The sequence below is a fragment of the Bufo bufo genome, chromosome 5 (assembly GCF_905171765.1).
Source record: "Bufo bufo chromosome 5, aBufBuf1.1, whole genome shotgun sequence".
Lineage (NCBI taxonomy): Eukaryota > Metazoa > Chordata > Amphibia > Anura > Bufonidae > Bufo > Bufo bufo.
In genome coordinates, this window is record NC_053393.1 from 11,791,359 (window position 1) to 11,863,447 (window position 72,089).

General features: G+C 45.9%; 1 protein-coding gene and 2 long non-coding RNA genes across 3 annotated transcripts; 1 reads left to right on the forward strand and 2 right to left on the reverse strand.

The window, feature by feature from the left end:
- Positions 1-445: 445 nt before the first annotated feature.
- On the forward strand, positions 446-42,681 carry LOC121002852 (cytochrome P450 2C29-like). Its single transcript, XM_040434462.1, has 10 exons — positions 446-603; positions 3,036-3,217; positions 8,382-8,544; positions 11,687-11,827; positions 28,242-28,402; positions 30,506-30,682; positions 33,066-33,207; positions 33,461-33,648; positions 40,750-40,891; positions 42,404-42,681. Exons 2-10 carry the CDS (start codon positions 3,041-3,043, stop codon positions 42,595-42,597), a joined length of 1,485 nt encoding a protein of 494 aa, XP_040290396.1. The 5' UTR covers positions 446-603; positions 3,036-3,040; the 3' UTR covers positions 42,598-42,681.
- Positions 29,406-30,524, reverse strand: LOC121002855. Its single transcript, XR_005779340.1, has 3 exons — positions 30,414-30,524; positions 29,968-30,306; positions 29,406-29,809 (listed from the first exon to the last, which is right to left on the reverse strand). It is a non-coding gene; the product is annotated as an uncharacterized LOC121002855 (long non-coding RNA).
- On the reverse strand, positions 39,511-48,426 carry LOC121002854. Its single transcript, XR_005779339.1, has 3 exons — positions 48,416-48,426; positions 43,650-43,654; positions 39,511-40,401 (listed from the first exon to the last, which is right to left on the reverse strand). It is a non-coding gene; the product is annotated as an uncharacterized LOC121002854 (long non-coding RNA).
- Between the last annotated feature and the right edge of the window lie 23,663 nt (positions 48,427-72,089).

Below are 72,089 nucleotides of genomic sequence, written 5' to 3' on the forward strand. Positions count from 1 at the left end.
CAGCACTAAAGCCCACCCATCAGTGCCAGTGACATCCCCAGGAACACTGCTAGGCGGAAGCAGTGTAAAAATATAAAAAAACAGCCCTTGAAATGCCCCGATGCTTATATGAGAGGGCCTGCCTGGGTGAAAACGGGGATATGTCCGTGTTCAGCTCTGAGTCTAAGCGATGTTGAGGTTAGGAACCCCTCTAGAGAACAAAGGGACGATAAATCAGGCTTCCAATTCTTTGTTATTTAAAGAGTTAATAAGTCTTCCATGAAGCTGATCTCATATACTTCTGCTGTTTGCCGTGCCCTCAGTCTGTATACTTATAGTGCAGGTGATGTTGGTGTGATGTTTGCTTTGTGTCTTACTGTTCCTCTACCTATGATGATAGTCAGGAGCAGTCACACTGGATGAGAGGAGGTGTCCCTTTATGTTGGCCATATCCTATAAGAACTGAGACCTGGAACACTTTTAGGGTGCAGTAATAAGCTCCTTGTCTCTTCAATGGATTTACAATAAACTGAAGATTCGTATCACTGTGGAGTGCCAGGCACCATATCTCTTTTTGCACATTTGGATCTGGATTCTGCCCCAGAGACCCAGACACAGAACACGGTGAGCTGATGAACCTTTTTGGTTTTACATGTTTTTTTGTGTTGCAGCAGTCAGGTGTTATGCCAGATCTCTAGAAGACGTCACCACAGCTGGACATCAAGGACCATCGATCTAGAAGAGGAGTGCACAGCCATTTTTGGGTCTGGTGCCCATATTATATCACAGCGTTCTATTTTGAAGGGCTTTTTTGCATCGGTCAATTACACAGGCCGATGAAAAGTGGATGGGGGAAGAATGATCGTATCACATGCAGCCGTTCCTCCCTCGCTCTATCGGCAGCAGATCCTTGATTACAGACAGATATGTGCTGCTGCTAACTGTACAGCTTTCACCCTGGTCAAACATGCAAATCAGCCAGTAAACGAGCATTTACGTGTTTACTAGCTGATTGTTGGAATGATTATAAGGGCGGATTATTAGGAACAAGCATCTGTTCCGCATAATTGGCCGAATATCATGACGACATCTCCTTCCTTCACTCCAGAGGACGGTGCTCACTGATTATTACTACCTCTTGTCCTCCGGGTATAAGTTATATCTGTGTGACTGGCGCCAGTAAGCACTATGGGGGTTATTTATTAAGAGCGGCGATTTAGACGCCATTCTTAATCCCCCTGCTCTGGTAGCAGATGCGCCAACGTTTTGTCGAGGTGCAGGCCTGCACATAACTTTGGTGCCGCCAGCCATGCGACATGCTGTAAACTACGTCAGCGCCCTTGATGGCATAGTTAAAGACCATTTACCACACTATAAACTGACGTGGAAAATGATGAATAAGACGGGACGGCTGGTCCGCCCTGTTCCCCGCCCACGGGGAAAAGTCGGAGATTTTGCTGCAAAACCCTTTTGCGCCAAAATCTGCAACAAAAATACGGCAAAAGTGGAGTAAAAACAATAATAAAAGACCCCTTTTCTCTGTAATTTAGTTTTTAATTTTAATAGGTTTGTTAGCATTTATTTTTCTTTTTGTAGTTTTACTTGGGGAAAACTGCAAAACTTTTAAGAAAGTTAAGTGTTTTTCAAACGATAGCTCTCTATTCTTTATGCATTATCAAAAATACAAGCATTCCTTGGGCCTGGTGAAGAAGGATTGTTTCATTAATACTTCCCAAGGATGCAAGCGCTTCCACTCGGCTCCCGACCTGATGTGTGCATTTACTACTATGCAAGAAAAGAAGAGCTCGCATCCGGTCAAGACCTGAGCAGAAGAGCTCGCATCCGGTCAAGACCTGAGCAGAAGAGCTCACATCCGGTCAAGACCTGAGCAGAAGAGCTCGAATCCGGTCAAGACCTGAGCAGAAGAGCTCACATCCGGTCAAGACCTGAGCAGAAGAGCTCGAATCCGGTCAAGACCTGAGCAGAAGAGCTCACATCCGGTCAAGACCTGAGCAGAAGAGCTCGCATCCGGTCAAGACCTGAGCAGAAGAGCTCACATCCGGTCAAGACCTGAGCAGAAGAGCTCACATCCGGTCAAGACCTGAGCAGAAGAGCTCACATCCGGTCAAGACCTGAGCAGAAGAGCTCACATCCGGTCAAGACCTGAGCAGAAGTGCTCACATCCGGTCAAGACCTGAGCAGAAGAGCTCGCATCCGGTCAAGACCTGAGCAGAAGAGCTCACATCCGGTCAAGACCTGAGCAGAAGAGCTCACATCCGGTCAAGACCTGAGCAGAAGAGCTCGAATCCTGTGCGAGTGCAGCGGGGACGGTGGCACTGTCAGAGCAAAGGACGGGTAAGTATTAACGAAACGATCTACAATAGCCCGAGGAATGCTTGGATTTTTGATAATGCCCATAGAACCCAGTTAAAAAATAAAGAGCTATAGTTTGAAAAACAAAATTGACTTTCTTAAGGGTCCCGCGTGTCCTGGCGACAGGACTATTTTTTCCGTCATGTATAACGGAACCAAACTAAACCGTTATTTGGCCCCATAGACATGTATTAGGACGGAGCAAAACGGAATGCCTCTTAAAGGCTTCCGTTTTGCGTTCCGTCCTAAATTTCCAATATATTCTATTATTACTCTGTTATAATGGAACCTAGAACGGAATTCCCTAGCGCCAATGCTGACCCGCACTTACCTGTTCGCCCTGCAGCATTGAGCAGGGTAATAATTACAACTGCTCCGTCTCCGTTCACTTCAATGGAACGTCTCCGTCCTATTCATTTGAACAGGAAAGAGCCGTCCCATTCACGGGATGGCTGAGATCCAAGTGCGACAGCTAGAAGGTGAACAATGAAGAGATGCCACATTGCCCTATATCTCACCAGCACGGAGAGAAATAATTCCACTCCTATAATCCAGCACAATAGTCCTCCCGTCTTTGGTCAGGATAGGGTTAAACCCGGTTGGTCTACTTTAATAGAGATAATGGACTTCAGAGATCATTGAGCACAAAGATGGAATTACTGATGTATTCTTCTTAATTGCAGGAGCCATGGCGCTGTCCATCATCCTCGCAGTTCTTTTCATCCTCCTCATCGCTCACATCATTTACCAGTCATGGTCCCTACAGAATAAATACAAGTCACTGCCTCCTGGACCTACCCCGATTCCTGTGGTGGGGACCCCCCAGTACCTACGGTTGAGAGATGCCATCGCCAACTATGGCATGGTAAGTGTCCACGAGGAGACGTTGTGCGGATCATGCACGGTAATGCAGATGCAATGTTCATTCGTGTCAAGATGACGATCGTATGCTGAAAATGTTGTTGAAACCTTAACTCTGTGGTAAACTTGTTCCAAAGAATCAAAAATGTCACAGGATAAAAAAAAAGGAGGATAATCCGCATAGCGCTGTCAATCAGCTGGAGAGTGCTGTAACATAGAGCCAATCAGCAGGCTCATTGTTGGTGTGGAGCCTTCTGATTGGCCTTATGTGTCCCCAGAGGAATGCATGTGATTGATATCAGCCAATGGCATGCATGATGAAAGGCACATGCTGATTAGCAGGATCTTCCAGCCAGTCGTGTGGTGTGCTGGTGGCATGGTCCATTAGGACTATGTCGGGCAGCCACTGTATCATGTATACTGCTGTTGATACACTGTGAGCGAAGAATATTTAACATGCCTTTTATTCGAGCTCAGTGACACTGGCAGCTTGGAGTGAATTGCAGAGTCCTACATACAGAGGTATAAAAAAACGAAGAGGGTCCATATCCATGATCAGATTGGGCCCCTAAAATGCAAACTGTGTGCAGAGACTGAACAAGCAGAGAACACTGGAGCGACAGCTACAGGGGACATAGATCATTCTAAATGAATATCTGAACAGTTAATATAAGAATAAAGCAGGACCACTTTTTGTGGGACTAGGATTGAAATTTTCAAGCTAATCATCAATGTACCGTACATAGGGGGTAATCAAAATTCAGGTAAAGTGTAGCCCGAATGCAGCTCAGTGCATGGTACGGACTACTATCCCTATCAGCTGGTCTATAGCGCAGCATCTGGTCTGCAAAGAACAACCCATTTAGCGCTGGATTCCTTCCCCTGACCAGCCGGTAGTCCCTGCTGAGCGGCTCCTACGCGTTTCACCAGTCTTCCTGGCTCATCAGGAGGCTCCGTGTTGTGGAGCAGGGTGACAGGCAAGAAGCGTCAATGGCCGGCTCCTCAATCTGATTGTGATCCTTTTAAGTAGCAGTCCTCGTCCAGTCCTGAGGTTTGGTCTCCCCAATCAGAGAACAGATGTGTGGCCATTAGACTATAACTGGGGGAATACCAAAAGCTGCTATTAGGGCAGGTGCCTCGCATCTTTCACAGTATTCGGGATCAATTCACTAACTAGAATGATATCAGACCTTGTAACTTGTGGACAGACACCTACGATCTTAGCTGAGCTTCTATAGCTGATAACAGAGGACTATACAGAGCCTACACAAATAATCAGAGCACGTTCTGTGCAGACACTGAAAAAGCAGGGGATGCAGGGAGATTTCAGCTCTGAAGCCTATATGAAGACTATTGAAAAATCATGGTGGACACTAAGAGGAGTATGTCTGGAGTCTTCCTCTTCCATGCTTCAACTTCTTTGGGTGTGAGTGCTTACCTCCCAACTTTTAAAAAGCCCACAGAGGGATACAATTCAGCTGGGCACGTAATGAACTGTGGCAACTTTTTGTTTACATTAACTCCCCCTAAAATCTATCTATACATGCCCCAATCCTGCCCAGTCAACTTTGTGCCCCCACACAGTAGAATTCCCCTAAAGTGTCGTTATACCCTGATAGTGCCCCCACACAGTAGTTACACCGCAATAGTGCCCCCACACTGTAGTTATACCCCAGTAGTGACCCCACACTGTAGTTATACCCCAGTAGTGACCCCACACTATAGTTACACCCCAGTAGTGCCCCCACACTGTAGTTACACCCCAGTAGTGCTCCCCCTTAGTGCCCTCATATAGCAGAATGCCTCCTTTAATACTCCCACACAGTAGTTGTTCCCCTTTAGTGTCTCCATACAGTAGAATGCCCCCTTTTGTTCCCCCACACAGTAGTTATGCCCTCTTAGTGCCCCCATACTATAGTTATGCAGCTTCCTTGCAGGAAGCAGGACATTACTGATTTTGAGTTTGGGTTGGATTATAAAAACACTGTGTGCCTGTGTCCGTGTGTCACTGTGTGCCTGTGTCTGTGTGTCACTGTGTGCCTGTGTCTGTGTGTCGCTGTGTGCCTGTCTGTGTGTCGCTGTGTGCCTGTATCTGTGTGTCACTGTGTGCCTGTGTCTGTGTGTCACTGTGTGCCTGTGTCTGTGTGTCACTGTGTGTATGTGTCTGTGTGTCACTGTGTGCCTGTGTCTGTGTGTCACTGTGTGCCTGTGTGTCACTGTGTGCCTGTGTGTCACTGTGTGCCTGTGTGTCACTGTGTGCCTGTGTCTGTGTGTCACTGTGTGCCTGTGTCTGTGTGTCGCTGTGTGCCTGTCTGTGTGTCGCTGTGTGCCTGTGTCTGTGTGTCACTGTGTGCCTGTGTCTGTGTGTCGCTGTGTGCCTGTGCCTGTGTGTCACTGTGTGCCTGTGTCTGTGTGTCGCTGTGTGCCTGTGTCTGTGTGTCACTGTGTGCCTGTGTCTGTGTGTCACTGTGTGCCTGTGTCTGTGTGTCGCTGTGTGCCTGTCTGTGTGTCGCTGTGTGCCTGTGTCTGTGTGTCGCTGTGTGCCTGTATCTGTGTGTCACTGTGTGCCTGTGTCTGTGTGTCACTGTGTGCCTGTGTGTCACTGTGTGCCTGTGTGTCACTGTGTGCCTGTGTCTGTGTGTCACTGTGTGCCTGTGTCTGTGTGTCACTGTGTGCCTGTGTCTGTGTGTCGCTGTGTGCCTGTGTCCGTGTGTCACTGTGTGCCTGTGTCCGTGTGTCACTGTGTGCCTGTGTCTGTGTGTCACTGTGTGCCTGTGTCTGTGTGTCACTGTCTGCCTGTGTCTGTGTGTCACTGTCTGCCTGTGTCTGTGTGTCACTGTGTGCCTGTCTCTGTGTGTCGCTGTGTGCCTGTCTCTGTGTGTCACTGTGTGCCTGTGTCTGTGTGTCACTGTGTGCCTGTGTCTGTCACTGTGTGCCTGTGTCTGTCGCTGTGTGCCTGTCTCTGTGTGTCGCTGTGTGTCTGTGTGTCGCTCTGTGCCTGTGTGTCGCTGTGTGCCTGTGTGTCACTGTGTGCCTGTGTCTGTGTGTCGCTGTGTGTCTGTCTGTGTGTCGCTGTGTGTCTGTGTCTGTGTGTCGCTCTGTGCATGTGTCGCTGTGTGCCTGTGTCTGTGTGTCACTGTATGCCTGTGTGTCGCTGTGTGCCTGTGCCTGTGTGTCACTGTATGCCTGTGTGTCGCTGTGTGCCTGTGTCTGTGTGTCACTGTCTGCCTGTGTCTGTGTGTCACTGTGTGCCTGTGTCTGTGTGTCGCTGTGTGTCTGTGTCTGTGTGTCACTGTGTGCCTGTGTCTGTGTGTCACTGTCTGCCTGTGTCTGTGTGTCACTGTGTGCCTGTGTCTGTGTGTCACTGTGTGCCTGTCTCTGTGTGTCGCTGTGTGCCTGTGTCTGTGTGTCACTGTCTGCCTGTGTCTGTGTGTCACTGTGTGCCTGTGTCTGTGTGTCACTGTATGCCTGTGTGTCGCTGTGTGCCTGTGTCTGTGTGTCGCTGTGTGCCTGTGTGTCGCTGTGTGCCTGTGTCTGTGTGTCGCTGTGTGTCACTTGTGCCTGTGTCTGTGTGTTGCTGTGTGCCTGTGTCTGTGTGTCACTGTGTGCCTGTGTGTCGCTGTGTGCCTGTGTGTCGCTGTGTGCCTGTGTGTCACTGTGTGCCTGTGTCTGTGTGTCGCTGTGTGTCTGTCTGTGTGTCGCTGTGTGCCTGTGTGTCACTGTGTGCCTGTGTCTGTGTGTCGCTGTGTGTCTGTCTGTGTGTCGCTGTGTGTCTGTGTCTGTGTGTCGCTGTGTGCCTGTGTCTGTGTGTCACTGTATGCCTGTGTGTCGCTGTGTGCCTGTGCCTGTGTGTCACTGTATGCCTGTGTGTCGCTGTGTGCCTGTGTCTGTGTGTCACTGTCTGCCTGTGTCTGTGTGTCACTGTGTGCCTGTGTCTGTGTGTCGCTGTGTGTCTGTGTCTGTGTGTCACTGTATGCCTGTGTGTCGCTGTGTGCCTGTGTCTGTGTGTCACTGTCTGCCTGTGTCTGTGTGTCACTGTGTGCCTGTGTCTGTGTGTCACTGTGTGCCTGTCTCTGTGTGTCGCTGTGTGCCTGTGTCTGTGTGTCACTGTCTGCCTGTGTCTGTGTGTCACTGTGTGCCTGTGTCTGTGTGTCGCTGTATGCCTGTGTGTCGCTGTGTGCCTGTGTCTGTGTGTCGCTGTGTGTCACTTGTGCCTGTGTCTGTGTGTTGCTGTGTGCCTGTGTCTGTGTGTCACTGTGTGCCTGTGTGTCGCTGTGTGCCTGTGTGTCGCTGTGTGCCTGTGTGTCGCTGTGTGCCTGTGTCTGTGTGTCGCTGTGTGTCACTTGTGCCTGTGCCTGTGTGTCGCTGTGTGCCTGTGTCTGTGTGTCGCTGTGTGTCACTTGTGCCTGTGTCTGTGTGTCACTGTGTGCCTGTGTGTCGCTGTGTGCCTGTGCCTGTGTGTCGCTGTGTGTGTCTGTGTGTCTGTTTGTCAATGTGTGCCTGTGTCTGTGTGTTGCTGTGTGCCTGTGTCTGTGTGTCACTGTGTGCCTGTGTCTGTGTGTCACTGTGTGCCTGTGTCTGTGTGTCACTGTGTGCCTGCGTCTGTGTGTCACTGTGTGCCTGTATCTGTGTGTCACTGTGTGCCTGTCTGTGTGTCGCTGTGTGCCTATGTCTGTGTGTCACTGTGTGCCTGTATCTGTGTGTCACTGTGTGCCTGTGTCTGTGTGTCACTGTGTGCCTGTGTGTCACTGTGTGCCTGCGTCTGTGTGTCACTGTGTGCCTGTGTCTGTGTGTCGCTGTGTGCCTGTGTGTCACTGTGTGCCTGCGTCTGTGTGTCGCTGTGTGCATGTGTCACTGTGTGCCTGTGTGTTGCTGTGTGCCTGTGTCTGTGTTTTACTGTGTGCCTGTGTGTCGCTGTGTGCCTGTATCTGTGTGTCGCTGTGTGCCTGTCTGTGTGTCACTGTGTGCCTATGTCTGTGTGTCACTGTGTGCCTGTGTGTATTCTGTGTGTCGCTGTGCGCCTGTCTGTGTGTCGCTGTATTCCTGTTTCAGTAAGTGTGATTGTTTAGCCAGTTATTCAGTGACATTTTATTCTTTTTTTACTAAAAGTTTAGAAGATTCAATTTTTAGGGGAAAACCATTAACCACATTTGTGTTTCCTCCATCAGCTCAGCAAGCAATATGGCAGAATATTCACCATCTGGAAATTGTCAGAACCGGTGATTGTTCTGTGCGGTTATGAAATGCTGAAAGCGGGTCTGATGGATTACCCCGAGGAGGTGTGCGAACGACCATTCCTTCCAGTATTTGAAATCGCCACCAAGGGATACGGTGAGAGGAACACGTTATACGATTTAGACCAATTCTGTTTCTAAAATTTACATAATGGAGAATCTCTGTAAATGTTAACGACCTACATTAATACAGTATGCACTAGAGAGGGAGGAGGGGGATGGAGCTGCAGGTTATCTCTAGCTGAGAGAAGAGGAGGGGAAGCAGCAGAGGAGACCTCTGAATGGTCAGAGTGTACAGCACGGCTCTGACTCCACCAGGAAGATCCCGGCTTTTAAGGTTAGACACAATATTTTGCCTGCTCTATATCTACAGCAGTGGAACGGCGGCATTATCTTCTGTAACATTAGGTGCTTCCTTACATCAGTGGTAAACTAATGTCTGCCCCAAGGTTGGGTGATCAGTGAGGGGTCCTGAGACCTCCGACAATAAGCTGAATGAAGGTGCTCCTTCAGCATTTATCCAGGCTCCTAGTGATGTAGTTGATGTGATGCAGCTATGGCCAATAATTTCTCCACCACACGGTCTTCTTCCTTCACCCCACAGTACTTGACCACGTGTGGCACCTCCCAGATTAAATAGGAGAGTTCTACTGTCCCAGGACATAATGATTCTGTCTGCACAGGCTCTCTGATAAAGACTGTTGGAGTTGGCAGGAGGTGCAAATACAATACCGGACCACAGGAACAACACGTGAGGCCACGGTGTACTGATGGGGGTAGTAGTACATTTACTCACAGTTAGCAGAGCCGCCAGCCCAGGGTGCAGTGATGGGGAAGACAGCACTAAATCCTCAGAGGCACTCTCTATTGCAGGGAACACCAGCACAATGGAAGTTGAGGTGCCCTTGATGGTATAGGTGTTTAGGATGCTTTGGTGGCTGGGCACCCGTGTTCGTGACGCCAGCACCGTAAGGTGCAAATGTTGAGAGTAGTAGAAAGGATGAGGAGTCAGTTGTAGTAAAACAGTTGAATATTTACTGAATCAATCGTCTCAGGGCAGTTGTTACAGTTCATTAATACAGCAAACGCAATAATCCAGATGTTGGTTTAACTGGAATTCCTTATAACAGGTCTGGCAATTGTCAGTTGAGGAGTTCTCTTAATGCTGTTACTTTACAGGCAAAGTCCACTTTCTAGCACTCAGGTACTGAATATAATGATTTCCTATTTATCTTGAGCAATCCAATAAGGGCGTTCTCCCTCGTGGCAGGCAAACTCTCTGCTACATTATTTGCTGCAGGATGCTCTCCTGAAATATTCAGGTCCACTATGTCCCAGAAGGCGTTTAGTGGAAAAGGATAATTCTGCGCACTAATTATCTAGTTGTGTCCAGGTACCTTTAAGTTCCTCCTGGTCACTGGTGCTGGTGAAGTCCCTTGGCTAGACTAAGCTCAAATCTTCACTAGACTTGCTTTATATTCATACTTAGACTTACTGTCTTGTGCTGGGCTGCAGTAAACACTTGGTTTGTCCTCTCCAGGCTTGATCAGGCCCCAGAGGAAAGAAAGGCAGCTACATTCTGGACTGAGCCTGCTTTGCTCCTCCATACACTTCCTTCTCCTCTCTGCTTCTTTCTACACACTAAACTAACTTTTTTAACAAACCCCTGGCTATATATAGTGTGTGGTGCCAGCACCACCTAGGGGCGAAGAGATGTAATGACAATGCCAGCCGGATATTAGGAAATACAATACATTAAATACCAATAATTATACAGAAATTTAAGGGGACCACTTGTACACACATAAGTGGGACGCTGCACAAATACTAAGGGCATTGTAGCTGATATTGGGGGTACTGTCTAACTCTGGGGCACTGCGTTGACTGGGAAACAACAGTTTTTTGTGGGACATCATGATTTGTATTGTTATGAGGACCCTGGAGGACTTAATTTGCTGCAGAACACTATTTGCATCTATGTGTCCCTCTTTGGGCATGAATGTTGACTGGTGTCACTACATTAGAGGGTGAGTTTTAGTATGTGGCCCATGACCCCATTCAAAGATAGAGCAGCACTGGAGGAGGACACAGGATAGCTTAAAGCAAAAGAACGTTAATCTAGGGTATTGTGTTTGTTACAGAAAATGGCACTTGGCTTGACGGTTACAGTCTCAAGTGGGTAGAGTGCTTAGTGGTTACAAGTAAATGGCACATAGCTTAGTGGTTACAGTCTCAGGTGGACACACAGCTTGGAGGTTTTAGTTTCTAAAGGCACACAGGACAACTCACATTGTTTAGTAAATGCAGGGCCGCCGTGAGCTCGATGATCTAGGCCTCTGGTCACAGACAAAGGCAGCTTAATTTCCACCCAAACACTAACACAGGAACATGCTAATAGTGGGTCGAACCCACCTTCAGGATACAGTGGGCCTTTTCCAGTCATGAATCACCCTCCATGGCAGACCGATGTGAGCCAGTAGTCCTTTCCAGGATCAAGGCGCAACCGCAATGCAGGATTCTCAGGGTCAACGCTATTTCAGCAATAAACCTCATCTTGGTACAAGTCCTACCCACAGATCTGTGCTGCAATGTCAGTCCAGAGGAATACCTGACTGGGACCTGACAGGTTCTCTTTACACTCTTTATACACACAATCTCCTAGAGGGGCTCAGTATGCAGCCTGCACACATGACCAGAAACCTCATTAGCCCACCATGGCCGCCAATGTACCGTGCAAAACAGTAAAGGTACAGCACAAGCAAAATAAAAGATGTTAACATACATTGGCACAATGTATAAGCAAATCACGAATGGCCAGCTCTGGTGTCACAATTGAGGTGCACAGTGGAGTCAGTTCAATCTAGCATCATGTATTTTTTAAGGGGTGCAGGTCAACACTCTTATGAGTTTGCGTGTGAACACCCCCTTATAACCACGGTTTGGCTGGTGAGGCTTGAGATACTACAGTCCGACATGCCCTGCTCTAGTCTGTAGCTAAATTGTACTGTAACCAAATACTGCCCCTGTCCTATCCCTGATGCAACACAGAGGGGTCTGAACAAGGTCCATCAAAGGCCAGTTTACTGGAAGACCCCAAAAGAAGAAAGTAAAACACGTTACATCTGACCCTCAGCTGTCGGAGGAATAATCCTCTATTCATCCAGGGGAAAGGTGAAGCATAAGAATACAAGTATGGTAATGTATCCGGGCGTTAATAACTTTGTCTTCTTTGTCCTTAGCTATTAATGGAGTACGATGGCGCCCTCTTCGCCGCTTCGCCCTACTAACCCTCAGGAACTTGGGGATGGGGAAGAGAGCTGTGGAGGTGAAAATGCTGGCAGAAGTCAAACAACTGGTCAAGGCTATGGCAGAGACAGCAGGTGGGTGAGCATATTGGTTCTTCGGTGTGATCTTTTCTTGATCTCTGGTTTCTTCTTGGAAATGCCTTCTCCTGGTGACCATCATTGGATGTAACTAGCTCCTTTATTTAAAGACCAGTGTCACAGCACACATAAGTAAAAGTAAATCAGCCCACAGGCAAAATTCTATTCAAAATGGGGGATGAGATTCATAGTTTCCAACTTCAGAGGAGAATTGTGCTACTTGTGAATTTTCTCGCAATCAATCTGATTCCAAAAACATTGGATGTAGAAATAATTGATCCAGAAAATCACAGAGCATACCAAAAGAAGATCCAAAGACCTGCAGCCTCGGGTGAGGACAGTGCCCGCACTTCACCATAGGAAACATGGGTCACATGTGGAGCTCTGTGGACAACACAGGTCCCATTACACAAGTTCCATATCAAGCATTCCCCAGTAAGACTATAATATAACATCATGACTGATGACCACGTAGACAAATGGATGTTATACCAAGAATTGCTCACAGGACAAGGAAAACGTCTAGTCATCGGTCCTTAAACCGTAGCTGACGTGTTATTGAGTTACAAGTCAAGAAAATCATCCAAAACTGGAAGATGTCACCATGTAAATGGGAGAACAACATATAGGTTCTGTATTATATGCAAGTTATGGTCCGAAACTGAAGCCAACAGAGATGCAGTGGTTGGACCTGAAATGTGGAGTTCATGCAGGAGAACCTCCCAGAGCAGGACTTATAGACTTTAATGAAGAGGGGAAGAGGGCTGTGCATGGGAATGGCCAGCTATGTCCTGTTTGTCCTTAGTATGGCAGTCAAAGTGAACATTTTACATAGTATGGAGGACGATCATCTGACCAACCTCCCCCCCCCCTACCCCCCTACTACTTTCACATCTGCGCTTTCCCTTTCCAGTATTGAGATCCCTCATAGGATGTCAAAAGCGGGGGAAAACGCTTCCATTTTGTCCCCATTCATTGTCAATGGGGACAAAACTGAAGTAAACGAAACGGAATGCACCAGAATGCATTCCGTTCCGTTTGGTTGCGTCCCCATCACGGACAGAGTAACGCTGCAAGCAGGGTTTTTCTGTCAGCGATGCTGGCGGAGCAAGATGGATTCGTCCTGTGACACAATGCAAGTCAATGGGGATGGAATTGTTTTCTCTGACACAATAGAAAACGGATCCGTCCCCCATCGACTTTCAATGGTGTTCATGACGGATCCTTCTTGGCTATTTAAAGATAATACAATCGGATCAGTTCATAACGGCTGCAGATGGTTGTATTATCAGAACAGAAGTGTTTTTGCTGATCCATGACGGATCCAGCCAAAACGCTGGTGTGAAAGTAGCCTAAGGGCGCATTCACATCACCGTTTAGCTTTCCGTTCTTCTGATCCATCAGAAGAAGAGAGAGAGAAAAAACAGGATCCTGAAAAAAACGGATCCTGTTGCATCGGTTGTCATTTGTTTGAGCCATTTCCGTCTGAGATCCGTTTTACAGATGAGAAAAAAAGTCCTGCGTGCAGTACTTTTGTTTCCGTCTGTAAAAAACAGATCTCAGGCGGAAATGGCTCAAATGGATGACAACTGATGCAACAGGATCCGTTTTTTTCAGGATCCTGTTTTTTTTTTTCTCTCTCTCTTCTTCTGATGGATCAGAAGAACGGAAAGCTAATTAGTGATGTGAATGCACCCAAAGGGTGGGTTCTCACTAGCGTTAGGGATTCCGTTATGGCTTTCCGTTATAACATGGTTATAATGGAAAATAACAGAATCCATAAGACGGAAGGACGGATCCGTTCTTCTGCCCATAGACTTGTATTATGACGGAATGCAAAACGGAAGCCTTTAAAAGGCTTTCCGTCCTAATAGAAGTCTATAGGAATCATAACGGATCCGTCTGGTCTCCTGTCGACAGGACTTTGTTTTCCGTCTTGCATAACGGGACCCAGACGGATCCGTTATGATTCCTATAGACTTCTATTAGGACGGAAAGCCTTTTAAAGGCTTCCGTTTTGCATTCCGTCATAATACAAGTCTATGGGCAGAAGAACGGATCCGTCCTTCCGTCTTATGGATTCTGTTATTTTCCATTATAACCATGTTATAACGGAAAGCCATAACGGAATCCCTAACGCTAGTGTGAACCCACCCTAACATTCGATTCCATCAATATCAACTGTCAGAATACCCCTTTAAGTGCAGGGGGCAGTTACTTTTTATGTGTTGGATCGACGTGATCCAGAAATAAATATCTAACTATCCGACATCATTCAGTGTGAGGAATACGCCATGATATGGGAAGGGAATATCTTCTTCCTATGGCTGCTCAGAGCAGAAGTCAACCATAATTTGTAGCATGTACTTTCCCCGTGAACAGAGACTACAGAAACAAAACCTTATCAGAGGAGGCAGAGCCGGCTCCAGGATCATGTGGGCCCTTACACAGTGATAACTCTCTGAGTACAGATAATAGAGTAGATGTCCCCTGCAGTCCTATGTAACACCACATATAACACTAGTACTAATAATGTGTTAGTGTTACCTGCAGTCCTATGTAAAACCACAGATAACACTAATGCTGACAATGTGGCAGTGTTTCCTGCAGTCCTATGTAAAACCACAGATAACACTAGTGTAGATCATGTGGTAGTGTTTCCTGCAGTCCTATGTAAAACCACAGATAACACTAGTGTAGATCATGTGGTAGTGTTTCCTGCAGTCCTATGTAAAACCACAGATAACACTAGTGTAGATCATGTGGTAGTGTTACCTGCAGTCCTATGTAAAACCACAGATAACACTAGTGTAGATCATGTGGTAGTGTTACCTGCAGTCCTATGTAAAACCACATATAACACTAGTGTAGATCATGTGGTAGTGTTACCTGCAGTCCTATGTAAAACCACATATAACACTGGTGCTGATAATGTGGTAGTGTTACCTGCGTCCTTAGTGTGCCTCCCTGTGTCTCTCCCACGGACTCCATGCTGGCGGCGCTGCCTCCTCTTCCTTCTTCCTCCGCACAGAACGTCCTGATGCAGCTGCGTCTAGACATAGGAACACTGTGGGCGTGGTGATGGTGACAGAGACAGAGAAGGAGAGACAGAGAGAGAGACAGAGAGGGAGAGACACACAGACAGCTAGGCCTCACCACACTCCAGCCAGGCTCCTCTCCGTACAGGAACACACAGGGTCACTAGTGGGGTGACAGGAGGAGGGGGAGCAGGGTCACTAGTGGGGTGACAGGAGGAGGGGGAGCAGGGTCACTAGTGGGGTGACAGGAGGAGGGGGAGCAGGGTCACTAGTGGGGTGACAGGAGGAGGGGGAGCAGGGTCACTAGTGAGGTGACAGGAGGAGGGGGAGCAGGGTCACTAGTGGACTGACAGGAGGAGGGGGAGCAGGGTCACTAGTGGGGTGACAGGAGGAGGGGGAGCAGGGTCACTAGTGAAGTGACAGGAGGAGGGGGGAGCAGGGTCACTAGTGGGGTGACAGGAGGAGGGGGAGCAGGGTCACTAGTGAAGTGACAGGAGGAGGGGGGAGCAGGGTCACTAGTGGGGTGACAGGAGGAGGGGGAGCAGGGTCACTAGTGGGGTGACAGGAGGAGGGGGAGCAGGGTCACTAGTGGGGTGACAGGAGGAGGGGGAGCAGGGTCACTAGTGGGGTGACAGGAGGAGGGGGGAGCAGGGTCACTAGTGGGGTGACAGGAGGAGGGGGAGCAGGGTCACTAGTGGGGTGACAGGAGGAGGGGGGGAGCAGGGTCACTAGTGGGGTGACAGAAAGCGGGGGGAGCAGGGTCACTAGTGGGGTGACAGGAGGAGGGGGAAGCAGGGTCACTAGTGGGGTGACAGGAGGAGGGGGAGCAGGGTCACTAGTGGGGTGATAGGAGGAGGGGGGTGCAGGGTCACTAGTGGGGTGACAGGAGGAGGGGGAGCAGGGTCACTAGTGGGGTGACAGGAGGAGGGGGAGCAGGGTCACTAGTGGTCTGACAGGAGGAGGGGGAGCAGGGTCACTAGTGAGGTGACAGGAGGAGGGGGAAGCAGGGTCACTAGTGGGGTGACAGGAGGAGGGGGAGCAGGGTCACTAGTGGGGTGACAGGAGGAGGGGGAGCAGGGTCAGTAGTGAGGTGACAGGAGGAGGGGGAGCAGGGTCACTAGTGGGGTGACAGGAGGAGGGGGAGCAGGGTCACTAGTGAAGTGACAGGAGGAGGGGGGAGCAGGGTCACTAGTGGGGTGACAGGAGGAGGGGGAGCAGGGTCACTAGTGAGGTGACAGGAGGAGGGGAAAGCAGGGTCACTAGTGGGGTGACAGGAGGAGGGGGAGCAGGGTCACTAGTGGGGTGACAGGAGGAGGGGGAGCAGGGTCACTAGTGGGGTGACAGGAGGAGGGGGGAGCAGGGTCACTAGTGGGGTGACAGGAGGAGGGGGAGCAGGGTCACTAGTGGGGTGACAGGAGGAGGGGGGGAGCAGGGTCACTAGTGGGGTGACAGGAAGAGGGGGGAGCAGGGTCACTAGTGGGGTGACAGGAGGAGGGGGAGCAGGGTCACTAGTGGGGTGACAGGAGGAGGGGGAGCAGGGTCACTAGTGGGGTGACAGGAGGAGGGGGGAGCAGGGTCACTAGTGGTGTGACAGGAGGAGGGGGAGCAGGGTCACTAGTGGGGTGACAGGAGGAGGGGGAGCAGGGTCACTAGTGGGGTGACAGGAGGAGGGGGAAGCAGGGTCACTAGTGGGGTGACAGGAGGAGGGGGAGCAGGGTCACTAGTGGGGTGACAGGAGGAGGGGGAGCAGGGTCACTAGTGGTCTGACAGGAGGAGGGGGGAGCAGGGTCACTAGTGAGGTGACAGGAGGAGGGGGGAGCAGGGTCACTAGTGGGGCGACAGGAGGAGGGGGGAGCAGGGTCACTAGTGGGGTGACAGGAGGAGGGGGAGCAGGGTCACTAGTGGGGTGACAGGAGGAGGGGGAGCAGGGTCACTAGTGAAGTGACAGGAGGAGGGGGGAGCAGGGTCACTAGTGGGGTGACAGGAGGAGGGGGAGCAGGGTCACTAGTGGGGTGACAGGAGGAGGGGGAGCAGGGTCACTAGTGAAGTGACAGGAGGAGGGGGAAGCAGGGTCACTAGTGGGGTGACAGGAGGAGGGGGAGCAGGGTCACTAGTGGGGTGACAGGAGGAGGGGGAGCAGGGTCACTAGTGAAGTGACAGGAGGAGGGGGGAGCAGGGTCACTAGTGGGGTGACAGGAGGAGGGGGAGCAGGGTCACTAGTGAAGTGACAGGAGGAGGGGGGAGCAGGGTCACTAGTGGGGTGACAGGAGGAGGGGGAGCAGGGTCACTAGTGGGGTGACAGGAGGAGGGGGAGCAGGGTCACTAGTGGGGTGACAGGAGGAGGGGGAGCAGGGTCACTAGTGGGGTGACAGGAGGAGGGGGGAGCAGGGTCACTAGTGGGGTGACAGGAGGAGGGGGAGCAGGGTCACTAGTGGGGTGACAGGAGGAGGGGGGGAGCAGGGTCACTAGTGGGGTGACAGAAAGCGGGGGGAGCAGGGTCACTAGTGGGGTGACAGGAGGAGGGGGAAGCAGGGTCACTAGTGGGGTGACAGGAGGAGGGGGAGCAGGGTCACTAGTGGGGTGACAGGAGGAGGGGGAGCAGGGTCACTAGTGGTCTGACAGGAGGAGGGGGAGCAGGGTCACTAGTGAGGTGACAGGAGGAGGGGGAAGCAGGGTCACTAGTGGGGTGACAGGAGGAGGGGGAGCAGGGTCACTAGTGGGGTGACAGGAGGAGGGGGAGCAGGGTCAGTAGTGAGGTGACAGGAGGAGGGGGAGCAGGGTCACTAGTGGGGTGACAGGAGGAGGGGGAGCAGGGTCACTAGTGAAGTGACAGGAGGAGGGGGGAGCAGGGTCACTAGTGGGGTGACAGGAGGAGGGGGAGCAGGGTCACTAGTGAGGTGACAGGAGGAGGGGAAAGCAGGGTCACTAGTGGGGTGACAGGAGGAGGGGGAGCAGGGTCACTAGTGGGGTGACAGGAGGAGGGGGAGCAGGGTCACTAGTGGGGTGACAGGAGGAGGGGGGAGCAGGGTCACTAGTGGGGTGACAGGAGGAGGGGGAGCAGGGTCACTAGTGGGGTGACAGGAGGAGGGGGGGAGCAGGGTCACTAGTGGGGTGACAGGAAGAGGGGGGAGCAGGGTCACTAGTGGGGTGACAGGAGGAGGGGGAGCAGGGTCACTAGTGGGGTGACAGGAGGAGGGGGAGCAGGGTCACTAGTGGGGTGACAGGAGGAGGGGGGAGCAGGGTCACTAGTGGTGTGACAGGAGGAGGGGGAGCAGGGTCACTAGTGGGGTGACAGGAGGAGGGGGAGCAGGGTCACTAGTGGGGTGACAGGAGGAGGGGGGAGCAGGGTCACTAGTGAGGTGACAGGAGGAGGGGGAAGCAGGGTCACTAGTGGGGTGACAGGAGGAGGGGGGAGCAGGGTCACTAGTGGTGTGACAGGAGGAGGGGGAAGCAGGGTCACTAGTGGGGTGACAGGAGGAGGGGAAAGCAGGGTCACTAGTGGGGTGACAGGAGGAGGGGGAGCAGGGTCACTAGTGGTCTGACAGGAGGAGGGGGAAGCAGGGTCACTAGTGGGGTGACAGGAGGAGGGGGGAGCAGGGTCACTAGTGGGGTAACAGGAGGAGGGGGAGCAGGGTCACTAGTGGGGTGACAGGAGGAGCGGGGAGCAGGGTCACTAGTGGGGTGACAGGAGGAGGGGGGAGCAGGGTCACTAGTGGGGTGACAGAAAGCGGGGGGAGCAGGGTCACTAGTGGGGTGACAGGAGGAGGGGGAAGCAGGGTCACTAGTGGGGTGACAGGAGGAGGGGGAGCAGGGTCACTAGTGGGGTGACAGGAGGAGGGGGAGCAGGGTCACTAGTGGTCTGACAGGAGGAGGGGGGAGCAGGGTCACTAGTGAGGTGACAGGAGGAGGGGGAAGCAGGGTCACTAGTGAGGTGACAGGAGGAGGGGGAGCAGGGTCACTAGTGGGGTGACAGGAGGAGGGGGAGCAGGGTCACTAGTGAGGTGACAGGAGGAGGGGGAAGCAGGGTCACTAGTGGGGTGACAGGAGGAGGGGGAGCAGGGTCACTAGTGGGGTGACAGGAGGAGGGGGAGCAGGGTCACTAGTGGGGTGACAGGAGGAGGGGGAGCAGGGTCACTAGTGAGGTGACAGGAGGAGGGGGAGCAGGGTCACTAGTGGGGTGACAGGAGGAGGGGGAGCAGGGTCACTAGTGGACTGACAGGAGGAGGGGGAGCAGGGTCACTAGTGGGGTGACAGGAGGAGGGGGAGCAGGGTCACTAGTGGGGTGACAGGAGGAGGGGGAGCAGGGTCACTAGTGGGGTGACGGGAGGAGGGGGGAGCAGGGTCACTAGTGGTCTGACAGGAGGAGGGGGAAGCAGGGTCACTAGTGGGGTGACAGGAGGAGGGGGAGCAGGGTCACTAGTGGTCTGACAGGAGGAGGGGGAAGCAGGGTCACTAGTGGGGTGGCAGGAGGAGGGGGAAGCAGGGTCACTAGTGGGGTGACGGGAGGAGGGGGGTGCAGGGTCACTAGTGGTCTGACAGGAGGAGGGGGAAGCAGGGTCACTAGTGGGGTGACAGGAGGAGGGGGGAGCAGGGTCACTAGTGGTGTGACAGGAGGAGGGGGAGCAGGGTCACTAGTGGGGTGACAGGAGGAGGGGGAGCAGGGTCACTAGTGGTCTGACAGGAGGAGGGGGAAGCAGGGTCACTAGTGGGGTGACAGGAGGAGGGGGGAGCAGGGTCACTAGTGGGGTGACAGGAGGAGGGGGAGCAGGGTCACTAGTGGGGTGACAGGAGGAGGGGGAGCAGGGTCACTAGTGGACTGACAGGAGGAGGGGGAGCAGGGTCACTAGTGGGGTGACAGGAGGAGGGGAGAGCAGGGTCACTAGTGGGGTGACAGGAGGAGGGGGAGCAGGGTCACTAGTGAAGTGACAGGAGGAGGGGGAGCAGGGTCACTAGTGGGGTGACAGGAGGAGGGGGAGCAGGGTCACTAGTGGGGTGACAGGAGGAGGGGGAGCAGGGTCACTAGTGGTCTGACAGGAGGAGGGGGAAGCAGGGTCACTAGTGGGGTGACAGGAGGAGGGGGAGCAGGGTCACTAGTGAGGTGACAGGAGGAGGGGGGAGCAGGGTCACTAGTGGGGTGACAGGAGGAGGGGGGAGCAGGGTCACTAGTGGGGTGACAGGAGGAGGGGGGAGCAGGGTCACTAGTGGGGTGACAGGATGAGGGGGAGCAGGGTCACTAGTGGGGTGACAGGAGGAGGGGGAGCAGGGTCACTAGTGGGGTGACAGGAGGAGGGGGAGCAGGGTCACTAGTGGGGTGACAGGAGGAGGGGGAGCAGGGTCACTAGTGGGGTGACAGGAGGAGGGGGAGCAGGGTCACTAGTGGGGTGACAGGAGGAGGGGGAGCAGGGTCACTAGTGGGGTGACAGGAGGAGGGGGAGCAGGGTCACTAGTGGTCTGACAGGAGGAGGGGGAAGCAGGGTCACTAGTGGGGTGACAGGAGGAGGGGGGAGCAGGGTCACTAGTGGGGTGACAGGAGGAGGGGAGAGCAGGGTCACTAGTGGGGTGACAGGATGAGGGGGAGCAGGGTCACTAGTGGGGTGACAGGATGAGGGGGAGCAGGGTCACTAGTGGGGTGACAGGAGGAGGGGGAGCAGGGTCACTAGTGGGGTGACAGGAGGAGGGGGAGCAGGGTCACTAGTGGGGTGACAGGAGGAGGGGGAGCAGGGTCACTAGTGGGGTGACAGGAGGAGGGGGAGCAGGGTCACTAGTGGGGTGACAGGAGGAGGGGGAGCAGGGTCACTAGTGGGGTGACAGGAGGAGGGGGAAGCAGGGTCACTAGTGGGGTGACAGGAGGAGGGGGAGCAGGGTCACTAGTGGGGTGACAGGAGGAGGGGGAGCAGGGTCACTAGTGGGGAGACAGGAGGAGGGAGAGGAGAGAACTGTGAGACTGGACACAACCATGATTGGGGGAAGGGGGAATCACTTACTTGAAGACTGACAGGCCGGGCTCCTTAGCTCTCCAGCGGCTCTGTCTTGTTTCCATGGGTCCTTGCGCAGCGCACCATGCTCTCCTTACTACAGCCGTCAGCCACCCTAGGAGCCCTCCTTCTTCCAGCTCCCGCCGGCTTCCTCTGCTGCAGGACCTGCCACTCCGACCAGTGTACTCGCGAACGTGCACATGCACGCGCGCACTGACGCTCCGCACTCTGCAGGCCTGGAGATCTTTTATGACGGCGGCAGTGCTGCGCAGCGCCAGCAACAGTTTGTAAAAAATTTTAGTGGGACCGTGAACAAACCAGTGGGCCCCCCCCAAAAGCAGTGGACCCTGGCACTTGCCCGGGTTTGCCGGGTGCTGGTGCCGGCCCTGAGAGGAAGATCATACACAACTTTAATTAACGACATGCGACTCAACCACCTCACAAAAAGACATCAGGCCACTAAACTTGCAGGAGGCAAATCCTTCAAATCTATTCTAGCTCTCTGACCACCACTGGTCAGGAGCCAGGACAAACCCTTCCCAACATTTACTGTACATGTACAGAAGAAGTCGGAATTAAAGGCTATGGAAACCTACAGGGGCATATTTTATGATTGCATTTTATTCATTTTGGTCTTTATTAAATTGGTCTTTATTAAAAAAATTCAGCCATTTCTGGGAGACTCCTGTTCGTCCTTCCCTTTGGAGGAACAGGTAGACTCAGTCCTGACATTAGTTCCAGGGTCCTATAGGGTGAGATAGGATTCTAAGTACCCGGTGTATGAACTTGCCTACCTTTGGGGCCTGTTCATACTGGTGTCCATTTTCCTTCCCTAGTTTCCAGGCCTTATTCCGGGATCACCAAATAAAAAAATAAAAAATATGTTAAACATAAAAACATGATTTAACCCCATCCCTTTCCATTCACACAGCCATATAAGGGCTTGTTTTTTGCAGAACAAATTGTACTTTCTAATGGCACCATTTAATATTGCATAGAATGTAGTGGGAAGCTGGGAACAAATTCCAAATGGGGTGGAATTGGGAAATAAACACAATTCTGCCACAGTTTAATGGGTTTTGTTTTTAAGGCGTTCACTATGCAGTAAAACTGACTTGTGCTCTTCATTCTCCAGATCAGTACAATTACGGCGATACCACATATGTATAGTTTTTCATGCACTTAAAAAAAAAATATATATATTTCCATTGCCATTTTCTAACCCCCATTTTATAGTTATGTCTACAGAGCTGTGTTAAGGCTCATTGTTTGCAGGATGATCTGTAGTTTTAGTTAATATCTTAGGGTGTGTATGACTTTGATCACTTTTTATAAAAAAAAATTGGGAGGTAAAGTGATGAAAAAACAGAATACATTTTTTAATACTTTAAAAGTACAGGCGTTTTTGCATGCGGCGATTAGGGATGAGCGAATCGACTTCGGATGAAACATCTGAAGTCGATTCACATAAAGCTTCGTTCTAATACTGTACGGAGCAGGAGCAGGAGCTCCGTACAGTATTAGAATGTATTGGCCTCGATGAGCCAAAGTTATTGCTTTGATAAGTCTCACGAGTGGTACCTTGGAACCGAACCCGAGTTCGGGAAATGTTTTTTTATTTATGAAGCTATTGCGCAAAGTAATAACTTCGGCTCATCAGAGCCAATACATTCTAATACTGTACGGAGCTCCTGCTCCTGCTCCGTACAGTATTAGAACAAAGCTTTATGTGAATCGACTTCAGATGTTTCATCCGAAGTCGATTCGCTCATCCCTAATCGCCGCATGCAAAAACGCCTGTACTTTTAAAGTATTAAAAAATGTATTCTGTTTTTTCATCACTTTACCTCCCCAAATTTTTTTTAAAAAAGTGATCAAAGTCATACACACCCTAAGATATTAACCAAAACTACAGATCATCCTGCAAACAATGAGCCTTAACACAGCTCTGTAGACATAACTATAAAATGGGGGTTAGAAAATGGCAATGGAAATATTTAAAAAAAATTTTTAAACGCACGAAAAACTATACATATGTGGTATCGCCGTAATTGTACTGATCTGGAGAATGAAGAGCACAAGTCAGTTTTACTGCAAAGTGAACGCCTTAAAAACAAAAGTCGATTCGCTCATCCTTAGCGGCAATGCCCATGATGTTGATTTTTTTAATTGTATAAGTATTTTGATTTTGGAGAAGGGGGTGGTTTGAATTTTTATATATTTTTAATTTTTTTTAATTTTTTTTAATGTTTTTTTATTTTTATTTCTTACTTTCATCAGATTGCAATTTGTATATACCCTATACATATATCACTATATTACAATTCAGTGCTGCCACCTGCTGGCCTGAATTGTAATATACACATAATGAGCCTGAAAGCCTAGTGAAGGCTAAGGCTCAATACTTACAAGAACACCTTCCCTGATCTCCGCCCGAGAAAGGAGTTCCTGCCCTTGAAGTGCACACTTCTGGATTTCCGGCCTCACATTTGACCATGGCATCTGAGGGGTTAAATGTCTACGATCGGCATTACTGCCCATCGCGGACAATAGCCACGGGTGTCTGCTGTATGAAACAGAAGGCACCAGCTAGCTATGGCTCTTGCTCTGGACGGATGTCGGGAAGGGCTTAAACAATAGGTCATTTTCTGATGACACATTTCCTTTAAGTGTATGGAGTGTCCTCCAAAGATGAGAGCTTTCCATACATGTCAGGAGGCAGCTATGTTATTTAGCTGACATCTGCCAGGGGACCAAGGTGGTATCACGGCAGCCAGAGGCCTAGTGAAGGCCCCCAGGTCTGCCATGTTAGTATTCCCATAAAAACCTTGCAAAGTGCAATAGTATGATGTCACTGGCTCAGTACAGTGCACCACAGAAGTATTGCATTCCATAAACCAGAGGTACTGAAGTACTTATTGTAAAGGTCCACATGCCTGGGTCTACCATAGGGTGAAAGTCCAAGCAGCAATGAAAATGGAAGGAGGGACAACACCAGTGGCACGTAACGCTCTGCGGCAAGTAACAATAAGCTATGGCTCTCCCACCCAATCACTTTAGTACCCCAATGCAACAAAAATGTCCCCTTAGTGCCACCTCACAATAATGATCATCCTTAGTGCCCCTCAGATAGTATGATGCAGGGGCGTAGCTAATGGCTGATGGGCCCTGGTGCAAGAGTTCAGCTTGGGGCCCCCCTTCCCTCAGTGGTTTGTGGCCAAGGGCAGGAAGCACATAGCCCTCATGCTTCCCGAGGCTAAAATTGAAACGGCACCCCTGCCCCCATGCCAAATTCTTGATTTAACCCCTTCCCTTGAGCCAGAGGTGTAACTTGACCAGCATAGACTTTCTATAATACTGGTGTCTTCTTATGCACCACAAGGGTCTTTGGGCCCCCTCAGGCTCCTGGGCCCGATAGCGACTGCTACCTCTGCACCCCCTATAGCTACGCCCCTGGTATGATGTCCCTTTAGTGGCTTCCCTGACAGCAAGGATGATCTGTGAGGTCACAGGACCTATCGCTCTGATGGCTTCCTGCTTTACCATTGTAGTCAACTGTATCCTCATCCTGAGGACACAGATATAGGAGAGCGGGAGCTGCAGAAGTCTGGACAGCAGGCAACCATGGTCCAGATTCATATAAATGATGCAGTGATTACTGGTTTAAAATAAAATTTTGTTTAATAAGAAAAATTGTTTGATACATTTTTAAAAATATAAAACAAGCCACAAATATTGTTAAAAAACATTTTTTCCATCCAGCACATAAAATATTGAAAAAGATCATTACAAAATTCAGATAATTGATATTGTAGTGTCTGAAAAAGATATTACAATATCACATCTTTTACACTACATGGTGAATGCTGTGAATAAAAAAATGAAGAGTCACGATGCCAGGATTGCTGTTTTTGATCACCTTATGGAAACATTGTATGTACTAAAAAAAATGTGATCAAAGATAATAATTAATCCTCTATGAATCCTCAATGATGGCACCGCCTGAAGGTTAACCCTTGAGCTCTGTAGGGGCAGGAACAGAGATTATGAAGGGTGTTCAATAAGTTATCTACCCCAGCATGTTCTGTCAGTGTTAGAGCGCTGAGCTTGTCTGTGCAGGTTGAGACATGTCGGGACATCCCTCACACACCGTAGCAGTTTAGTCTGATGAAAGTGACAGGATGGCAAGTGTAGGTCTACAAAGAAAGTGAGGGATTTGGAGATTTGTTCTGTGATTCAATTCCTTAAGAATGAACAAAAGAAATCCATAAAAGGATGATGTCACGGGTAGTACTTGGAAGGAAAGACAACCAACAGACTAGGCCCCAAACCTGGGGAACAAAGAGGTCACCTCCTAGCAATCCATGAATCTCTCCCTAAGCTGCTAACAACATGTGCAAATCTCAAAGGTAGAAATGCACAGGAACCTGAGGCTGCCGAAACACTGCACCAAACCCTCAGCTTAGGGAACAGGGAAAGAGGCAACTGGCTCCTTCCAAACTGAAGGAGCTAGTGTCTCCCTGAGGCCTAGTCAGAACAGACACACAAAGAAATGGGGGGGGGGGGTGCTTTTGGTGGGTTTGGAACTAATGGTGGTCTGTGGATGGCACTATTACTGGGGATCTGTGGATGGCACTGTTATGGGGGGATCTGTGAAGGACACTGTTATGGGGGGATCTGTGGATGACGGACACTGTTATGGGGGGATCTGTGAAGGACACTGTTATGGGGGGATCTGTGGATGACGGATACTATTATGGGGGGATCTGTGGATGACGGACACTGTTATGGGGGATCTGTGGATGACGGACACTGTTATGGGGGGATCTGTGGATGACGGACACTGTTATGGGGGGATCTGTGGATGACGGACACTGTTATGGGGGGATCTGTGGATGACGGACACTATTATGGGGGGGATCTGTGGATGACGGACACTATTATGGGGGGATCTGTGGATGATGGACACTGTTATGGGGGGATCTGTGGATGACGGACACTGTTATGGGGGGATCTGTGGATGACGGACACTGTTATGGGGGGGATCTGTGACGGACACTGTTACAGGGGGGATCTGTGACGGACACTGTTACAGGGGGGATCTGTGGCTGGCACTGTTACAGGGGGGGATCTGTGGGTGGCACTGTTATATATGTGCCATCCACAGACCCCCCCAGCCCATAACTGTGCCATCCACAGATGTCCCCGATAAAAATGTCATCCACAGTTCCCCCCCGCCCCGCCGCTCCAGTATACAAATATAAAATGTCTTATTCAATTAATAGTTATTAAACATGCCTCCCAACTCCTAATAGTACCGTACATCCTAACCGCTTCAGTAGAACCCAGGCAGGCCGGGCGGCCGGCGTGTCACTCACTGACGTCACTTGCCTGCGCCGCCTGCTTCATTCATAAAGTAGGTGGCGGAGGCACGTGACATCAGGGAGTTACGCTGCCGCCCGCCCGGCCTGCCTGCCGGCATTCTACAGAAGTGGTTAGGATGTACGGTACTATTAGGAGTGGGGGGGGCATGTTTAATAACTATTAATTGAATAAGACATCTTATATTAGTATACCGGAGCGGCAGGGCTATAGTACACTGTCTGCACCGCCACGCCGCTATTGCCGGCCCCCAGCTCCTCCTCCCAGTCCCTCCCCCGCTTGCACATCGCAGCTTGCGATGTAAAACTGCCAGCATTCGCCCCGTTTTGGGGGAAGAAAAAGTGAGTCTTATGGGGCGAAAAATACGGTAAGTCTTCAGCCCCTTTACTCTGGAAATAAGACTTCAGCCCCTTTACTCTGGAAATAAGACTTCAGCCCCTTTACTCGGGAAATAAGTCTTCAGCCCCTTTACTCGGGAAATAAGTCTTCAGCCCCCTTACTCTGGAAAAAGTCTTCAGCCCCTTTACTCGGGAAATAAGTCTTCAGCCCCTTTACTCGGGAAATAAGTCTTCAGCCCCTTTACTCTGGAAATAAGTCTTCAGCCCCTTTACTCGGGAAATAAGTCTTCAGCCCCTTTACTCGGGAAATAAGTCTTCAGCCCCTTTACTCTGGAAATAAGACTTCAGCCCCTTTACTCGGGAAATAAGTCTTCAGCCCCCTTACTCTGGAAAAAGTCTTCAGCCCCTTTACTCGGGAAATAAGTCTTCAGCCCCTTTACTCGGGACATAAGTCTTCAGCCCCTTTACTCGGGACATAAGTCTTCAGCCCCTTTACTCGGGAAATAAGTCTTCAGCCCCCTTACTCTGGAAAAAGTCTTCAGCCCCCTTACTCTGGAAAAAGTCTTCAGCCCCTTTACTCGGGAAATAAGTCTTCAGCCCCTTTACTCGGGAAATAAGTCTTCAGCCCCTTTACTCGGGAAATAAGTCTTCAGCCCCTTTACTCGGGAAATAAGTCTTCAGCCCCTTTACTCGGGAAATAAGTCTTCAGCCCCTTTACTCGGGACATAAGTCTTCAGCCCCTTTACGCAGGACATAAGTCTTCAGCCCCTTTACTCGGGAAATAAGTCTTCAGCCCCTTTACTTAGGACATAAGTCTTCAGCCCCTTTACTCGGGACATAAGTCTTCAGCCCCTTTACTCAGGACATAAGTCTTCAGCCGCTTAAGTCAGGACTTCAAGCTCCTTTGACAGCGATTCCAGCCTCCCGTCTTCTTGGGAATGATGCTACAATGTTTGCACACCTGGATTTGGGAATTTTCTGCCGTTCTTCTTTGCAGATCTTTTTAAGCTGTTTCAGGTTAGATGAAGGCTGTCACTGGATATAGTCATTTTCAGGACTTTCCACTGATGTTCCATCTTGGTTTCATCGGACCAGAGGATCTTGTTTCTCAATGTCTGAGAATCCATTGCATGCGCAATAGTCGTTCCCTGCCATTGCACCCGCTACTGACAAAGAAATGCACTTCATGACAAAGTAATTCGCCACAAAGCGAATTACTAGTTATGTAGACAGAAGAATAAAAAAGTTTATGGGGATGAATAAAGAATACTAGTTGGAAGGGGTTAACATCTTAGAACAAAATCAAAAATGGAACTGCAACAGAAGAAAGGAACATTAGGTATCAATAAGAGTGTAAAGGAGAAGCATCACAGAGGTACCCAGAGAAGAGGACCTCCGATGCTGGTAAGGCAGGGGTGAGCCAGATACACATAGATTTTTCAAGCCTTCAAAACAAAGCCCCATCTAGTGTAGGAGGACCGCAAATCATTAATGGAGTGGGAGAGGAACCTGTGAAAAGATCATGATTCCAGCAGTCAGGGTGCACCCCACATATGCAGAGTATTTCACTGTATATAGCACTCCTATAATAATATGTGAGTATATACAGTACGATCTGCAGCTGACTGATGATGACCTGACTGGAGGTCACCTTATGATGTTCATTCTCTCTCCGCAGGGAAACCCTTCAACGCATCAATGTACCTGGCCAGTAATGTGATAAACATCATGGCTACTATTCTGTTTCGAAGTCGTTTTGATTACTTGGACGAGCGGCTTCCAGAACTTATCGTGACTATGGCCAGACATATCAACGGGGTTACGTCTCCGCTAAGCACGGTTGTCTATCATTATATTATGGGACTTTTGTTGCCATTTTCTCCATCAGGATACCCCATAGTTAAGGGGGACGTGTAGCTTTCCACGTTTTTATAATGTCATCATATTGTAAGATGTTACTACACTTGTACTGAATGTCAATTAGCTTAAGGGCTCATTCAGACGGCCGTAGTGCTTTGCAGTCCGCAAATTGCAAACACGGATACCGGCCATGTGCATTCCCCATTTTGTGGACCTCACATGGCCGGCACTGTGATATCCCCTCCCTGCGCTCATTACTAGGATGAGTACACAGGACAGGATACCAAATGGTCAGTGTTCAGCCTCCTGTTACAGCCAGAAGCCTGAAGGGGCAAGTGAGAACTGGACACTAGGTATTAAAGATTAACCTCTACACTGCCCTAGACCACCAGGGATTCTGACACTAACCTGTCCACTGCTTCACTGTCCTAGACAACCAAGGTGGTATTAACCCCTTCTAAGTCTTAAACAACCAAGAATACTGACCTGAACCAGTTCCCTGCTCTAGTCTATCAGAGATGCAGACATTGACCCATTCACTGTCCTAGACCTCTAAGGACTGTTTAATTAAAGAAGACTCCCCTTCAGGGCTAGACCTGTAGAGGGAAGCATATTTACCTGCTCCCAGTTCCTGGGTTCCTTAGTTCCTTTGTGCCAAGAAGGATCAAGGACCCAGCGGTAGGCAGCAGTAAAGCATACTTCCCTCTGCAGGTCTGGCCATGGGAGGGTCTGCTGAAAGACCCCCAGAAGATGAACAATCCCTTTAACTACATAACTGTCCTAGAAAAAAGGGATGAAAATAATAACCCCTTCTATGACCTAGACTACCAGTGAAGGTAATAATCTTCTCTGCACTAAACACTCAGGGGTTTAACCCATTTATTTTTTAGATACAATCATTAACAGTCCCAGACATTAACCACTTCTCTTCCATAGACTTCAGGGATATTAACATAAACCCATTAACTACCTTAGCTAATTATTGCTAACTATTTGGTACTACACAACAATTTATAGTTGCCACTGTTTTGGGTCGCCCGGTTTAGACTGAACAATGTCCAATGACCTCACTGCCTGCTCGCTACCTACAAAGACTTAAGGGAATAGTGTCCAGTGACCTCACTACCCCGATCACCACCTACAAAGACTTAAGGGAATAGTGTCCAGTGACCTCACTACCCCGATCACCACCTACAAAGACTTAGAGGGAACAGTGTCCAGTGACCTCACTGCCCCGATCACCACCTACAAAGACTTAGAGGGAACAGTGTCCAGTGACCTCACTACCCCGATCACCACCTACAAAGACTTAGAGGAAACAGTGTCCAGTGACCTCACTGCCCCGATCACCACCTACAAAGACTTAAGGGAACAGTGTCCAGTGACCTCACTGCCCCGATCACCACCTACAAAGACTTAGAGGGAAGTGTCCAGTGATCTCACTGCCCCAATCACCACCTACAAAGACTTAGAGGGAACAGTGTCCAGTGACCTCACTGCCCCGATCACCACCTACAAAGACTAAGAGGGAAGTGTCCAGTGACCTCACTGCCCCGATCACCACCTACAAAGACTTAGAGGGAACAGTGTCCAGTGACCTCACTGCTCCGATCACCACCTACAAAGACTTAAGGGAACAGTGTCCAGTGACCTCACTGCCCCGATCACCACCTACAAAGACTTAGAGGGAAGTGTCCAGTGACCTCACTGCCCCGATCACCACCTACAAAGACTTAGAGGGAACAGTGTTTAGTGACCTCACTGCCCCGATCACCACCTACAAAGACTTAGAGGGAACAGTGTCCAGTGACCTCACTGCCCCGATCACCACCTACAAAGACTTAGAGGGAAGTGTCCAGTGACCTCACTGCCCCGATCACCACCTACAAAGACTTAGAGGGAACAGTGTCCATTGACCTCACTGCTCCGATCACCACCTACAAAGACTTAAGGGAACAGTGTCCAGTGACCTCACTGCCCCAATCACCACCTACAAAAACTTAGAGGGATCATTGTTCTTGGAAGTCTCATTCCTATGTTTAATCCTAATGTTTATCTTTTCTTTTTGGTTCCTATTTACAGCTCTGCAATTTTGTCCCAGCTCTTCTGTACATCCCTCAAATCAGGCATAAAGTCATTAAAGACAGTCAATACGTCCAGGAGTTTGTGGCAGAATGTATAAAGCCTAACATAGAGACTTTCTCGATGTCTGTGCCACCGCGGGATTTCATAGACCATTTCATGGTGAAGATTAAGGAGGTAATGGAACAGATGGGGGTCTGCTGAGAAGTAGCATACATGACCTCAAATTGTTGCTTAATCCATTTCACTGGAATTCCAAATTACATCCTGTATCATACTTCAGAGATGCATTTACAGTTGTGCACATGGGAAGACTGGGAACTTAAAGTGGCCCTGGAATAGTCCTAGAAGTGGCCCCATGTTGTACGAGGTCCAAATTGACTGTAGGCTGGCCAACACAAGTATGTAGGGGAAAGAGAAGTAGGTGAGGCCAGTAATACTGTAGTACAACACAAAATACCGCCCCAGGAAACCCAAATACCACTGTGCAGCACACTCCCCTAGACCACCAGGGATTCTGACACTAAGACTTTCACTGCTCTAGGCCTCCAAGGTAGTATTAACCCATTCTGTGACCTAGACAACCAAAGGTACTGACCTGAACCAGTTCACTGCTCTGTCCTATCAGAGATGCAGACATTGACCCCTTCACCGCCCTAGACCTCTAAGGATTGTATTTAGAGGGCTCCCCTTTGAGGCTTTACCTTCAGAGGTAAGCATGCTTAGCTGTTCCCAGCCGCTGGGCTTCTTAGTTTCCCTACCACCACCGTCAGGCTGCAGTCCCCTGCTGTCAACATCCAGTTTGGCGCTGCAGCAGCACAGTAACAGGTTAGTCAAGGATCCAGGACCCAGCGGTAGTCAGCAGTAAAGCATGCTTCCCTCTGCAGGTCTGGCCCAGAGGGGGAGATCTGCCAAAAGACCCTCAGAAAATGAACAACACCTTTAACTACATCACTGTCATAAAAAAACTAGGAATGCAAACTATAACCCCTTCTATGACCTAGACTACCAGTGAAGGTAATAATCTTCTCTGCACTAAACCCCTGGGGGTCTTAACCCATTCTCTGCTTTAGATACAATCATTAACAGTCCCATACATTAACCCTTTCTCTGCCATAAAACTCTGGGATATTAACTTAAATTGATGAACTACCTTAGTTAATTATTGCTAATTAATTGGCTCTACACAGCAACTTCACATTTAGGAGTGATGGGAAGGAGCGAGTGTGAGCTCTGTATATACAGTACAGACCAAAAGTTTGGACACACCTTCTCATTCAAAGAGTTTTCCTTATTTTCATGACTATGAAGGCATCAAAACTATGAATTAACACATGTGGAATTATATACATAACAAACAAGTGTGAAACAACTGAAAATATGTCATATTCTAGGTTCTTCAAAGTAGCCACCTTTTGCTTTGATTACTGCTTTGCACACTCTTGGCATTCTCTTGATGAGCTTCAAGAGGTAGTCCCCTGAAATGGTCTTCCAACAGTCTTGAAGGAGTTCCCAGAGATGCTTAGCACTTGTTGGCCCTTTTGCCTTCACTCTGCGGTCCAGCTCACCCCAAACCATCTCGATTAGGTTCAGGTCCGGTGACTGTGGAGGCCAGGTCATCTGGCGCAGCACCCCATCACTCTCCTTCATGGTCAAATAGCCCTTACTTTCAAAGTTTTCCCAATTTTTCGGCTGACTGACTGACCTTCATTTCTTAAAGTAATGATGGCCACTCGTTTTTCTTTACTTAGCTGCTTTTTTCTTGCCATAATACAAATTCTAACAGTCTATTTAGTAGGACTATCAGCTGTGTATCCACCTGACTTCTCCTCAACGCAACTGATGGTCCCAACCCCATTTATAAGGCAAGAAATCCCACTTATTAAACCTGACAGGGGACACCTGTGAAGTGAAAACCATTTCAGGGGACTACCTCTTGAAGCTCTTCAAGAGAATGCCAAGAGTGTGCAAAGCAGTAATCAAAGCAAAAGGTGGCTACTTTGAAGAACCTAGAATATGACATATTTTCAGTTGTTTCACACTTGTTTGTTATGTATATAATTCCACATGTGTTATTTCATAGTTTTGATGCCTTCAGTGTGAATCTACAATTTTCATAGTCATGAAAATAAAGAAAACTCTTTGAATGAGAAGGTGTGTCCAAACTTTTGGTCTGTACTGTACAGGAGTCAGACATGAAGTCAGGAAATCATTTCTATTAGACATATGATTCATGGGGGGAGGCTTGACTTCCTCTGGATCAACACAGTAGAATTACATGTTGGACCTTTGTCATTTTACAACCTTACTAGGTAAGAATAATTATTAACTACAAGCCCACTGTCTGCCCTCACTCTCTGTTGGACAACCATAGAAATGGAAATGTTTACCAGATCACCATGGGTTCTATCAGCCCAGCAGACCATGGTATCTGCTCAGGTTTGCCTGGTGCTAACACTAGTCCTGAAGAAGAGTCAATCTAATCTATCACTTATACCATAATGAAGACATGTCCAATATAATAATCACATATCTGACCAGATGTTCTTTGCTTCCTCAGGTGGAACATGAGAAGGACACAGCTTTCTGTGACACCAGTCTCCTCATGGTGACTGTAGCACTTTTAGCAGGTGGAACTGAGACAACATCTACTAGCCTAAAATTCGCCCTGGTGTTATTGGCCAATTATCCAGAAATACAAGGTATGAACATCATTGACCCTGTAGTAGGACTTCTTAGGGTATGAACTAAGTGAAGAGATGCAAGATAACAGCTTATCTGTGCAGGTCCTTCTGCAGTAACAAGACCCATACACCCACTGCACATAGCACGGCAAAAACCATGACACTACTACTTTGTCCAATAAATTTATGGGAACTTGGCCCCAGAAATACACCCAAACCATCAGTATTATATAATCTGTTCTTACCATTCACTCCGATCTTTGTCTCACAGCTAAAGCTCAGCAGGAGGTAGACGAGTACGCCAAGAACTCGCGTCAACTGGAGATCGAGGACAGACCCCACTTACCATATACAAATGCTGTCCTTCACGAATGCCAGAGAATTCTCGATGTAGCACCAACTGCACTTTTCCATACCAATGTTGAAGAGATTAAAATCAAGGATTATACCATCCCAAAGGTACGTCTTTCACATTGCACAAAACAAATATATTGTAGATTTGACTACAAGAATTTGACCTAGTTCTTCTCTGAAAACCTGTTCTAAAATGGCCATATACATTGGATGCATGCCATCCAAACCCACCAATTTTGTCTGGATTGATCAACAGTCTAATGTGTTTTGGGGCTGGGCCTCCTGAGTCTCCCCTGACGGCAGATGTCAGGGGAAGGAAGGGTCAGGAAAGCTGGGTTTTAACATGCCCAGTACTTAGCCGCCCGACAAAGGTATCTGACAGCAGCTTTCTCTTCTCTCCCATTCACAACACATGCATGCTGGGGCAAGCCAGGAATGAATGTACATGGGAAATGGGGAGTAATAGCTGTATGCGGAATGAGTACATATCTGACAGTTATGTGAATGGGCGGCTCTAGTCCTGCTCACACAGCTGACAGTCTTGTTACAATGTACCAGTGTAGCTTCTCCTCTGTGAGCTAAACACAAAAGCAGCACAGATGTCTCTCTGCTCCTGGACTCCAGGCACCTAGTAATTCTCTTCATTGACAGATTTTATTAAACTCTTATTTTTTGTGTTACCCACCGGCAAAATCTCATTCTTGCTGAGTTCATTGGCGTACACAGAGCTGTGGTTATAGCTGCTGCCAGTAGGAGGCGACACTAAACAGCATCGCCTACCAGATACATCGCCTTTGATGAGTTTGTATAGAAGCAGAAGCCGACATCAACTAAAGCTGGCCGTAAACATTAAAGAGAAGTAGGTTGATGGTTGACCAGCAGTTGAACAAACGAACATCTGATGAATGTTTGTTTCTTAGGGCTCATGCACACGACCGTTGTTTAGGTCCGCATCCGAACCGCATTTTTTGCGGCTCGGATGCGGACCAATTCACGTAAATGGGGCTGCAAAAGATGCGGACAGCACTCCGTTTGCTGTCCGCATCTGTTGCTCCGTTGCTTGGCCCTGCAAAAAAAATTGAACATGTCCTATTCTTGTCCGTTTTGCCGACAAGAACAAGCCTTTATATTATGGGCAGCCGTTCCGCAAATTGTGGAATACATACAGACGGCATCCGTGTTTTGCGTATCCACAATTTGCGGACTGCAAAACACGGCGCAGTCGTGTGCATGAGCCCTTAGACACAGCCATGCACGCTTTAGTCTTTGTTGACCGTTACAGTTGTTCAAATTGGGAATGTTCTTTAAAAGAAAGATCTTTTATCCATGAACCATCTTTCCTTGATTGAAAAAATCTTTGGTGCTACCACTGAACCAAAAATTTTAAACATGGACAACTTTTTTTCAGATGATAACAGTCTGCCATCGGTTGGCTAAAATGATCATTTGTTTTTACCCGATAAACGTTTATTTTGCTTGAAATCCTGCTTTGTGATAAACTTCAGACTAATGTGTATGGCCACTTTAAGGCAGGTGAGAACCTAGGATGAGAGGAACCCATGAAGAGAACAAATTATGCAACCTAGAAAAAAATACAGGTAAACTAGACGTGGGTGGAAACTCCATCCCCCAATGAACTCAGCAAGAGATTTCCCAGGATAGTAACAAAAAAATTATCTTGTCCTTTGGGGGCATAGAACCTTCCAAAAGCAGTCCCAGAAAACAAAGAAATAAGTCCAACTACCGATCACCTAAAAGGACTCCTGTCTGCAGTACTTTTGATTCCTCGGTTGTTGATGGTATCACCCTGTAAAATTCTGTGAAAATGTGTACCAAAGACCACTTAGTGACATTGCACTGACTTAGGGAGGTAAGATCTTTCCAGACCCTTCACACCACCCACAACTCCTTCCAACCCCATTAACACACGTAGCCATAATTCTTGGTGTAAAGGCCATAGCAGCCGTTTATTAAACAGCAATAATACTCCAACATCATTTTAAAGTATACATTAATAAATATCAACCAATAAATACAAACATATAAATACAATGTAATAATAACATTCACTTTGCGGAAGGATCCTAGAAGGCAACCCTAGCAAGCTGCGATCTTCACTCCACACATCTTCATCCTTACCCTCGGCCGCACTCGCCGACCCAAGGGCACCAAATCCTCCAAAATCCATATATTCCTCTACCCCTGTAGGCCTTTCAGCGCAACAGGAGCCCCCAGCTTTCAGCTTACCGAACCACATAGATGCACGTTCCAACGTGTCATGCACCTACTAAACATAGTATTGCCTTCCAGGACCCCCCGTTAACCTGCCAACGACGCACATAGGAGACACTTCACCTATGGACGTCCCGCCACACCCTGAACGCTGTTCCCAAACCATCCTGAAGCCCCAGTGCCCACAAATCAATACCAATCTCATTCAGATGCACCCCGTCAGACCTAAGGAACTGAGGCGAAGCCACCTCCAATTCCCTGTGGCGAACCACAAAACCGCCCTGCCGCCGTACAAAGCGCCCCACCTCCTTATTCAACTTCGCCCTAGCCTTGTTGATGCGGTCCACTGACCTCGCAATATGCCACGAACTCCTAGCTACCACCTCCGACCACACAACCAACAAATCCGGGAACTCCTCCATTAAACGCAACAAATCCAGTTTGATGTCCCGGATAACATCCCTCGAGCGGCGAACACCTAAGTCATTCCCGCCCACATGCAAAACCAATGTCCGGGCACCTGTCCAAGGAGGCAAAAGCATGAAATTCAGGCAACACAACATACCCCGCAAACCAATCCACCGGACCTGCAACTCATCCGGCTGGAAACCCAACTGCCGACCACTTCTCCGCACATCCGCTCTCAACGCTCCCCAGTATACATAAGAATGGCCAAAAATCCACGCCAAACAAGAACGCGAACCTGCAAACAAACAAAGGAAAACAGTTACCCAAACATGCAAATAACATACACAACAACTAAGCTCACTACCTCCACACCAACCTCACAACAAGTGAGGACGAATATATGAGCGAAAATACGCAGACTCCCACTGGCCAATCCGCATAATAGCATCCTCACCCAAACCCCATCTAGCAGCCTCCGTCGCCGCGCCAATACGAAAACAATGAGACGCAAACTCACTCGCCACAAAACCCGCTGCTGTCAAACACTTACGAAAAACCGCCACAAAATGATAGCGGGACAAAGCCGAGCCATCCAAATGTACCAGCAATCCCGCACCCCCACACGGTCGAAGGGCCAAAAACTCCTCCAAACAACGAACCGCGCACACCACCGATCCCGGCAGAGGCCGCAACAAAATGCACACCCCCTTGCCCACCTGGTCCGTTTTGGACCTACGCAACACACACCACAATCCATCTTTGCAAATACTCACATCCTCCCGTAATAAACCACCCCCACGTACCCAACTAACCGCCACCAGCTCAGAATCATATCCCTGCCCAGCACCTCAGAGGTACCAGCAGGTGGCGACATTCTGGATCCAGCACCTCACAGCTGCGCACCTGACCCCCGCCCTGTAGACAGAGACCGCGGCGCCGCCCGTAGTCTCCTGGACGAGTCCCCCGCTGCTGCACCCACACCAACCGAACGTGCAGCCTCCAACTCCGGACTCTGCGATGCCTCCTGACGCCTCCTGTGCGCATACGCCGCCGACCGGTCCTCACCTGGGGTAAGTGAGACCGCATCACCGTGGCCACAATCACCGCCGGCCGCCCGAGCCCTAACACTACGGCCTCCAGCACGCGCCAAACCCCGATCCACATCGCCGCCATGTACGCTCCCAGGCAACCTGGATGAAGCCTGACCCCGGCCACTCCGCAACTCAATCGCAGGCGCGCGACGCTGCGCCGAATTCCTCCCGCTGCGCCGGCTGGCAGGGACACTTGTCACTCCAGCCGGAGCAAGCAGAGGGTTACCAGGGGGGCTCCTAAGCCGACGCCATAACCGGGGTGTCACCTCCGGACTTAAGCGCTCCGGAGGCACAGATCTCCTAGCCCTCACTCTCCCCCCCGCAGTCGCCGGAGGCACCGTAGGTGCCCCCACCGCCGCCTGCAGACTACTTACCAGCCAGTCAGAACCATGCTGTTCTGCTGCTGCCCGCACCGCTACCAGCAATTCCTCAAGCACCGCCATGATCCTAAATTCGCCTGCACACGCAACTTCACCAGAACAATAATGGCCTCTGGTGCCGCCACAGCCCAGAATATAAACGGCCCGCGAAACTGCAGCACCGCCCCCCTGCACGTCCCCAGCAACACTCCACCCCCCAACTAAATTAACCCTATCCTAGTCTTCCACTTCCCCCCTCAGTCAGTTCTCACTGCGCTACGCCTGCGCCTCGCTCCGTTGTCCTGAATCTGAAGAGCAGAGACCCAAAGGAACACCTATCATCCTGGTAGAATGAGCTGTGATCCAAAAAAGATCACAGTTCGACTTACCAATTGCCAGTCTGATCCATTGGTTGGCTGTAGCCTTGGATGCCAACCATCCTTTCCACAGTTCATCTAGGATATTAAAAAAAAACATCAGAAGAGCAGAAGGAAGACATCAGGGACACATAAATATAAAGAGCCCTGGGTATACCCAGATGATGGAGGGGGCATTCCCCAAACTAAGAAGGAGAAGGGCAGAAGGAAGGGTGAACAAAATCCTAATTTAGATGGAAGGAAGATACAACGTTTGGAAAGAAGAAGGTTACATACAGGGTGAAGAACCTCCTTATCCTCGTGGAGCACCAAGAAGGACAACCAGCAATAGAGGGCTGCCAAACCAGAGACCCCTCTGATGGAGATGAAGGCCACTTTCCAGGAGAGAAATTCCAAGGCACTCAAAACTAATTTTGATGTAAAATTCCAAAAAGACAGAGGCAAAAAAAGATTACATGTACAAATAATTATAGGAACTCATGAAGAAACCTGACGTTTCATTCCTAACACACCTTTTCTAACTGTGAATGGTTGCAGATGCAGTTGCAGGTATGGAGCATCTGAATTAGTTTTTAGAAATCAGCCCAAAATACATGGTGATTAGGGTTTCTAATCAGGTGATTATAATCATTTGTGCATGTGATCTGTTTTGCTTCATTGGGTTTTTACAGCAACCAAAAGTGCCATTTGTTTAGGCACACAGTTGACTGCTGTGGAAATTTATCTCTATGATTATTGGCCATGACGAGACCTCTACAAATCACCTTAGATCCCCAGAAGTATAGGTGTTCTGGTAAAAGGGACTGAGGGGTATTTCCCTCAAAAGGCTCTAATGGAGCTGCCCATTGTCTTGGGACCAAATCCTATGGAAAAATGGAAGGAGAATAGGGGGAAGTCGAGTGGGCAAACCCTTGGAATAAGGTTCAGATGTCTGGCTTGGAACCCAGGGGATGATGGAAAAGGAGAGATAAATCTAAACCCTGAGTCCAAAAGATTGCTGCAGAAATGGCAGGCTACTAGAGAGTGAAAAATCACTAGGCATGGACTGATGTGATATCAGGCAGGGGCAGAGTGGCCATAGACCTTACAGGGAAATTTCCTGGTGGGCCAATGCCAAGGGCGCCACATAAGCCCTCCTGTCAGCTCTCAGTCGTAATTAATGCTTTTAGAATCAAGTACTCATGTACCCAGCCAGTGATGGCACATGCCCTCCTGAATTCTACTGCTGAGACCCACATCTCACCTTCTAAGCCCCTTGCTCTATATCTTAATCAGAGACAACTGGAGGTGAAGGAGGACAGAACATGGAAGCTATTGATGGCCACACAGAGGGACAGCTTTTGGGGAAGTATATTTTGTTGCACTCTGGTATTTGGTTCTGCTGGGATGGAATTTTGCACTAAGGTATTGCTAACCCCATCTACTTGTGTTGCTCTGCCTTCTGTCAATTTAGACCCACCTACAACATGGTACCACCTTTAGATTTTTTTTCCACGGCCACTTTATGTTCCCAGTCCGCCCTTGCTGTTAGGCACACCATGGGATTTTTACAACTGAGGATTCAACAACCATTAAACATACTGACTCTAAATGATGATGGATGACTGGCCTGTGAGAGAGAAGGTAATCTCTGAGCGGAACATGTCAGGGAACGTCAGCCAGGGGTGGAATAACGTTGGAGCACCACAATCGGCAGAGTTATTCTAAAGCAATCAGTATTGATGGAATGCTCTTTGACTTGCTCCTCTGGAGGATCTTAGGAAGGAGAGGGAGTTGGAGAAATATGTACAGAAGATGCAAACTGGTTTCAATAGAACCTCCGGCACTCCAGCTGAGGTGAAACTAAGACTCCCAGCATGCTCCATTCATTTCTATGGAGTTCTGAGAACAGCCAAGCATCTTGGGAGTTGTAGTTTTACCACAGCAGGAGTGCCGGAGGTTAGCCGTCACAGCACTAGGATGTCTACTATGCAAGCTTTGAGGATACTGCATTCTTGCCATGAAGCTGGGAAGTTGAATCCGTCTAGTCGGGTAGGTGAGAATACCTAATCCCAAAATGCTCACCCCATCTTCGTCCTTTTTATTTCTTCTCCCCCATGTGAACCAACAGCAGGGTCACCCATTCGGTGACTGGCATCCAGCTGTAGATCCCATGGCTGCTCTGTTCCACTTTGTTTTCTTGGGGTAAAAGGGTGGAAAGGTGTTGAAGCTGACATAGTTTGCCCAACAGAGAGACACAGTGATCCCTGATTCCCTCCTGAAAAGGAGATAAAAATAATAAACTAAAATAAAAAGGCAGTCCTGCATTAGCAGGGAGGTCTGCCTCCTGTTGACATCTCTCTGTCGGCAGGAGGAGGCAAAGCTGTCTGGAGGACCATTCCCATATATCTTCTGAAGGTGGGCATTAGGCACAATGTGAGAATGCCACCAAGCACTCTATACTGGTAGGCGCCTTCAGGCAACATTGGAGCAAAGTTAAACATTTTGGAAACATTTATAAGGAATTGATTGTTTGTGATTAAATATCTGAGAAGAGCCTGAGACGCACAACACCTCCTAAGAAGTAAACGTTCTACTTATACCTGTGCCCACATGCACAAAATCACAAAAACTCTGGGAGCCCATAAGCTGACCTGTACTTGAGCTCCATAAAGTTATATAACTCATGTAGTCATTAGCATACTGCAATCCTCATGACCAAGACACATTTATATAACGCATGTCATTTCTCTTTGTCAGGGGTCTACCTTGATCCCCTTCCTCACATCCGTTCTCAGAGACCCAACTCAGTGGGAGACTCCGGAAGAGTTCAATCCCGGGCATTTCTTGACCGAGGACGGACAGTTCCGCCCCAGGCCGGCGTTCCTGCCTTTCTCCGCAGGTAAGAACTGGAGATGCAAAGCAGAGGCAAAGAAAAGATGGAGAAGCATCTGGGATGTTTTATAGCAGAACGGACAAAGAGGCAGATAATCCTAGAGCAGGCGTAAACTTCAGACCGGCAGTCTAGACTTGCAACAGATTTATCACAGTGGCTCAGGCTGGATGAGGAATGAGGTGCAGGGCCTTTTGTCTAAGGGCTCTTTCACACTTGCGTTATTGTCTTCCGGCATAGAGTTCCGTCGTCGGGGCTCTATGTCAGAAGAATCCTGATCAGTTTTATCCCAATGCATTCTGAATGGAGAGAAATCCGTTCAGGATGCATCAGGATGTCTTCAGTTCAGGACCGGAACATTTTTTGGCCGGAGAAATTACCGCAGCATGCTGCGCTTTTTGCTCCGGTCAAAAATCCTGAACACTTACCACAAGGCCGGATCCAGAATTAATGCCCATTGAAAAGCATTAATCCGGATCAGGCCTTAAGCTAAACGTCGTTTCGGTGCATTACCGGATCCGACGTTTAGCTTTTTCTGAATGGTTACCATGGCTGCCAGGACGCTAAAGTCCTGTTTGCCATGGTAAAGTGTAGTGGGGAGCGGGGGAGCAGTATACTTACCGTCCATGCGGCTCCCGGGGCGCTTCAGAGTGACGTGAGGGCGCCCCACGCGCATGGATGACGTGATCGCATGGATCACTTCATCCATGTGCATGGGGCGCCCTGACGTCATTCTGGAGCGCCCCGGGAGCCGCACGGACGGTAAATATACTGCTCCCCACTACTACTATGGCAGCCAGGACTTTAATAGCGTCCTGGCTGCCATAGTAACACTGAACGCATTTTGAAGACGGATCCGTCTTCAAATGCTTTCAGTTCACTTGCGGTGTTACGGATCCGGCGGGCACCTCCGGCAAATGGAGTGCACGACGGATCCGGACAACGCAAGTGTAAAAGAGGCCTAACTTTATACTATTGTATTGGCTGGTAGGTTCTCATCTGCTGCATGAAACTCCTGGAGTCTGTTCCAGCAGAGGAGAATACAGCTGAAGTTACTGTATCTGGCATAGCTAGACACCGCCAAATCCTCACCTACTGCATGCAGCGGTATCTGGCAGAGTTCCGGCATTTAGGATGGAAGCCTCCCAGATCCTGGGAATAGGGATCAAGCTGGATCTGGCTAGGTCAGAAGGGTGGTAACCAGTTGGGGGTGTGTACCTGCACAGTCTCACTCTATCCAATCAGTGTTGCCATTTTCAGACTGTGCAGGGACACCCCTCTGTTCCCTTACTGCAGACTGCTAGCAATTCAGTCATAAATTCTAGTAGAAATAATAAAGGAATGGCACAACATGGAGTCATAAGAATAGATGCTTCAGAATTGTTATTACATGGGGAATGCATGGAGCTATTAAAACACACGTCAGGAGAGGGGCTATTTAAATTCACTGAAAACAAGCAGAGGTCTTAAAACGTTGAAAAGGTGTCCTGCTTATTACACACAGTTGTGTTCTCCCTCTAGGGAAGCGCGGGTGTCCTGGACAGTGGCTGGCCCGCATGCAACTCTTCATCGTCTTTGCTGCTATGGTCCAGAATTTCACCTTCAAAAATCCCCCAGGGGAACCACTACGGGACTGGAAATATCTAAATCAACGCAAGTATTACTACATGAGAGAATCCGAGATATGCGCTGAGTATCGTCATGCGCGCATCTGATAGCCCGCTGTTCAGCCGCAGACCGTGGAAGAGAATGAGAAATAAAATCCAGAAAATATGACAAAGACGCTAGAAAAAAAAACTTGAAAAAATTTTCAAGTATTAACGTAAAGTGATGGCGACTCCTCAGCCGTCATGTGTCAGAATATCTCAGGAGCTTATGCCTTCTAGGGTGAATCCAGCGTGGATGAGGTTCGGGATCTGCTGCGGCTCTCCTTCATCTTCCTGTAATGATAAGATGATGATGTGCACTATTGTGTCTCGTGGTATTGCTGCATCTTCTAATGATATAAATCCTCCTTTGCTCACTTTATATTGTACTTTGTGGTGGATTTCTGGTACGGATTCTGAGGGTTATGTTCCCACCGCCTGTAACAAGCTCTGCCTCTAATGCCACCAGATGCAAGGCAGCTAGCCTTTAAGTCAATATTCAACCCATTAAATAAGCCTTGAGACATGACTTGGATATTAAATAAGCCAGCATCTCATCTGCAGACGGCTGTTTCGGGGTGATTGCCCCTCATCAGTGCGGAGCAGAGAATACTAGATTAACTGGGTGAGAGGCCAAGTCAGGATTTGGGGGGTACTATCTCTCCTTGGGGGCGTGAGGAGACTTATAGGCCATACAGGCTCCTCTGGAATTCTGGGAAAAAAGGGATGCAAATGAGGTCTTATCAAGCTCCGCCTCTAATGCCACCAGATGTCCAGAGGAGCATGTGAATATATGTGAATTTATGGGTGTAATCAAAACCTTTAAGATGTTAATTATGTTCAATAAAACAAGTTAGTTCACCCTATTCCTCAACATTTTCTAGATCTCTGATGTAAAAAATCTATATTTACATCCATAGGTTGAATTCACATCCTACTAAGGCCTCGTTCACATTTCCATGCCTGTTTCTCATCCGTGAAAAAAAAATCAGTCCGTGTTACATCCATGAAGCATCCGTGTGTCCGTTTTTTACCCTCCATCTGTCATCTATATTCTACAGACGCTGGTCAGCCGAAAATTCATTTCAAGAGTACCTCCTATCAGCGGTCAGTTAAAAAACGGATGCTGCCCGTGTTGGGTTTGTGATTTTCACAGACCCATAGACTTCAATGGGCACGTTCAGTCTGCATCACAGACCAAAGTAGTGCATGTCTCCGCGTTTTTCCACTGACCCACCTGTGTGTGAATGGACACATTAAAATAAATGGGTACGTGTGCTGTCTGTGAAAACGGAGATGTGATCGAGGCCTAAGTAACAAGCAGAGCAGCTGTGTGAGCAGGACCAGGTCAGGCCGATTTTCAGCAAGAAGATATATTTTATATATTTTTATCTTTGTTTTTCCTTTCGGCTGCCTCTGTCACGCCATACAAAGAACTCATAGGGTCCCATAGTAAAACTTAGCATGGGTCTCCCCCAGCGAGATTTGTGACTATTAAGTGGTGGAAATTTTAACAAAAGTTGGAAAAAGTGGAGTGGTGCATAGTAAATATGGAGCTTGTTTTAAACACCATATTTCTCAATGTATTTACCCCAGGCAATTGGCATGAATACACTGACAAATCTCCATCATACATCTCTATGTCTCCTGCTTCCCTATGATAAAACTGTGAGCCTGCAGCCACCACTAGGGAGAGCACAGTGCAGAAGAATTTATACTGCTACCATAGAAATCAACAGAAACTGTAAAATCTCCTTGCACTGCTCTCCCACTAGTGGTGGCTGATGGAAATGACATGGATGGATGTCGGTAACAGAAGAAGGCGTTTAGCTCCGGGACCAACTGCAGTTGCACACAATGAAATCTGTAAACGAAAATGAAAGAATTTCTTTTTTTTTTTTGTCATTTCGATTTCCCCCCAAAAAAGCGATCAACAAGTTGTATGTATCCCAAATTATAGAAACATCAACTGTAACGCATGCCACACCACAAAAAAAGGCATCATACAGCGATGTCGAAAAAACTAAACAGAAAACTATATGATAACTCAATATATGATGTAAATAACTAGAAGCAAAAATGCCCCCAATCGATCCATCAAGGACAGCCAATACAATACCATCCGTTTAAAGGGGTTTTCCGAGATTCTGATCCTTAGAATCGGTCATCAATATCAGATCGGCAGGGTCCAACACCTGTTTCAGGAGGCTGCGGCACTCACCAGGTCTCCTCCTAGCTTACCAAACACAGCACCGTCCAATGGATAGCAGCCATGCTTGGCATTACAGCTACAGTGGTATTCACTCACCTACACCATGTGAGCGATGAAGGTGACATCATTGCTCTCTTCAAAAGCTGATGCAAGCTCTGCGTGCTTGGACTGATATTGACCTTGGAAAAGTGGCTTGAGTGGCCAAAAGCCGCAAAACCCCTTTGAGTCAAAATCTGCGCCTTAAATACGCCAAAAAGTAGCATATATTTCTTAATAAATGACCCCCTGTATGTTTATCCTAGAAATTGCAAATTTACTGTTCAGTTCATCCTTAAAGGCTATGTACATCTTTGGAGTCGATTTTTTGTTTATGATTGCATTTTACTCATTTTTAGCTAGCAATCATATTTTCAATTGGCCTTTATTAAAAATATTGAGCTGTTCTGTCACAAAGGTTTAACTGCTTTTCTAGCTGAGTGACTGGTACTCCATATTTTTAATAAAGACCAATTGAAAAAAATATATTTTTAGCTTAAAATGAGTACAATGCAATAATATAACATTTACACATTGAACTGTAGTTTCCATTGTTCGGACCATTTATCCAGAGAAGCTCAATCTTTTTCCATGTTACAAACCCCTCCAGGAATATCAACCCTATTACACACTGCAAACCTTACCTATCGATCCTACTCCTATGTCACCTACTAAAATATTCAAAAGAACAGGACCCAGGACGGATCCTTGAGGTCACCACAGTGAGCTTTACATATGTAGTAGTAAAAATAATAGAAACCTCCTCAAAAAAAGATAATTGACCACCTAAAAACCAATAACTTATTGAACCCAAAACAGCATGGCTTTACTGAGGGACTAATCCTGTTCTTGACTCTGTCACAAAAGTGTTGGATGAAGAAGGTGCTGTGGATATTGCCCACCTGGATTTTAGCAAAGCCTTTGATACAGTGCCACATAATGAGCTTATAAATATTGAAGATTGGACTTAATTCCTGGACAGATCAGTGGATCCGCAGTCGGCTGTTGGCTAGATATATTTGTGTTGTCATTAATGGGTCGCATTCTGAGGAGAGTCAAGTCACAAGATCTGACCCCAAGTGTTGGTAGTACAGGGTTTCTCAATCCACGTGGGACTACTTAGTTTTTTAAGTATACTTCAAGTGTCTGGACCTCCAACCACGATTGCACCTGATTCTTATAGACCCTGATGAGGTTCTTGAACACTGAAGTAATACTCAAAAGATTAGAATGTGCAGGCAAGTCCTTCTCTGAAAACACCTCTTTTGGATTGCCTAGCCACTTGTCAGAACTAATATCTCCTGACAAGAAGCCTGCCATCACTAGTATAATGTCACGTATGAATGGTTAACTCTATATCACTTATTGGTTTTGCGCCTATCAAGAGGATATTTTAACTTATGTATATATATATATAGCGCTTGAAGTATCTTACATGAAAACAAAAAAGCTTTATTAGTAAATCCTTTTAAAACAATAGATAGTAACTAACTTACAATGATAAGTATAAAATACAATGGGGGGAGCAATGAGTCATCAGGTTGAAAAAGTATAATCCACGGTATAATTGCTACAACCTGGTGATATGACCCTAAGCCCCCCTATTTTCTAGTGTTACAATCTATACCTGATACTGGTATTTTGAGATCATGTGCTACGTACCCCTATACAGGTTATGGATGCTGCCAAAGTGGGTTTACTAACCAGTAATTGTAGTACTATCGCACATGAGAATAACAGTTACGCTGAAGGAACATCTTTTTCCACTATCACCCTTTTGGTTATCAGGCCACTAAATCCATTATGATGTCTCCCGATAATGGCAAGTTATGGCCACATTATACTCACTGTTACAGTTACTCATTACCATCCCCGGGACCCAGCGCCGTATCGAGTGACAGGAGGAGAGGTGCTATTCATGCCCCCTCGTCCGATTGGATGGACTGTCATGTAGCTCCACCCATGGGGAGGCGTGGCCCTTTTTATTTAACTAGTGGCAAGCGGAGGCCGCGCTACGGCCGTCTTAGTGCCGGAGGCTACGCATCGCTGCACGCTCATTATCAGTAGCGTGCAGCACCTCTGTATGTTTGTTTGTCCTGTTCCCGCGTTACAGACTCCTGATTGTCGGGAGGTAATAATTCAATTAAGAATTATTAATTATGGTCATAAAATAATTAACCATGAAAAAATAAAATTTATTAAATTTGTCATAAATTCTTAAAATCATGACCTGGTGAATCGTGGACAACCTAATCGATACAATTCACATCTGAGTCCGACTATTTCCTCAGATAATAAGTTCTTTTGACGTGAGATGACGATAATGATAAACATGTAGTTCTGCATTATACAATAATACACAGGTATTATAAAAATATGCAGATTTATTGGTTACAAGGTTATAAATATAAATAAGTAAATAAACACAATGATTCATGCAAATATATTCAGCGTTGATATAAAGCATTACAAGCTTAACAATACATGTGAGTGGAAATAACTTGTCACATTATAACAAAGCTATTACTAGGTCAGGATATCAAAATATCTAAATAAATATAAGTTATATACATCACTTCTGTTCAGAGGAAACCTCATGATATCAGGACGGGCATGTCTAATCCTAGACATCAATATAGAATGCTAAATACATTCCACCACCTTCTAACCAACTACACATCACATGACTTCAAGATGGGCAAATCCATCCAAGGATACAACTTAGAAGAGATAACTATATCCTTCCGCCCCATCCTGGACTATTTTCACACATATGACTTTGGTAAGACTATTGAGACAAATAACAGGGATCTAGGATCTTTGCTAGACCATATCTTAAATGGTAAGGACTTAAAACAAGTCTTTCCTGTGGGAATCCATCAAGAATATTACTATCAATATATATAGGCAATTATTAAATGCTCTGATAAATTATGAGTCTTGATTCTTCTGCAGGTAAAATGAAGCCTCACAATATCCTAAGACTACATCTCAATATAAAGATAATTAATTAATTAATTTATTTGCTAATCTAGATGGTAAAATTTCTCCCACATTATCCAATTGGTCTTAATAAAATGAAATATCATTCTTTGTGTCTCTTACCAAGTCCTAGTAGGAATCTCACTTCTGCTACCAGGAAAGCTGGGTGGTCCATTATAGCGCATCTCACCATGGCTTTCATCTTGATAGACCCAGATTAGAGTTTTCCAATCACATCGGATGGGTGTGCTCATATGGTAATAATCCTATGAGATCATATTTACCCAGAATGCAATATTGTTGTGAATGGTGTCATGAAATCCACCTGTCTCTAGATGGCACTGTTATGTAACATATTAACATCAGAAATATGCTACACATTAAACCTTTGACCTTTGCAACCTATATAAATGAGGGGGGATACTTCTTTGACACCCTGAAACTATTTTCCCAGACTTAGTGGGACCATCATGAGTTTCCCACACTCTTGAATATTCTAACTGTTCAAACGACTGATTCATTATGGTTAGAATAACATTAGCTCCTCTGAGTAAATCCCATTAGCAGAAAACCAACGTAAATGCTTTCCATATATCCTAAGAATACATTTTCTTTTAGTGGGATATACATGACATCCAGTATATATACAGTACAGACCAAAAGTTTGGACACACCTTCTCATTCAAAGAGTTTTCTTTATTTTCATGACTATGAAGGCATCAAAACTATGAATGAACACATGTGGAATTATATACATAACAAACAAGTGTGAAACAACTGAAAATATGTCATATTCTAGGTTCTTCAAAGTAGCCACCTTTTGCTTTGATTGCTGCTTTGCACACTCTTGGCATTCTCTTGATGAGCTTCAAGAGGTAGTCCCCTGAAATAGTCTTCTAACAGTCTTGAAGGAGTTCCCAGAGATGCTTAGCACTTGTTGGCCCTTTTGCCTTCACTCTGCGGTCCAGCTCACCCCAAACCATCTCGATTGGGTTCAGGTCCGGTGACTGTGGAGGCCAGGTCATCTGGCGCAGCACCCCATCACTCTCCTTCATGGTCAAATAGCCCTTACTTTCAAAGTTTTCCCAATTTTTCGGCTGACTGACTGACCTTCATTTCTTAAACTAAGGATGGCCACTCGTTTTTCTTTACTTAGCTGCTTTTTTCTTGCCATAATACAAATTCTAACAGTCTATTCAGTAGGACTATCAGCTGTGTATCCACCTGACTTCTCCTCAACGCAACTGATGGTCCCAACCCCATTTATAAGGCAAGAAATCCCACTTATTAAACCTGACAGGGCACACCTGTGAAGTGAAAACCATTTCAGGGGACTACCTCTTGAAGCTCATCAAGAGAATGCCAAGAGTGTGCAAAGCAGTAATCAAAGCAAAAGGTGGCTACTTTGAAGAACCTAGAATATGACATATTTTCAGTTGTTTCACACTTGTTTGTTATGTATATAATTCCACATGTGTTAATTCATAGTTTTGATGCCTTCAGTGTGAATCTACAATTTTCATAGTCATGAAAATAAAGAAAACTCTTTGAATGAGAAGGTGTGTCCAAACTTTTGGTCTGTACTGTATATATATATATATATATATATATATATATACATCAATACCTTGTTATAACATGTGCCAATATAGAATATTATATATAGGATTTATCAATTAGTTTCTGCTAAAACTAATATGTATACAAACGTTATACTTTCGATTATATGAATAAACATACACACCAGATGTCTCTCGTGGAACAGTGCTACCTCCCTCATAGCCCTGTAATGAGGTAAGATCACTCCCTTCAGATAAACCTACTGTATATCTGTGGCAATAACTTTTAATGAACAATGCTCTCTGTAGTTAATATGAACCTTATACATACTGAACTTTCATGAACCTCTTTCGGCCATCTTTGAATAAATAAGAATATGGCCTTTTATAGATACATATATGTATATAATCAAATCCACTATAACTAGGATATATGGATAAATGTCTTGTCTTTAAAAATAAATCTGTAAGGAAGCAAGTACTCCCTCGAACTAGTATAATTATAGAGAAAAATATAAGAATACACTTTAAGAACGTGTGGCCTTTCTATAAGTTCACACAAAATGGTGGACATATCGTAGAATGGCAGATGTCACACTATTTAACATAGCAATTTATGTTTGATTCATTTCGGGCCAATAATTATCCCGACAAATGAAAGGGTGGCATGTCCAGTTTTAGAAACGCGTCGAGTAGGGACGCTAAATAGGGAAACAGCACATGTAGCCAATCTTTAGGTAGCAGTTAGGGGTATTTTTTATATAGTCAGCAACTTTAATCTCCCTAGACCAGAGGCCTACCCCAGTGGGCTGTAGGTCAAGCTCAGGGGGTTGATAGGCTATTATATAAGGGAGAGAATACAGACACAATATAGCAACTATACACCCCTACCCTACCAAGGGCTTAGGGTCATATCACCAGGTTGTAGCAATTATACCGTGGATACGGTTTTTCAACCTGATGACTCATTCCTCCCCCCCATTGTATTTTATACTTCTCATTGTAAGTTAGTCACTATCTATTGTTTTAAAAGGATTTGCTAATAAAGCTTTTTTGTTTTAATGTAAGATACTTCAAGCGCTATATATATATACATAAGTTAAAACAGAACTACAATTTACTTTGAACTACGATTCCTACTCCATTAGATTCCTCAATACAAAAATTTTTAAGGATGACATGGGCAACATCAATACTGACCTCTATACAAAACAGACTGACCGCAATGGCCTCCTACACTATTCTAGTTGCCATCTGTCTGCAACAAACAATTCCCTTCCACGATCCCAGTTTCACCTCGTCAAATGCATTGTTTCTGACCCATACACCCGACAAATCCAAACTATGGCTTCTAAATTCACAGAAAGAGGTTACCCCCAACAAATTACTTGAAAAAGAAATGTCTTACATACCTATCCCTGCAAAACCAACCAAAGAAACCCCTGAACGGGTTCCTTTCATTCATACTTATCATCCCCCCATGCCTAAAATTCAGAACATAATCCAAAATCATTGGCCCCTTCTAAAAAATGCATACCCCATGATACAATCCTTCCAAACCCCACCTCTAAAGTGTCTGAAAAGACCTACCAACCTCAAAGACAAACTCATTAAAGCTGACATAGGGAGCAAAAAACTCCAACCAAGACAAACTTTCCTTAAGACTCAACGCCCTTGCTTATACTGCAGTTGCTGTTCCAATATAATCAAGGGTGACCATATTACACAGCCACATACAGGCGGATCATTTCCAATTAAAGATTTCTTTACATGTGACTCAACTTTTGTCATTTATCTCATCAAATGCCCTTGCGGACTCCTTTCCGTGTTGTGAAACAACGCAATCTGTACGGGATCGTATTACAAGCCACAAGTCCACTATCAGATGCAAGAAGAACTAGTTACCAATTCCTGATCATTTCAACAAAGCCCCCTCACAGCATTGCCCAACTCAAGTTCCAGATCATTGAAAAAGTGCAACGCCCACGACACAGTGGGAACCACGTACACCTACTGAAAGAACGCAAAACATACTGGATCTACACACTACAGAGCCTACATACCTCAATCGGGACTTTAATCCATACATTTAATACTTAACAGCACATTAGTAGTCTACCTGTCTTGTTCTCTGTAACTAATGTTTTACATTTTACTTTCCAGACCCATTGATCCTTCAATGGACTCCTGATTTAGTATGGACCCCAGACCGGCCTTTCTTCTTTTTCCTTTCTCCCACACATCGCACACACTATACAACACACACTTCACCTTCTTCACCTCACATTGGTCTCATCACTATTTCCCATCACAATTTCCTATTTTTCTCCTTATTTTTTTGTTCCTTCTTTTCTTCCTTTTTTCTTTTTCTTTTCCTTCTCTTTATTTTTCATTTTTTTACTCAAGTTTTATTCTTTATCAATTAATTTTCATTTTTTTTTATTTCATTTTATTTTGTTTTTTATTTTGTATTTTTATACTTTGTACTTTTTTTTATTATTATTTTTATTTCATATTCATATCACAAATTCCATTCTGGGACTTTTGGCAACATTACCGCCATTTACAAAATTACATGACATTACTTCATATTGTTACATCAAATAAAAACATCAAGAGAGATCATGACACTTATAAAGATGTCAAAAGCTCCCATGAGAAAAAAAAACACTTTTCTCCCTTTTCCCTGCCCAAAAACCCCACCCACACCGCCCTATATATTCCTCTGTCTCAAGGGCCACGAACCAAAGCTTCCCCCCCACCATTATACAACTCTACATTGTCCTAATAGCCCACCATCAACCAAAACAGTTTAACCAGACCAATCAGAAGTCTATTTTCTAATTACGGCCAATATGCCCAAGTTTGTACCCATTACACTTTTTGCTGGGGGCACTGGCTTGCGATTTTTTCAAAACTTTTAACTTTGGACACTAGATTTTTCCACTACTTGATATCCGGTTGGAGATCTGAGCCCCATTTTCTCACTATAACCACTCTAGCTAATATCAGCCAGAAGATGTTCACCTTTCCCCTCATCTCAGCGAATTGAGAAATAGAGCCCAAAATGGCCCTGGGAACATCCCAAGGTGGTCTAGTAGAGGATCTGCTGACTAACTCCTCGAAGACCCTACTCCAAAAACTCTGTATTCGTGGACAGGACCATATCATATGGAGAAAATCCGCCTGCTCTGTTTTACATTTCCAGCAGCTATACTTAGGATTTGTATACATTCTAGACAAAGCCGCTGGGGTATAATACAGGCGATAGAGGATATTAAACTTAATTAGCCTATGGTTTTTGGAAAGAGAGGATTTTTTTTATGTTCTTATATATACTTTTCCAGTTTATTACATTATAATCCCTATGTCTTGACCCCATTTGATTTCTCTATTAAACTTGGTTACATTGCTTAAACCTTTTATAATTTTTTTTTATAAATCTGTGAAATAGAAACCTTATTATTTCTATATTTATAACAAAAATCTGTGAATTAGCGTGCCTTAACTATAAAGTAACTTTGATTCTGAGTGTGTGAAAAATCATGTTTAAGTTGTGCATATGTAAAGTTGACTAATAACCCATGATTATTTGAAACGATCAGTTACTCCATTCTTCTTATTTCTCCATTATTAACAATTTGTGACACTTTTCTTATATCTAAATTTTCCCAATATCGTTGATCCTCTATACTAATAAACTCCCTAAGGTTAACATTGTGCCAAAGCGGTGTAAAATCTAAAGTGTATGTGATCCCTAATATTAATTTAACTTTTTCCCAAACCCTGTGTATTCCATTACTGATTATACATTCTTTCCCCCATGTGCCCATGTAGCCTGATTCCAACACGCAAAAAAATATCGTGTTGAGAACCAGGATATTCTTTTGTGAACAAATGTGATAAATTACCCATATCATTCTTAAACCACTGGATTTGAGCCGCAAGATAGTATCCTTGAAAATAGGGTAGAGATAAACCTCCATCTTCCTCTGCGAGCCATAGATATTTTTGTTTTATCCTGACTCTCTTGCTTCCCCAAATCAAGTCGTTGAGAACACTCTCAATATGCCTAAAAAAAGATTCCGCGATCCAAATCGGACATGCCAGGATTTTATACAAAATTTGTGGTAGAAGAACCACTTTAATCAAAGCGATTCTGTCTGCTTGACCAAGGGTCAACGTTTGCCAAATTCAAACTTTATCTTTGGTAAAGGTGATTAAAGGCATTATATTCAGTTTGACAAAATCCTGAACCGAAGGACTAATTCTAATGCCTAAGTATTCCAACGAGTCATTTGGGGAAAGAATCCGCACATCAGCTTTTCTCAAATGGGGCGACCGGATTAAGGGTATTAAAACAGATTTTGACCAGTTCACTTCATACCCTGATATGGCCCCAAAATAGTTTACAAGTTTCATTACATAGGGCAAAGCTTTATAACCATCGTGAAGGAAAAGAACATCATCTGCGTAAAGACTGATTTTATCATGCACACCCCCCAAATCTCCGCACCCCTTCATCCGATCTTATTCTGCATGCCAGGGGTTCGAGAAAAATCGCAAACAAAAGGGGGGAGAGGGGGCATCCCTGTCTAGTTCCTCAGGACAGACTAAAATAATTTGTATATGTTCCATTAATGTTTATTCTTGCAGTAGGATGGGCATAAAGTAACTTCACCCAATTTTTAAATCTTATACCATAAGAAGTCCCACTCTACCCTCTCAAAAGCCTTGGAGGCGTACAATGACAGGATGGAGCGGTCCCCTTCCTCCCCCATGTGAATATTCATTGTTTCCCCCTCGGATATTACATTGAGCGTGTCTCTTAGGGATAAACCCTGTTTGATCCGGATGGATTATTTTATCCATTATCCTTTTCAATCTATTAGATAAAACTTTGGCGTATATTTTATAGTCATAATGATATGGGACGATACGAGCTGATTTCCTGCTCATCCTTACCTTTCTTTAATATCAATGTAATATTAGCTTCGTATAGGGAAGGAGGAAGCATGTTCTCCTCCCAAGATTTCTTCAAGACCTGCAATAAGCAAGGGAATAGGACATCACCATATCTCCTATACAACTCAAACGGCAGTCCGTCCGGACCAGAGGTAGAATTGCCGCTAATCAGGCTCAAAACCTCCTGTAGCTCATCTAGTTGTATTGGGAGGTCTAGCGCATCCCTATCCCCTTTAGAAAAAGCTAGGAGGTTAATGTTAGAGAAAAAGAAGTGAAAATCTCGTCTCTCCCCATCTCTCTCAGATCTGTATATTGAGGAGAAATGCGTCAAAAATTCCTGCTTGATATCCTCTCTATCTGAAGATAGGATGTCATTTCTCAACCTAATAGATTTGATTTGTGTAGAGGCTTTTTGGTTTTGAATGATCATGGCCAAAAGGCAACCTGGTTTACCCGCGTCACAAAATTGTTTCTGACCAAGGAAGAATGCCCTCTGCTGGGCTTTTTCTTGGAGATATGATTTGTATTCCCTTGTGGTTTTTTGAAGTTCCAACTGTGCTGTAGTATTTTGCTGATTGATTATCTCATTCTGTAGCATACTGACTCTCTGTTCTAGTTGTTTCTCCCTTTTCTACGAAGGAGAATTTGATCTTTTTAATTTGAGTAGGGAGAGTACCCCAAATGAATGCTTTTAAGGCATCCCAAACATAGTGTATATGAGTGGAATTGAGGTTTAGACACCAAAATTCCTTGAATTCATCACTTATTTTATCCTGTTCCTTAATTAAGTTAAAAGAGTTAGGGTTAATTCTATATCCTCTAGGCCTTGAAACGTCGTTAAAGTCTTTTAACGTAAGCAAAATGGGGTGTGGTCAGAAATACTCTGTGCTTCATATTTCATACGCTGAACCTTATCTAAGAAGTCGGAACTAGCCAGTGCTAAGTCAATTCTTGACATGATAGAAAATGAACGGCTAAAACAGGAGAATACTTTTTTTCCCCATATAGGTGGTGCCAGATATCAGTTAATGCCAGCTCCCGGCATGCCCTATAAAGAATAGTATGATCTTTTAGTCTGGTCATTGATGTTCTATCCTTCTCCTGATTTATCATGTTATTAAAGTTGCCCATGACCAATATCGGACATTTACCCCTCTTACTTAGAAACTCGGCCAAACAAGAGATAACGTACAAAGTATCAATATTTTGTCCAATAGGTTCAAACTCCACGCCTCTGTGTATAAACACACTAACACCCCGAGAAAAAGACGATAGAGAAGAATGATACTCCTATTATATCCATCTTTTCCTCATACATTTCACAGTCTCTGAGGTTAAATGGGTTTCTATTAATCCAATTATCGTGGGGAGATGAGTATTGACTATGTCATTTACAATAGTTTTTTTGGTTCTATCTGCCAGGCCCCTGACATTCCATACCAGTATTCTTTGTGTCATTATTACGATTCTTGATGTGCCATGTCATCATTAATAGTGGATTTCTACGGGTTGCTTCACTCCACGGCCCCTGAGACAGCGAAACACCTTCCCTCCCCCAGACCCCCTCCCCCACAGGACTTACAAGGTTATACAACTTGCAGGCCTCTTACTATCCACCCTCCCTTCCCAACAACCCCCCCCCCTCATTTGTAGAACAAACCCCTTTTCATATGCCTATCCCCTGCTCATCAAGCCAGTTAGCTAGTTCACCTGCTTTAGTAAAAAAAATAACTCTCTCTTGGTAGACAACCCGCATCTTAGCAGGGTACAACATAGAATATTTAATTTTGGCGCTGATGAGCCTCCTTTTAACCTCTCAAAATTCTTTCCTCTTCATTTGGGTTTCTTTTACAAAATCAGGATAGATTTCTATTCTATTGCCATTATATAGTAGTTCCCGTTCATCTCTCTTCAGCTTCATTATAATGTCCCTGGTCCCTTTGGGACATCATCCTAGCTAGAATAGCCCTAGGGGTGCCTTGGGGGAGAGGGAGTTTCTCCCCAACACCCGGTGGGCCCTCTCTATTGTGAATATAAGAGAGAGTTGATCAGCACTAAAAACAGACAATAGCCGTATCTGGACGAAATCTGCCATATCGTCACCCTCAGGGAAGCCTAATATGCGTAGATTAGATCGCCTGGATCTATCTTCTACCTCAACTAGCTTTTGCCGCAGTGATTTGGTCTCTAGCTCAGATACTTCCATTCTTTTAGTAATAAGGGCCATTTCTTTTTTACTGTCTTTTGAGAACTCCTGGAGGCATTTAACTTTTTCACGAATTTTATTCATATCGTCTCTTATTAATGTGATGTCTGATTGAACCAACGCGAATTTGGTGGATAATTCCCCTATAGATTGACTAGAGTTGGACTGCCCCCAGTATGTCTTCTAGTTTCCTGTCAATTGAATCAATTTATCTAATACTACCTCCCCTCCTGTTTCTACCATACTGTGTGTATTTCCCTCTCTATCTGAAGTCCTATTATCCATGGACCCCTGTAACTTCTGAGTTGTTCTTGTTTTTAATGGGGGAGATTTAAGAAATGTATCCATCTTGGTCAGTGTGCTACTCGGTCCTCCCCCCTTGGGGAAGGATTGACCGAAGATTTCCGGTTGTAGTTTTTTGGGGGCATAATGATTTTTCCAACGTCATTGAATAACCAAGTTCACAATGTTCCACAATCCCAGAGAGATGTGAAGCTTTATGTCGCCCAAAGACGAGGCCTCCAATTCAAGCCAGGTGGGCACCAATAATATAGTCATAAGTGAGGAGCATTCCAGGCCTTCAGAAAGAATGTATAGGATGTATAGTATACAATGGATAACTCCCACGGTGCAATAAAGGAATGCAATGTAGTTATATAAAGGTCCACCTGTATAATTTTAGAGTCCTCAATTTATCAGGGCTCCAAGACATTCCTTTTTACATCATGAGTGGCCGTAGAAGAAAGCAATGTGCTGAAGTGTATCAACAAACTCAGGGATGCCACTGTGGATTGCAGTCCGAACCCCTGAGCCAATGAGCACCGGTGGAAGAGATGCAACAATTCGGCCACACAATCACCACGAGATGTATTAATACAAGCGTGTCTCTCCTCATCTCCCCCTGGGAACAGGCAGGCAGTCTGGAGTCTAACAAGACCACTCCTCTGTGCAGTGTTTCAAAGTACAGTCCTCTAAGATAAGCACAGCAGTTCAAGACCGCCCCACCACTGGGAGCAAGTTTAACACTACACTAAAACACTGTATGTGCTTAAAAGGTGGCTCCCAGCCTCTATACTCACGAGTCTTCAGCCCCAATACGCCTCTAAGCAGAAAGGCAGGGGCCTCCTCCAATGGCATACAGGAGTAGGAGCTGATACTTGCACTAGCTCCGGCGTCCACAGGAGCACACATATGAGGGAATGATGTAGGGACCCACATGATGCAATAGTGCTGACGTGCCACGCTGCCTCCCCTGTATCGGATGCTTGCCCTGCCTCCTGTTTCTCTCCGGGAGCCTACTGGCTTGGTGCTCGATCCGCTGCAATTCCCACCTGAGATCTCGCGATGGCTGCGAACCTGCGTGCCTGGACGATGGAGGAACTGTCGGGTGGCGTGAACAGCTCCTGAGGCCTCTGGGACAGCGTCCCGCACCTGCCGGCCCATTCGGGAATTTCAGTGACCCACGCTAGAGGTGGTGATCATACTTTATACTTTTTTTTTTATCTATTATTTATTTTTTCTTAATTTTCTCTCATTTTCTTCACCATTTTTTCTATTTCTTTTTTCTACCTATTTCTTTCTTCCCTCTTTCCCCCTCCCCTTTTTTCCTCTTTTCTCTCTTCTTTTTTTCCTTTCTTCTGCTCTCCTTCTCTTTCTTCCCATATACACACGTAATTCACACTCCTTCACACACACTTTCTCGTTCCTTATTATTCTCTACACACATATGACCACACACATCCACTATTATGTCATTCTCCGTTCTTCTCTTCCTCTTTCTTTCCCTTTCCTCTGTCACTCATACACCTCCCATTGTTCACACTACCACTATACTACTCTCGCTTTCACAACTTTTACCTTTTCTTTCACTCTATCTTCTATTCTCCTCCCTTCTCCCACATCCAATATGGCCGCACTGCCCTCAACGAGACTCTGTTTGATCTCGCGCTTCACCCATCCTACTATGCGTCCGTAGTCTCACGAGACCACGTGTGACTTTGCGTTCCACACAGGCGCACTGCGCCTACTTAGACCCCGGCGTCTTCTCCCAAGAGATTGGAAGTTCGGATCTTTCACATGAATCGGTTCATTTGAATCAGTTCATTCAAATGAACCGATTCATGAATCAAATCTTCGGTTCACTCGCTGAGTCTACTGACTGCTGAGCTGAGACGCAGCAAGTGAATCGGATGCAAGTCAGCAAGTGAATCGGATGCTTCGATTCACTTGCTGACTCTCTGAGTCGGCTCTTGGCACTTGGTCTGAGCTCTGACCGAGTGAGGAAGGGAAGGAGACAGGACTCGGGACACGACTCAGGACAGAATTCATTGTCACCCACAGTGACAGTCTGACAGTACAACCAAGTGAAGTGAATCCTGTTGTAGAAATATAAATAGTTGTAATCAGCTCTCCAATGTCTTTGTGTAAGGAAAGGTAAAAATCTCAACCGCAGTCAGCCAAAGGTGTTTTCATGTTAAGTTCTGCTGAGCAACTCCTCCTCCTCCTCCTCCCTACCCAGTCGGTTTCTTTTATTTACTCACAAAAGGTGTAAAAGGGGCTGGCCCATAACAAGGATGCAGGAAGTGATGACATACAGGAAGTGATGACATAGGAAGATGAGAACATAGCCAGCTCACAAACACATGTATACAATAACCACTGGAGCGAACTTTATCTAGCCTTGCTCAGTGATCAATGCCAGATAAAGTTACTATGATCCTCATGCATGTTTATTTACAGGACAACGTCATTATCTCCAGCGGCTGATCAGGCGCACTAGAGACAACAAACGCACGTTCCTTTCATATATTGTTCTCTTAACAAATGCATCCACGCCAAGCCAATAAATTCGCGTCTTGCGAGGGGGCCCTAGCTGGCGTCCATACATCAGCCAACAAAACACTGCTCTGTTGAACACATCAGTCTCCCCTGGCCCACAGCCCAGTGCCTAGCACATGGACCATTCGCCAACGGAGACCTCTGCGCCCAGCAGCTGTGACAGGACATACACGGGAAGATATCCACTCCAATGGTTTACCCTGACACTGAGAGACATGGTGACAATACACAATATATTAAATACACATCCTAATAAAATTTCCACAACAGTCCCTCCTCTTTGTCATATGCTCCCCAGTGTCCCTCAACGAATCTCGATCTTCTTCTTTGAAAAAAAAACTGTCTTGTCTACGAAAGGTCCTGAATCCATAAAACAAAACATGATGGAAAACAGAAAGTCAATCTTGACACGTAGCTTAAAACAAATCTTGACTCTGAGATTCTTTTCTTCGGGAGCAGACTCAGGAGGTGGTGTTTCGCGCTGGTCGTCGGTTGGTTTGGAATCCTCTGCATCTGGTCCATGGTTTGGTCTTCAGGGCATCTTGTCTGTTTGGGCTTCGGTAACTCAGTCGATTAGACATAAGGAACATCTCACTCCGGCGTATAGAAGGAATGGAAACAAAAAACATAAGTACATGTCCTATTTCCTTTCGCCAGGATCCAATGGAAAACCAGTGAGCCCCAAGACTTTAAAAAGGATTCTGATCCTCACTAGTCATAGCTCCGCCTCTGCCCTGCTCCTGTCAGTATGGGCCTGACCCTTATCAATGGTGTCTGCTAGCCAGGCATAACCGTATACCTTCCTCACAACTGGAGGATCCCACATCTACGGGTCCCCTAGCTGCCCGGACACACATATTAACAAGCGAGGAGCAGGAGCCAGAGCTAATATTAAACCTATAGCTGATATTACCCTTTAGGAATGTATTGTTATGTGCCATCAACAAATGCCTCCTTGTAACAAATAAACAAAAGTGATACTCTGCATTCTTTGACTTAGTTGAGCAGCTTCTTGCAATGACCGGTGTGGATCCAGTTGTCTCGTCCCTTGAACTTCAGAGAGGTTGGCGTCATCAGCAGCACCTGGAATGGCCCAAGATATCTCGGCTCTAGTCCCGTTCTCGGATGTTTCTTTAGCACGACCCAATCACCTGGTTGACTAGAATGAACACTGGTTATTGAGTCTGGGTCCGGGAGAAACTCCCGAACCCGATGGTGGACATCGGGTGATAACCCGTGGAGCTGCCTGGGGGCATACCTGATGGAATAAAAGGGTTACAGCAGAACATTCAGGCCATGGATCGGCCGTGATTTTTACCTTCTTTGCAAAAATCTGACACAAGTACCATCAAAGAAAAGGCAGTCATGATGGTTCTCAACGTAATTTTTCTACTAGGTTAGAAATTGATTGACATTTGAGAGGTTAGAATGGTTAGTAAAAAGTTTGAAGATCGTTGTTTTCTGCACCACTTTCCCCCCTTTCCTCCCTAAAACCAGGACGAAGAGAAGCTGGATTAAACATGGTGAGATGAGGGAGGGATGAGAGGGAGAGATAGAGAAAGAGAAAAGCGCTTCTCTTGGACTCTGAAGTCTTAGCGGGACGGGAGTACATGACAGTGTTAGTTCGCACTGTCTGGGACTTTTGAATGCCCTGTTGCTGGAGATCGATGGATTTGTGCAGCCACAGTTCTGCTTTCTGGAGGGAACCATGGCTTTGGAGTCTAGTGGGGAATTTACGGACAAACTTTTTCCCAATCCAGACCTCAAAGGTCCCTTCTTTGGGGATGGTCCACTCTGAACCTACAGTCCCTTGATGCCAATCTTTGAGGGGCTTAACAACTCCTCCATAGATGGATTTCATGTACTGCTTGGCTGTCCTATAGTCAGAAGTGGTACCCTTCTGTTCCCTAAATTTCCCTAAACCCATGCTCGAGCCTTCTAAAAGTAGGTGCGTCCACCTCCAGTGTCCCGCGACCTATGCTTGGACTGTCCCGCGACACACGCCTGAACGGCTGCTACTCCCCTTCGCTCGCTTCTGAGTTGCCCTAGGGTTTCTGGCACCGACACACGGATTCCGTTCACCCTAGTTAGACCTCAGGAAAAGGAGTAATCAGTGTGAGGAAAAGGGCTCTCGCCGACACACGGCGGCCGGCCCTCAGAGTCTCCTAATGAGATATACAAGCCTCGGTTTGGGCTCTGAATAGTGACCTGACCACAGGATAGGGATTCTAATTGACCTGGAGTGGAAAAAGGGGTGCACAGAGAACACACAGTACCTTCTGTGGGGACGAGGGGTGCACAGGAAACAAACACACAGTACTCCTGTGGGGAATGGGGTTACTCACACAGCTATTGGTATGCCCGGGTGGTATATATCACCTTGTCTCCTTAAAAAAAGCTCATCAACTCACTTTCCTTTGCCAATATGATTCTATATAGTCAAGCTGAACAGCACACAAAGCCCTTTTTGCAGTGACTGATCAAAAACCTCTCGCTCAGCAGCAACCCTTGAATTAAGACAGTAGTTCCCACACAATATCATGAGACCCCAAGTACTCCTAACCAAATCTACAGAGAAGAGAGAGGGAAAGAAAGGGAAAGAGAAAAAGAAAGAGAAAAGCTCCAAAATATGAAAAAGGAAAAAATTAATAATAGACTAAAAATAAAAATGGGTTGGTAAATAAGGAAAAACTGAAAAAAACTTGATTACATCAATAAAAAAATAAAAAATAAAAATGGATTAGTAAAAGAAGAAAAATGTAAATTAATCAAAGAAATACCCAAACAAAAATAGACAAAAATAACTGAAAATAAAACCGAAAACGATACCAAAATATGAAAAAGAAAAAAACTTGATTACAACAATAAAACCTAAAAATAAAATAGAACATAGAAAACTTCAGTTACAGAAAGTCTTGCTATATACATTGAGATTCAGTAAAAAGTAAATGTTAACTTAAAAACTGAGACTCAAATACAAAAACAAAAACCCTTTGGAACACATACAACTGTATAGGACTGAATTAACAAATCAATGTCTTGGAGGGTTCACCTGAAACCGTACAGGAGAATTTCTACCCACCCAGTCATTGAAATGTTAATTTGCCCAGCCCCAAACCAGCTTTAGATTCATTTTACCAGAGAAGCAGGATTTAACATTACAAGGTCCCAAAACCGTTTTTTTTCTCCTAGGGGAAGGGAAAAATCTATTTAAATTAGGTCTTAAATAAAGACCTTAATTTCTAATTTTCACATTTTAACCGTTCATATTGTGATTAAAAATCTGCTTCATTGATCAATGACCTTGGCTGTCCCTGTGCTCTTTGCCTTTGCAAAGAACCATGTCTGGGACCATTACCCCACCTTGCTGAATAAACCACTTTACTTCTAGGTGTGGTTCTGTGCCTGTGTCTGTTGCCATTAGCAACGTTACAATATCGTGCAATGTGCCTGTATTCCCTGCATGCAAAACAACGAATAGCTTGCCTGCCTGCACAATACCTTGTCTGGGCACATGGTCTAAAATTAATACAAATAAGTCACAGGGGCCTGATGGGATACACCCAAAGCTATTAAAAGAGCTCAGCGGTGAACTAGCAAAACCATTAACAGATTTATTTAACCAATGACATGGAAAAGGATCTAGGAATTTTAATAAACAGCAAACTAAGCTGCAAAAAACAGTGTCAGGCAGCTGCTGCCAAGGCCAATAAGATAATGGGTTGCATCAAAAGGGGCATAGATGCCCGTAATGAGAACATATTCCTACTACTTTACAAATCACTGGTCAGACCACACATGGAGTACTGTGTACAGTTCTGGGCTCCTGTGAACAAGGCAGACATAGCAGAGCTGGAGAGGGTCAAGAGGAGGGCAACTAAAGTAATAACTGGAATGGGGCAACTACAGTACCCTGAAAGATTATCAAAATTAGGGTTATTCACGTTAGAAAAAAGACGACTCAGGGGAGATCTAATTACTATGTATAAATATATCAGGGGTCAGTACAGAGATCTCTCCCATCATCTATCTATCCCCAGGACTGTGACTGTGACGAGGGGACATCCTCTGCGTCTGGAGGAAAGAAGGTTTGTACACAAACATAGAGGAGGATTCTTTACGGTAAGAGCAGTGAGACTATGGAACTCTCTGCCTGAGGAGGTGGTGATGGTGAGTACAATAAAGGAATTCAGGAGGGGCCTGGATGTATTTCTGGAGTGTAATAATATTACAGGCTATAGCTACTAGAGAGGGGTCGTTGATCCAGGGAGTTATTCTGATTGACTGATTGGAGTCGGGAAGGAATTTTTTATTCCCCTAAAGTGAGGAAAATTGGCTTCTACCTCACAGTTTTTTTTTGCCTTCCTCTGGATCAACTTGCAGGATGACAGGCCGAACTGGATGGACAAATGTCTTTTTTCGGCCTTATGTACTATGTTACTATATTACAATCACTGGCAACAGGAGTCGTCCCAGAAGATTGGAAATTAGCAAATGTTGTACCCATTCACAAGAAAGGTAGTCGGGAGGAATCGGGCAACTATAGGCCAGTAAGCCTGACATCAATAGTGGGGAAATTAAAGGAAACCATACTTAAGGAGAGGATTGTGGAACATCTAAAATCCCATGGATTGAAAGATGAAAAACAGCATGGGTTTACTTCAGGGAGATCATCTCAAACTAATCTTATTGATTTTTTTGATTGGGTGACTAAAATAATAGATGCAGGAGGTGCAGTAGACATCGCTTATCTAGACTTTAGTAAGGCTTTTGATACTGTCCCACATAGAAGGCTTATCAATAAAGTGCAGTCTTTGGGCTTGGACTCCCATATTGTTGAATGGATTAGGCAGTGGCTGAGGGACAGGCAACAGAGGGTTGTAGTCAATGGAGTATATTCAGACCAAGGTCTTGTTACCAGTGGGGTACCTCAGGGATCTGTTCTGGGACCCATATTGTTTAATATCTTTATCAGCGAAATTGCAGAAGGCCTCGATGGTAAGGGGTGTCTTTTTGCTGATGACACAAAGATTTGTAACAGGGTTGATGTTCCTGGAGGGATACACCAAATGGAAAAGGATTTAGGAAAACTAGAGGAATGGTCAAAAATCTGGCAACTAAAATTTAATGTTGATAAGTGCAAGATAATGCACCTGGGGCGTAAAAACCCAAGAGCAGAATATACAATCAGTGATACAGTCCTAACCTCAGTATCTGAGGAAAGGGATTTAGAGATCATTATTTCAGAAGACTTAAAGGTAGGCAGACAATGTCATAGAGCAGCAGGAGATGCTAGCAGAATGCTGGGGTGTATAGGGAGAGGCATTACCAGTAGACAGAGGGGGGGGCGCTCATGCCGCTCTACAGAGCACTAGTGAGACCTCATTTGGAGTATTGTGCTCAGTACTGGAGACCATATCTCCAGAAGGATATTGATACTTTGGAGAGAGTTCAGAGAAGAGCTACTAAACTGGTACATGGATTGCAGGATAAAACTTACCAGGAAAGATTAACTCCTTAAGGACGCAGGGCGTATCGGTACGCCCTATTTCCAGAGTCCTTAAGGACTCAGGGAGTACCGGTACGTCCTAACTTGAAATCGGTATTCCGGCGCCCCAGGGGTTAATCGGAACGGGATTTCGGCTGAAATCATTCAGCCGGCATCCCGTAACAATGCAGGGGGGGGGTCATTTGACCCCCCCGTATCGGCGATCGCAGAAAACCGCAGGTCAATTCAGACCTGCGGTTTGCTGCGCTTTCTGTAGTTTCTGATCCCGCGGGGATCAGAAACTTTAGTGTCCCTAAAATATGGATTTTACACCCCCCCTGCACCCCTGCATGATTTTTTGCCGGCGGGTGGGGCAGGGGGGGGGGGGAGTTGTGGGCGGTGGGGGCGGTGCGGGAGGCGGGCGGTGCGGCAGGCGGGATCGCGATCCCCCGCCCGCCTCCCCTTGAATAATCGTTGGTTTCTAGTGGGTATACCAGGGTGCCAGCACATTGCTGACACCCTGGTATAAACGGCTGACATCGATGATGCGATGTCAGCCGTTTAACCCTTTCCATACCGCGGTCCGTACGGACCGCTGTATGGAAAAAGTTAACAGTAAGAGGGAGCTCCCTCCCTCTCCCATCGGGGGGCTGCAGTGCCTTTGCAGCCCCCCGATGGAGAGGGAGAGAGCTCCCAGACAGCCCCCCGACAGCCCCGTCCTTACCCTTCCCCGTCTGCGCAGTTCTGACCAGTACTGAGCAGACGGGGAAGGTTCCCATGGCAACAGGACACCGTCTCAGGCGTCCTGCTGTCCATGGTGCTGAACAGATCTGTGCTAAAAGGCATAGATCTGTTCAGACAAAGTGTAAAATACAGTACAGTACAATATATATTGTACTGTACTGTATTATACAGACATCAGACCCACTGGATCTTCAAGAACCAAGTCGGTCTGGGTCAAAAAAAAAGTGAAAAAAAGTAAAAATCTAAAAACACATTTATCACTGATTAAAAATGAAAAAAATAAAATTCCCTACACATGTTTGGTATCGCCGCGTCCGTAACGACCTGATCTATAAAACGGTCATGTTACTTTACCCGAACGGTGAACACCATAAAAATAAAAAACTATGATGAAATTGAAATTTTGCCCACCTTACTTCCCAAAAAAGGTAATAAAAGTGATCAAAAAAGTCGTATGTACGCCAAAATTGTAACAATCAAACCGTCATTTCATCCCGCAAAAATCATACCCTACCCAAGATAATCGCCCAAAAACTGAAAAAACTATGGCTCTTAGACAATGGAAACACTAAAACATGATTTTTTTGGTTTCAAAAATAAAATCATTCTGTAAAACTTAAATAAATAAAAAAAAGTATACATATTAGGTATTGCCGCATCCGTATCGACCGGCTCTATAAAAATATCACATGACCTAACCCCTCAGGTGACCACCGTAAAAAAATAAAAATAAAAACGGTGTAAAAAAAGCAATTTTTTGTCATCTTACGTCACAAAAAGTGTAATAGCAAGCGATCAAAAAGTCATATGCACCCCAAAATAGTGCCAATCAAACCTTCATCTCATCCCGCAAAAAATGAGACCCTACTTAAGATAATCGCCCAAAAAATGAAAAAACTATGTCTCTTAGACTATGGAGACACTAAAACATTTTTTTTGTTTTAAAAATGAAATCATTGTGTAAAACTTACATAAATAAAAAAAATTGTATATATATTAGGTATCGCCGCGTCCGTGACAACCTGCTCTATAAAATTACCACATGATCTAACCTGTCAGATGAATGTTGTAAATAACAAAAAAAAAAACGTGCCAAAAAATCTATTTCTTGTTACCTTGCCGCACAAAAAAGTGTAATATAGAGCAACCAAAAATCATATGTACCCTAAACTAGTACCAACAAAACTGCCACCCTATCCTGTAGTTTCTAAAATAAGGGTCACTTTTTTGGAGTTTCTACTCTAGGGGTGCATCAGGGAGGCTTCAAATGGGACATGGTGTCAAAAAAACCAGTCCAGCAAAATCTGCCTTCCAAAAACCGTATGGCATTCCTTTCCTTCTGAGCCCTGCCGTGTGCCCGTACAGCGGTTTACGACCACATATGGGGTGTTTCTGTAAACTACAGAATCAGCGCCATAAATAATGAGATTTGTTTGGCTGTTAACCCTTGCTTTGTAACTGGAAAAAAAATATTAAAATGGAAAATCTGCCAAAAAAGTGAAATTTTGAAATTGTATCTCTATTTTCCATTATATCTTGTGCAACACCTAAAGGGTTAACAAAGTTAGTAAAATCAGTTTTGAATACCTTGAGGGGTGTAGTTTCTTAGATGGGGTCACTTTTATGGAGTTTCTACTCTAGGGGTGCATCAGGGGGGCTTCAAATGGGACATGGTGTCAAAAAACCAGTCCAGCAAAATCTGGCTTCCAAAAACCATACGGCGCACCTTTCACTCTACGCCCTACTGTGTGCCCATACAGTAGTTTACGGCCACATATGGGGTGTTTCTGTAAACGGCAGAGTCAGAGCAATAAAGATACAGTCTTGTTTGGCTGTTAACCCTTGCTTTGTTAGTGGAAAAAATGGGTTTAAATGGAAAATTAGGCAAAAAAATGAAATTCTCAAATTTCATCCCCATTTGCCAATAACTCTTGTGCAACACCTAAAGGGTTAACGAAGTTTGTAAAATCAGTTTTGAATACCTTGAGGGGTGTAGTTTATAGAATGGGGTCATTTTTGGGCGGTTTCTATTATGTAAGCCTCGCAAAGTGACTTCAGACCTGTAGTGGTCCCTAAAAATTGGGTTTTTGTAAATTTCTGAAAAATTTCAAGATTTGCTTCTAAACTTCTAAGCCTTGTAACATCCCCAAAAAATAAAATATCATTCCCAAAATGCTACAAACATGAAGTAGACATATGGGGAATGTAAAGTCATCACAATTTTTGGGGGTATTACTATGTATTACAGAAGTAGAGAAACTGAAACTTTGAAATTTGCTAATTTTTCAAAATTTTGGGTAAATATGGTATTTTTATATGCAAAAAAATTAACTTTTTTGACCCAATTTTAGCAGTGTCATGAAGTACAATATGTGACAAAAAAAACTATCTCAGAACGGCCTGGATAAGTCAATGCGTTTTAAAGTTATCAGCACTTAAAGTGACACTGGTCAGATTTGCAAAAAATGGCCAAGTCCTTAAGGTGAAATAGGGCTGAGTCCTTAAGGGGTTAAAGGACCTTAACATGTATAGCTTGGAAGAAAGACGAGACAGAGGGGATATGATAGAAACTTTTAAATACATAAAGGGAATCAACAAGGTAAAAGAGGAGAGAATATTTAAAAGAAGAAAAAATGCTACAAGAGGACATAGTTTTAAATTAGAGGGGCAAAGGTTTAAAAGTAATATCAGGAAGTATTACTTTACTGAGAGAGTAGTGGATGCATGGAATAGCCTTCCTGCAGAAGTGGTAGCTGCAAATACAGTGAAGGAGATTAAGCATGCATGGGATAGGCATAAGGCCATCCTTCATATAAGATAGGGCCAGGGGCTATCCATAGTATTTAGTATATTGGGCAGACTAGATGGGCCAAATGGTTCTTATCTGCCGACACATTCTATGTTTCTATGGTGTTTTGACTTGGTGCACAACATTAACCATCCTAGCATGACTAGATCCCACACTACTATCTGTATTGAATCCACTTACCATGGACTCATCTGGGGAATCTTCTAGGCTTGTGTTAATACTTCCAACTCCAGGGTCAGACACATTGTCCATCTCCATCCCTGAGTCGGTTCCACTATCTAAACCACAGTCCTCAGACTTATCCATGCTTACAGCCTATACATTTCCTCTAATCCCAGACACATTACTCTCCAACGGTTGTTTCAATAACTCTGGCAATTCCCTTACAGCACCCTGTGCATGCGTCAGGCTTTCAGATAAACATTCATTTTCCTTGCGCAGCTCAGTATTACACCTCACAGTACATTCATAATTAGCGCAAGCTTCAGCTGCCTGCTGGACGAGAGTTCTCAATTTAACAATTTCCACTTTTAAATCTTCCACTTCTCCTTCCAAACTCAGCTTCAGCCTACAAGACTCCTGATATTTATCTGCTATCCACCCAGCAGCAAAAATCAGAGCATACTTGCCTTTCCTTTTGCGCCATTTTTTGGTACCGATCAGGTTTGCTACACAATTTTGAGCCTGCAGCCATGGATCAGTAGATCACTGCATAGCTTGAAGAATGGCCGCCGTGTCCTTCAACTTTTCAACTTCTTTAAAAATACTTTCCATTGCACAAGAAAACAAACACCACAATGGTTGCTACAAAAAATACACTGCTATCGATCTCTAGGAGTTGTCCCAATATTTTTTGCACAGAACAAGTACCTCCATTATACACTGTAGTACCCGTATTAATTATGCCAAACAAGTCTACAATTCAGTGTAACAGCCACAGATATACAAACATTAAGCAGAATCATCAACTATAGGACGATTTCACCGCTAAACTGCCACTAATGCTCACACAATGATTCCTGTATCAGACTGGTCACTGCGCTATACCATAACCGAACACTCCACTGATATCCAGCACAAAACTTATCAAAACAAAATCAAACTGTACATAGAAAGGTTACAAAAAGACAAGATAACTATTCTGGACAAAACTAACATTTCAGGCAAAAACAACCAAATCGCAAACTAACCAAGATGGCCGACAAACCACATGTCTTAAAGATGGCCGACAAAGCACATGGCCTTCACACAAAGGAAATCAAGATAGTGTCTACAAAATCCAGCAACAGTTTCTATATTCCCTGTTCCCCACCCCCGAAACCAGAGCAAAACCTCCACTCTGTGGGTGATTTACAGGTTAACAATATAAAAAAACTCTCTAAATGCTGTCTCCAATGTACAAACACTAAAACCAATTGCTGCCTCTATAAACCTCTATAAAATCGCCTCTTACAAAATCACAGTAATATAAAAGTTAAGAAGTTACAAAAAAACACAATACTCTGTACTGCTCAGCACACAATCTCATCATACAATCTCTGTACAATCAACTCAGATCCACCAAAAACTACACAACGGAAAAACTCTTACCTTATCCTTACACAAATAGAGCGAAAAATTTTCTTTTAACAAGCAGAAATTTTCTCTGACGCAGCAGACAAAACTACAGTTTACTATTCTCTCCCTTTTACCTGCTGTGCAGAGTAAAAATCCGTTGAATCCTTCCAAGCTCGCCATACTTTCGTAGAAATATTAATAGTTGTAATCTTCTCTCCAATGTCTTTATGTAAGTAAAGGTAAAAATCTCAACTGCAGTCAGCCAAAGGTGTTTTCATGTTAAGTTCTGCTGAGCAACTCCCCTCCCCCTGCCCAGTCTGTTTCTTTTATTCACACACAAAAGGTGTAAAAGGGGCTGGCCCATAACAAGGATGCAGGAAGTGATGACATACAGGAAGTGATGACATAGGAAGATGAGAACATAGCCAGCTCACAAACACATGTATACAATAACCACTGGAGCGAACTTTATCCAGCCTTGCTCAGTGATCAATGCCAGATAAAGTTACTATGATCCTCATGCATGTTTATGTACAGGACAGCGTCATTATCTCCAGCGGCTGATCAGGCGCACTAGAGACAACAAACGCACGTTCCTTTCATATATTGTTCTCTTAACAAATGCATCCACACCAAGCCAATAAATCTGCGTCTTGCGCGGGGGCCCTAGCCGGTGTCCATACATCAGCCAACAAAACACTGCTCTGCTGAACACATCAGTCTCCCCCGGCCCACAGCCCAGTGCTTAGCACATGGACCATTCGCCGATGGAGACCTCTGCGCCCAGCAGCTGTGACAGGACATACACGGGAAGATATCCACTCCAATGGTTTACCCTGACACTGAGAGACATGGTGACAATACACAATATATTAAATACACATCCTAATAAAATTTCCACAACAATCCACAGGGAAAACTGTATGTGCTAAGTTAACAGTAACACTGGCTGATAATAAAATAATCCACTGTCCACCACACAGGAAAATAACTAGTGTGAACCCACCCTTAGTTATATAGCTACTGAATCCTAAAGGGTTAATTCAACCTGTAATCTAAACTCTGTGTCATCTGTCACTTCTCTTATCTCTCTGCTGACAGCCCGTCTGTCCCTTAATCTCATCACTGCTGCAACAAAAGCATCAGCCTCAGTGTAAACTGTTCCAGTGACTCACGGTTCTTTTAACTCAAAGAATCGAATGAGTCTCTAAGTCGAATCTTTAGATTCTTTTAACCTGTAGACTCATTCGATTCTGTGTGACTTAGTGCTGCTAGTGCTTGCCTCAGCTCTGATTGGTTGCAGGCCGGGGTGGGGCTGGCAGAAGCCTGCTTCCACTCGGATCAGTTTACTCTCCTCCCTCTCTGCTGCCAGCTCTCTCTGCTCTGCTATCTGACTGAGCTGTTTCACACGGATCGGCTCAGACAGAGGAATCGACTCCTCCGGTTCAGTGAACTGAATCTATTCAAAAGAACGATTCGTTCATGAACTGGACATCACTACTTCTCCCCACACTTGTCTACAGCCTCCCCGGCAGCGCGTCCACGTTGTACCACGGGGGTCCTCCATATTCTCTCCTGACTTTCCTGTGGTAAGTTTTTCCTGCCGACACTCGGGTGCCCCCAATTAACTGCCACATCCCACAGGACAGAATCCTATCTGCCATCAACAATACTCTTTATTATATTACCTCTATTGGGCTTGAATTTTGGCCCATTTCATTTATTTCTAGAGAAATTTCCCATTATTTCCCTCCATAATATTTTCTACTTTTTTGCACCATTAGTGCGTTATACACCACTACATTACTAGCCCCTTACAGCTCAGGTTCCACACCGTAATCTCTATGGCCACTTTTATACATCCATATAAGCGTCTACCCTTATCTCTCACTCTTTGTTATGTATAGGTCTCTGATAGGAATCTCTGAGTCCCACTTGGTACCCCTTGCACCAAACTTCTAGTATCGGCTTGGTTTGAGTCCTTTCTGACGTCAGGAGAGCGCTTCACTCAGTAGGTAACGAAAGACACAACAGTGATGTACTGAATGAACACTCTGAGGTTTATTTTTAATGCACACAGGTTATATAGAGGGGGCTTTACCCCCCTTATTAGCATATCATCGTATGTTATGTATTTAACCTATCATATTAACACGTTTCATTCT

Coding starts and splice junctions, on each gene's coding strand:
- LOC121002852 (XM_040434462.1), top strand. CDS start 3,041: ATGGCGCTGTCCATCATCCTCGCAGTTCTTTTCATCCTCCTCATCGCT. Junction 11,828..28,241: donor GGCTATGGCAGAGACAGCAG/GTGGGTGAGCAT, acceptor CTCTCTCCGCAG/GGAAACCCTTCAACGCATCA. Junction 33,649..40,749: donor AGGATTATACCATCCCAAAG/GTACGTCTTTCA, acceptor TCTCTTTGTCAG/GGGTCTACCTTGATCCCCTT.